The following is a 71420-nucleotide window of genomic DNA, read 5'->3' on the forward strand; positions in this document are numbered from 1 at the left end:
AATGACTGGAGAACCAGCAAGTGGCATAAGTGTGTGAAGTCAGCTGGGGCGAGACTGTGATGTGCTGGAGAGTGTGCATGTACTGACGAAAGGCCATCAAATACAATTTAAAATAATTATCCCACTCCAAAGAGTCTTCTGCAGCACACACTTCTAAGGGCTGCAGTGAGTGGGCTCTCACCTCAACCTGAACCAGACGGAGGCTGAGGCTGGGCCCCACTGAGGGACTGTGACTTGCCCAAGGTCATCCAGGGCCAGGCCTGTGCCCACGTTGGGACTCCTTTTCTCCCTCAGACAGAGGGCACTTCAGTCTCTGCAGAGCAGGTGGCAGCAGTCCTTCAGTGGATGAGTTTCTCCTCCTTTCCCAGGGTGACTGGGTGGGTGAAGGGATTGAGCAACAGGTGGCCAGGCTGCCACCTCTCACCCTGACACACTGGTCCCCATCCCCTCATCCTACAGCCATCTCAGGGACAGATGGAGACATTCCAATGCCCTCTGGGTCCTCCACCAACCCAGACAGAGCCTGGAGTCAAAATGCCCACCTAGCCAGAGGGATCAGCCAGCTAGCCAAGTGCCCCCTGTGTCTTTCATCTGTTCTTCACAAGACCCACAAGTGAAAAATGAGGACAAACCGCACATTCTACACATGATAACAACATAGCAAGTCCTTATACTGCTCTTTCTGTGTGCCCCGCCCCCTTAGCAGTAGGTACTATTATTATTCCATTTTACAAAGAAAGTAACTGAGGGACAGAGAGGCAAAGAAATTCCCTGCAGGTACTCTAATGAGTACGTGGCAGAGCTGGGAGCCATCCTGGTTGTCTGCCTCGAAAGCCCACACTCTTTGCACTGCATCGCTGCACTTCCTGCGGGGTAGGGGGCACGATGGGAGAAGCATCTGCGTCTAATGCTGCTTTACTTTTGAGGCCAGAAAAATGGGAAAGCTCCCCTCTGACTCTGGAAGAGAGAAGCAAACCGTAATCTCAACAACACAATCCCCACCTCCAACCTCAGCCGCCCTGGAGCCTCTCTCCCGCCAGTCTGCCCACTGGAACACGGGCTCCATGTGCCATCCAGGGTCAACGCCGCTCTGGGGACGCGTCAGGCCCAGCGCACAGCCTGGGCAGCTCAGCCTGTCAGCTGAGCACCGGCGCCTCAAGGGGTGCGGCCCTCTCAGAAGGAAGGTGAGTCTTCCTGGAGCCCCTGACGACAGCGAAGCGGCTGGGCGCTCTCCGGGGAGTGGGCGCGGCACCCAAGAAAGGTTTCTTACAGTTCCAAGAGAGGACCCCAGCCACAGTCACTCCAGAGCCTACCCGGGGCTTGGAGGAGGCTCTGGAAAATGAGGGATGGGGGAGTGTGCAGAACAGGGGGCGGAGGCTGGCAGGAGCTGAGCGAGGGCTCGGTCGGGTGCGAAGAGTGCCTGGGAGGAGTTAGAGTGGGGAGAGGGTGCGGCGGCGGGAAGAGAAGAGGCGGAGCTGGGGGACCCGACCGCTAAAGGAGAAAGGGGGGTTCCAGGCAAGGGGAATGTGGCCAGGCAGTGCGAGAGGGCGGCAGCGGCCAGGCTAATATTCGCGATCCCGAGTGGGGACGCGGCAACTTCTGCCCTCAGTCCCCACAAGCTCCAGGCCGGGATTCGCTGCCGAGAAATTCTGCGGAGGGGCCGGTGCGGAAGGCCAGGCAGTTGCTGAGCCTTCCCCTCGCCTCCTGGCGGGGGTGTGTGTGCAAGGGCCCAGGGGGCGGAGTCGGAGAAAGGGCTGGGGGTGTCCGTGTCCAGCGCTCCTCCGGACGCGGCTCCACAATCCAGCTGCGAGAACAGATGGACGCAGCGGCAGCTCACCTCGGGGGCTTCCTGCTCGCTGTGCGCCGAGGTCCAGGCTGAAGCGGAGATCGCAAGCCTCCGGCTCCCGCCTCTCCCGAGGGGCCGCGAGGAACCGGCTGCCGCGCCCCCCTCCCCAGCAGGAGAAGAGCGGGCGCTGACCCCGCGTCCTAGAACCGCGGGCGGGGGGCGGGAGGCGGGCAGGGGGCGGGCAGAGGGCCAGCTACCAGCGCGGAACACCCATCCCAGGGGCTGGTTCAAGACTTCCGCACCGAGACCCCTTCCTGGGCCTCCAGCCCTGGAGCATCTGGGGAGCGGACCCCTGCCCGGCCCCGCCCCGCCCCCGGCCCCCGCCCCGCCGACGTCGCATTAGCATGAGCGACGCAAGTGGCCCGGGCACCACTCGGGGGCTGGGACTCGCCGCGTCACAGCCCCGGGTGGAAGGGAAAAAAAAAAGAGGAGGCGGCGGAGGAGGCAAGAGCCAACGCGAGGGGAGGGGAGTGCAGCGGCGGGGCTAACGGGCGGGCAAGCGGGCGGGCGGCAACAGCATGCCCCTTGGCCAGCGCGGGCGGCCTCTCAGCGCGGCGGGGGCTGCTCTGGGCGCGCCCCGGGCGAAGTGCGCCCAGTCTCCGGCCCCGGCCCCTCTGCGCGCCCGCCTTCCTGGCCGCCCCTGAGCCCAGCAGCCGCGGGTCCCGGGATCGGCTAAGAGTAGCGGCAACGCCTCGCCGGACGGAGTCCTTTCCTTTCCCGGGACGCTGGGCCATGAGCCCCGCGGCTACCTGAGGCACAGGGGGGTCTGCTCGGCCAGGACCGCCTCCCCGAAGTCCCGTGCCCTCGCCTCTGCACTGCGGGACGCCAGCGCTCGACCCTGGAGGAGGCGTCCTCGGAAGAGCATCGGGGTGGGGGCATGGAACCCGCGGAACCTGCGGGCCAGGCCCGGGCGGCGGCCACCAAGCTGTCGGAGACGGTGGGCGCGGCGCTGCAGGAGCCCCGGCGGCAGAGGCGCCTGGTGCTCGTTATCGTGTGCGTGGCACTGTTACTGGACAACATGCTGTACATGGTCATCGTGCCCATCGTGCCCGACTACATCGCCCACATGCGCGGGGGCGGCGAGGGCCCCACCCGGACTCCCGAGGTGTGGGAGCCCACCCTGCCGCTGCCCACTGCGGCCAATGCCAGCGCCTACGCGGCCAACACCTCCGCGTCCCCGACGGCTCCGTGGCCAGCGGGCTCAGCCCTTCGGCCCCGCTACCCTACGGAGAGCGAAGACGTGAAGATCGGGGTGCTGTTTGCTTCCAAGGCCATCCTGCAGCTGCTAGTGAACCCCTTGAGCGGGCCCTTCATCGACCGCATGAGCTACGATGTGCCGCTGCTGATCGGCCTGGGCGTCATGTTCGCCTCTACAGTCATGTTCGCCTTCGCCGAGGACTACGCCACGCTGTTCGCCGCGCGCAGCCTGCAGGGCCTGGGCTCAGCCTTCGCCGACACGTCTGGCATAGCCATGATCGCCGACAAGTACCCCGAGGAGCCGGAGCGCAGTCGTGCACTGGGCGTGGCGCTGGCCTTCATTAGCTTCGGAAGCCTAGTGGCCCCGCCCTTCGGGGGCATCCTCTATGAGTTCGCCGGCAAGCGCGTGCCCTTCTTGGTTCTAGCTGCCGTGTCGCTCTTTGACGCACTGTTGCTGCTGGCAGTGGCCAAACCCTTCTCGGCGGCTGCACGGGCTCGGGCCAACCTGCCAGTGGGCACTCCCATCCACCGCCTCATGCTGGACCCCTACATTGCCGTGGTGGCCGGCGCGCTCACCACCTGTAACATTCCCCTCGCCTTCCTCGAGCCCACCATTGCCACGTGGATGAAGCATACGATGGCGGCTTCCGAGTGGGAGATGGGCATGGCCTGGCTGCCGGCCTTCGTGCCTCATGTGCTGGGCGTCTACCTCACCGTGCGCCTGGCTGCGCGCTACCCACACCTGCAGTGGCTGTACGGCGCGCTCGGGCTGGCTGTGATCGGCGCCAGCTCGTGCATCGTGCCCGCCTGCCGCTCCTTCGCGCCGCTAGTGGTCTCGCTCTGCGGCCTCTGTTTTGGCATAGCCCTAGTCGACACAGCACTTCTGCCCACGCTCGCCTTCCTGGTGGACGTGCGCCACGTCTCAGTCTATGGCAGCGTCTATGCCATCGCCGACATCTCCTATTCGGTGGCCTACGCGCTCGGGCCCATAGTGGCAGGCCACATTGTGCACTCGCTGGGCTTTGAGCAGCTCAGCCTTGGCATGGGACTGGCCAACCTGCTCTATGCTCCCGTCTTGCTGCTGCTCCGCAACGTGGGCCTCCTGACGCGTTCCCGTTCCGAGCGCGATGTGCTGCTTGATGAGCCACCGCAAGGTCTGTACGATGCGGTGCGCCTGCGTGAGCGTCCTGTGTCTGGCCAGGACGGCGAGCCTCGCAGCCCCCCTGGCCCTTTTGACGAATGCGAGGACGACTACAACTACTACTACACCCGCAGCTAGCATCCCCACTCCTCCTCCAGCCCACCCACCAGCCCTGGGTCAAGGGGGCTGCTCTGCAAGCCCACTGGCCAGCTCTGGCTCAGGGCCCGCCTCCTCCAGCGACTATCCCAGCCCCTCCTCAACCTTGACTTCTGCCCAAATTCCCTCCCTGTGACCCATTCCATATCCCTCTCTCTCTTGTTCAATGGGGCTTGGAGCACCGAGGCAACGAAGCCATCGCGCTCCCTGCGGAGGTGAAGAGGACTCCGAGTCCCCACCTGCGGCTCCCCTGTGTAGAGCCTGCATCTGTCTGTCCTTCCTTCCATTGCTCCCAGTGCCAAACTTGGGCCACTGCACCGCGGCGCCTCCGTCCAAATCAATAAACCGTGTCTGTCACAGGAGGCCGAGTCTCTTTACTGGTGGGGGGGGGGGGTGCGTGGAGGCGCGCAGGGCCAGAGCAGAGGGGAGGGTGAACTGGGTCTTCAAGTCCGAATCCAGGCCTGAGCCAAACTAACACGTAAGCGCCTGTAGCTGTTTTTCTACCTGGAAAAGGGGATAGGAGGAAAGCAAACCCAACAAAGGCTGTCACCCATGGTCACAAAGGAGCACTATGCTTCCCTCAGCCCAGGATAGACCCTCCTTTCCAGGCCCAGCGCAGAGCCAGGGGATGCCGCCCGGGGGAGCCTGAGGACCCGCTCCAGCTGGGCACGCCAGGCCCCGCCCTTTGAGGACACGCCCCACACCATCCACAGAGCTCTGAGGTGCCTGGGTTGAGCTTCCCTTCAGACCAGAATCCCGCCCCGTTGAGGCTTTGAGAAAGGAGTAGGAGCCGAGCATTCCGGCAGAGGAAGAAAAACGGCCCATCTTTTAGAGTCCGACCTCTGGAAATGTGTGTATGATGTGATGTGTGTGTTCATTAGAGAACTAGGCTCTGTCCTAGGAGGAGTGGGGGAGCCGTGGTTGGTGTTTGCTGTGTCCCTGTCAGTCCTGAGGGTCTGAGTCTTGAAGGGAGAGATGCGAGTGTGGGATCTGGTGCCAACCCCCACTGCCACCCTGTCCTTAGTGGGAGCGGCGGCCCAGGACTGTCAGGAAAGTTTCCCATCCTTAGTCCCAGCCCTGAGATCCTCAAGCCAGCGTTTGCGCAACACTCCATGTCCCGAAGACCGTAGTCTGATGATCGAGGCAGAGTCTTCCCATCCCAGCGTGAAGAGGCGGCTGGTCAGGGTCGCCTGTGTGTTAGCTGCGCCTGTGGGGGTCTGCTCTGCTGTTGTGCGCATGTCTGTCCTCGATCTGCGAGTCGGGCTGTGTGTGCCTGGGCGGAGTCTGCCTTTGTCGGTCTGTCTGTGCTATTTGTGTGTGGGGGTCTCTATCGGGGGTGGGGGATGCTTTTGTCTGAGAGGAGAGCCTGCCTCTTGCTGCAGTCCTTAAGCATCCCCAGGTCTGCCATCAGGATTGTCCCAAGTCTGTAGCACCCCACCTCTGCTCCCCACCCCATAGTGCCAGCAGGAATGGGATGGTAACAGAAAGGGAAGTCCTGCAGTGAACATTGATCCCAGTTATTGTTTCTTATTATTATTATTTTGAAAGATGGTGTAGTAGGGTTTGAGAATGGCCTGGATGGTGGGGAGAGGAGGGCAGAGAGCAGAGACTTCCTCAGACCCAACCCCCTCCAGGCCTCTGAGCAGCAGCACCCCACGGCTGGAATAATGGGGTTGGGGAAGTGCGGTGACTGGGGAATGCTGAGCTAGAGGCAGGGGGCATGGGCGGGACAGTGTTCTGTGTCCCCTTCTAGAGCCTAAATTTGTTGCCCGAGTTCCTCCGGGAAGCCCTCCGGGTAGATTCAGGGGGCCGGGAGCTGGGATCCCTGGGCGGGGAGGGGGGGAAGGGATGGGGCTGAGGACCGCGAAGAAGGGGGGCTTGGGGGAGGGGGGAAATGGAAGCGAGAGGAGGGAGGAGGAACAAGAGGAAGGAGAGAAGTGCGGCCAGCTTGCTTTCTCCTGTCGGGTGGCCGCGGGGACCCGGGCGACGTCGGAGGCCCTGCCGGGAACCCAGGCGGCAGCCCCCACCCCCGCGCTGCGACACGCCCCCCACCACTTCCGGCTCACACCCCCGCCCACACTCCTGAGTGGTGCGGTGCAGCGGCGGCCGAGGCAGCAGAGCCGAGGAGAGCAGGTGAGAAGAAGGGCTGGGCTGGGCTGGCGGATCGCGGTGCCGGGAGCAAGGGCGGCGGTCGGGGGCTCTATCCAGGGACAGCACCGGGGCCGAGAGGCCCCAGGACTCGTGGAGTCCTCTGAGTCCCGCGCAGCAGCGGCCGTCGGGGGTCAGCTAAGAAGCTGCAGGACTGCGTTGCTTCGGTGCCTGGGCTTGGGGAGGCTTGACCATCAGGGCTTCGGGACTCCAAGCGCATGTTCTCACTTCACTTGGCCCAGCATCTGCTAAGTGACCAGGTCTGCGCTTTCTGTGTCTAGTCGGAGGGTCCGTGGGTCTGACCCGACTCGCCTGAATTGCTGGTTCGCAACTGCTTCTCCCAGGAGCAGGGGGTGGGGAAGGAGGAGCAGCGGCTGGTGGCAAGTCTGAGCCAGGACATAGCCGATGACAGCCTGTGAATGACCGGCCAGACTGGGGTTGGACCTTTGGGGCAGAGCAGCCAGCCCTTGGAAAGCCAGGCTGGCAGGAGCATGGGTGGGAGGCACAAAACACAGACATATACACATATACCCTCTAGGCATCCGCCCAGGAGTGATGGAGGAAGAAGAGTTGGCAGGTGGGACCACCAGGAAATCATCCCACCCAGCTCTGCCTTCGTCAAGCTCAGGGTCCCTGAAGCCTGACTAGTGTCTCCCGAATGGGGGGAGAGGGGGCTCCGGACCAGAGCAAAAGGAGGCATTGGCTGCATGGTCTGTAGGGCCTTTACCAACCTGACCTTGTCCTTGCTGTCCTCTCAAAAGACTGCCATGCTCCGGTGAATCCTCACCAGGATGCCACCTCTTTCACTTTGCAGTTGGGGGCAGCCCCTATGAACCCACAGCACTGGGAGGCCTGGGAACCAGCCTGTGGAGTGTCCCTGCACTGTGCCAGCAAGGGCTTTACATTCTCTGCCCAGCACTGCAAGGCAGCCCCAGGCTCCTCCATCCTTGGGCCTGGTTCATCCATCTTTCTGGACTCTCTGTTCCTGGCTACAACCCTGCCATGTGCCCATACGTGGGCCATGCTTGCCTCTGGGTAGGGGTGGTGCTGGGCGGCGAGAGGGGTGAGGAAATAAGCTAAACATCAGCTTCAGACTTGAGAGAATAGAGGGTAGGCTGGTGGAAAACATGAGTATGTGCCTGTGGAGGCTTAGGTTCAGGGGGATCTCAGAGGGTAGCAATTGTGACCCACAGCCTAATAATAACAGTCTTTGCCTTCTTGGCCTGGCTCACTTCTACTGTACCTTCAAAATTAATCTGCCTCTCCCCAGACTAAGGCAGGTGACCCCTAGGGGCCCTGGCTGCCCAGCCTCCCTGCATACCTCCCTGGGCACTCTTATGGCATCTACACTGGCAGCCTGCAGACCCGAGACTGCCTAGGTCACAACCCCTCCAGCAGGCCCAGAGTCTCCCTGCCCTGGCCACAGGCCAGGCTCCCAATTAGCCCGGATGCATCCTGGAGCACAGGGCCTTAAAGGCCTCCATTCACCCATGCATGCATTCCTTTCCCTCCGCCAACGGACTGAGAGAATTCACCCTACTCCACACCAGAGATGTGGCCAGGACCCAGAGATGAAGTACTGAGCACAGTAGGTATGGTCTTACCCTTGAGAATCTAGTGGGAAAGAGAGAGTTTGATCGGCAAAGCACTTATCTATTGGGTTCCAGGCAGGAACAAAGCCAGCACTCTGCCAGCAAACCCTGGTGGATTTGGATTGCCCCGGGGTGGTTAGCTGGCCTTGGGTGGCCATAGCCTCATGAGAGCAGACTCTCACTTTAGGAACCACTGTCTCCCATATGGGGGCCCAGAGAGAACACTGTGGTCAGCACGTACAGGTGGAAGTCGAGACTGGGGCCAGGCCTGCAATGAGACCCCTATACACAGCTGTCAGGCTCTGGCCTCCTCATGGGGCTGGGGTGGTGGTCTGTTGGTGGGAGGTGGGGGGTTTGTGACAGGCCTATGTAGCTGCTGTGTTGATGCTTCCCACTTCTTGGTCCCCAGGTCCACACCTCTGCATCCCTGCACCAGGACTCACCAAGACGCCCATCCTGGAAAAGGTCCCCCATAAGATGGCAGCAAAAACTCCCAGCAGTGAGGAGGAGTCTGTGAGTGACTGTTGGAGCCCTCTCTCAACCCTGCTTTCCCCAGCCACATGCCCTTGCTTCCAGAACAGTCCTGAGTGGGACTGGCCCCCAGCATTTGCCTGGCCCCAGCCCTGTCTTCTATTGGCACAAGGCCCAGGCTACAGCTCCACCCCCAGCTTGCTGAGGATCCCAGAAGGGCCTGGAGGGGCTGAGACGGGTCTCAGGGTGGCAAGGAAATGCTAAGAGCTAAACTTCCAAATCCCCTGGCCAGGCTAGGCACTATCTTTCCCTCCAGGGCCTCTCTTCATCCCAGCTTCCACTTGTGATAGCTTTAAGCCCAGTGATTTTGCCTTAGGGTGGGGCTGAATTCCTCCAAGCCCTGCAAGTCCCAGCTCCAGCTGCTGTCACTAGTTCAGCCTTGGAGCCTTAGGCACCATGTTCTCCACTGGCCTGAGACAATGCCATCCTCCCTGGGCAGGCATCCTCCCTCCCACCCCAGCCAGCCTTCGGGTGGCAGAGCAACACACCTGATTTCAGGTGGTTGCATGTGTTTCCCCTCTCCCACACTTGTCTTTTTGCCACTCCTCTTCCTCCTTCCTCCTTCCCCCTTCCCCCAGCCCTCATTTGAAACCCTGAGCAGAATTTTCTGGCTTCTCCCCAAGAAGCTGCTCACTCCGTTGCCCTGACCTCTGCAGCTGACAAACATCTATTGTCACCTCTGGTCCACTGGCATGCTTCTCTACCCACCCCACTGGGCTGTGGCTTCCTTAAGAGCAGGCTCTGTTTCTCCATCGTCTCTGAGTCTAGCCCAGGATCTGACTCACATGAACTGCCCAGGAAACACGGAGTTTTGGAGCATTGACCTGAGACTCCCAGGTCCAAAGACACTCCTTAGTACAGGGCCAGAAGTCCAGGAGACTCTGGGGAGGATCCCTGGGGGGTTGAGATGTCTGAGCTGCGATTTCCTCCTTTATTCCTTTTTACCCACTGCTGATTCCCTGTTAGCCAGGCCAAGTCACAGCGCACTGTCAGAGCCTGGAAGAAGGGGAGCAGTGTCTGGCGGAGGCTCTAGCCAGACTTGTGGGCCCTTTTGGGCAGGCCACTAACTGGGCTGGGCTTTCTGTAGGTGCTCACCCACCCACCGTCACACAGACCACACCCCACCGCAAGAGATGGAAGAACCAGAACAGCTGGGTTGGGGGCCCAGACCTGGCTCACTGAGATTGGGCAGGGCAGCCTGGGATGCTGCCCAGATCTGTCCTCGCATCATTCCCCAGGGCAGGAGCAGCCCGTAGTTGGCACTGACATCCCACCCCTGCCAGAGAAGTGAACCCTGGAGGCAGGATCAGACAGGCAGAGGGCCGTCATTCATCCATCAGCAGCAGGGGCAGAGAAGGAGGTGCCTTTAAGGGGCCCCTTCACTCTGCAGCCTATGGGGAGGAACCCTTTACTGTCTCATGGAAACTCATCACTGCACAGAGGAGAAGCCCCTGACGGAAGGTGCCTCACTGTCTACCAGGGTGTCCCAGGAATCATGTTGCAGAATTCTGGTCATTAGGGCAGCACGGAATTATGTCTCTTATCCAAAGCCGTCTTTTATCCTTCCAAATCTCTCCACAAGAGTACACCCTTCAGGTCCGGAGATCAGTTAGATTCTGGAGCCCCAGCTGAGAACAGTTTATAAATTAAGACTGACCAGCAGACAACAATATCAATAACAGGACTATTTCATCTTAGATCTATCCTTTATGACTTAAAAGCACTTCCACATACATTAGATCTTTAATCCTATGAGAGGCAGGGTTTACTACCCCCATTTTACAGGAGAAGAAACTGTACAATTTAAGCAATATTATTATAAGTTCTGCCTTCCTATTGTCACTGGCCAAGTGAGGGACAAGAAGAGGAAAGGAATGGAAAAGGGAGTGAAAGGGAAGGGAGAGAATGACCCAGGAGAAAGAAGCAGAGTGGACATGGAAGACTGATTTTAGCCCCTAGTAGGACATCAGATTTGTATGTGACCTTGGACCAGCTGCTCCACTCTCTGGGACTCAGTTTCCTCATTCATAAATGGGAAGTCACAAAATTGAAGCCACATAGAAGCCTTCTGTGGCGAACCTGCTGGTGAACTGAGAGGCACAGCATGCATATAGGAGGGTGGAGTGGGGGGTTCTTCCTAGACTCTAGCCACACTTTGGGGCCCCCAAAGAGTATGGGTTTCCTCTTGGGAATTCCTCTGGAAGTATAAGATATCAAGGTCAGAACATTTTAGATGTGCCTATTTGAGGCCAGTTGTTCCCTCATTTAATTCTCTCTGTGTTCCTCTCAGGTAGGAATTGTTATTTATGTCCTATGGATGAGTAGCAGAGGCTTGCAGAGATTCAGAGAGGAAGGACATCCACTGCATCCCTGCCCCTGCCCCTAACACACACATGAAACAAAATTCCCTGCCTGGGTTTTATAAGTAGGAGGGACTTATAAGAAGCTCAAGGCATGAATCATCTTCCGAGGAACCCTCTTGTAGAATTCTAGTCATTAGGGCAGCACTGAATTATGTCTCTCATCCAAAACCATCTTTTATCCTTCCAAATCTCTCCATAAGAGCGCCCCCTTCAGGTCCAGAGATCAATCAGATTCTGGAGCCCCAGCTGGGAACAATCTCTAAATTAAGAGTCACCAGCAGCCAACAATATCAATAACAGGACTATTTCATCTTAGATCCATCCTTTGTGGCTTAAAAACACTTTCATATCTTTTATCTGTTTGATCCTATGAGAGATAGGGGTTACTACTCCCATTCTACAGAGGAAGAAACTGAGGCACAGAAGGAGGGTGACTTGCCCAAGGTTGCAGAGCTGGTCAGCGGCAGGGTCAGGGTACAAACCCAGGTCAGTCTGGTGCCAATATCACCGTATTTTCCTCTGCACTTTATCCCTTTCTGGGGACAGAGCACAATGAGGTCAGGGATGCCAAACAGGAACTTCCTAAATTCATAATTTTGCTGAGCTGAGCCCTAGAAATGGAGGGGTCCCAGGGTAGAGAACAACACAGGGGCAGAATGACACAGATACTAGGGACCAACTTGGGGACAAGCATGGGGCGCACATACTAGAGACACAATGCCTACGAACCCTTTCTTCCAGGGGCTACCCAAACTGCCCGTGCCACCGCTGCAGCAGACCCTGGCCACGTACCTGCAGTGCATGCGACACCTGGTGCCTGAGGAGCAGTTCAGGAAAAGCCAGGCCATTGTGCAGAGGTTTGGGGCCCCTGGTGGCCTCGGCGAGACCCTGCAGCAGAAACTCTTGGAGCGGCAGGAGAAGACAGCCAACTGGGTAAGAGGGGCAGACAAGGAACCCATAGAAGAGGGGCGGGAGGCAGACCTGGAGACAGAGGGGTCTCAGTGAGAGGCAGGTAGGGGACAAAGACAGGGCAGAAGGAGAGATGAGGGACAGGGATGGGGGATAGGTGTGGGAACAGGCAGGTGGCATGGATTGGAGGACAGGAAGGGACAAGGATGAGAAACAAGCAAGATGAGGAATGGGAAATATGGATAGAGAAAGAGGAGGACAAATCGGGGACAGGAATAGGGGACAGATGAGGACAGAGATTGCATCAGGAAAGAAGAGAGGGTGAAGGGCAGGAAGGAGACACCTGTAAGGACAGGCAGAGGACAGCAATGTAGCACCAAGCCACCAGGATGGGGACTGGGAGAGAAGAAAGGAGATAGGAGGGCACGAAGGTGAAGGACAGGCCCGGTGGACTGGGAAGCTCCTGGCACATACCTGGGGCTTAGCATATATTTGTGGAATGAATGAATTAATGCTCTGGTGAAGCGTCCCAATTTTCTCTCGGGGCTGTCAGGCTGGGACTGTTTGGAGGGATGTGACGGCCTTCCCTGCCCTCCCTGGCAGGTGTCTGAGTACTGGCTGAATGACATGTATCTCAACAACCGCCTGGCCCTGCCTGTCAACTCCAGCCCCGCCGTGATCTTTGCTCGGCAGCACTTCCCTGGCACCGACGACCAGCTGAGGTGAGGCCTTGGTGCTCCTAGCTTATAACCTGGGGACTCACCCAAGGCAGGGGCCCTTACCCCAGTGCCAGCAAAGAAAGGCCAAAGCTGGAGCCTCGGCTGAGCTTCCTGGGGCCAAATGCCATAAGACAGTGGACGTCCAGGCCATCAGGTGGGGAGCAAGGTTAGGTGTGGCTGCACTGGAGTGGAAATCACACAATCAGCCTTAGTCTATATTTATCTTGCAGTGGAATGGGCACTCATGGAGGTCATGGGTCCAAATATCCCCACAGCCTCCGCCTGGCTGAGGCCCTGGGAGGAGGCGTGTGTCCCTGGACCACACCAGTACTTGTCCCTGGGAAACACCGCCCCAGGCTGTCTGAGAGGGTCTCTGCTTCCTTCCAGAGCCCCCAGCTCTAAGCAGAGGCCCCAGAAGGCTGGAAACAATTCCTCCCCACCAGCAGCCAGAGCCTGTGCCATCTGCTGTAATTTCAGAGCTCACTGAGCCGTTGGAAGGGCCTCTGGCCGCTGATGACAATGGAGGATGGGTGCAGGGAGAAAGGGTTTCCCTTCTGGAGTCTCTCAGAGTCTGGTCTTAAGACCTGAGTGGGGCAAGTGGTGGAAACAGTTTAGAGGGAGGGCAGAGCAAAGTGGCCCGAGGACAAGAGGCAGGGCGCACCTCACCTCTGGGCAGGGCTTAGCCATGCTAGGAAGACCTCCCCACCCCACCCTACCAGCTGGCCAGCCTTCCCTCCCACTGTAGCTGGGGTCTCCCCAGGGAAGAAGGAAGGTGTGGATGGATGAATGACTTCTGAAAACCGTTCTCACAATTGCATCTGAGGAGGTATTTTCCTCCTGGTGCAATTAAGCCAGGCCCAGCATCCTGGGATGACAGTTCCCGCTGCTCATTTCTCCAGTCCTTTCCCCAAGCACTCGATTTCCTTTTCATTAGTACTGGGGTGTGGGAGGAAAGGGACCAAATTACTAGCTTTTCCTGGGAGAAAATTTTCCACAAGGCCAGGGGCCCTGCCCTGTCCGGCCCCAGGGCTGGCCTTTCCAAGGAAGAACTCCACCCTTCACCCTCCACCCCTTCTGGCCTGCTCTGTGGCCTCTCCTGGCTTCCGTCTCCCTCTCCGCTCCCTCTCCTCTTCAAGGTGATTCCTGTTTCCTCTCCCCTCCCCAAGAGCTGCTGCACCCCCAGTTCTCACCAAAGGACCATTTAGAATCCAAGGCCTGTGGTGGGCTCGCGGCATTGGGCTGGGGGGCAAGAACCACATCTGATTAGTGCACACGGGGGCGGCATACAGTGGGGGATCATAGAGTTTGGCAGTAGGGAGGAGGGAGGGAGAAGGGAGGGAAGAGGAAGATGGAAGGAAGAGGGAAGGAGGGAGGGGAGACAGAAGGGAGGGAGGGAGGGGGGAAGCCAGGCCCTGGGAGGAAGGGCTCAGGCCTCCCTTCTCCCTGCAGGTTTGCAGCCAGCCTCATCTCTGGTGTACTCAGCTACAAGGCCCTGCTGGACAGGTAGGACTGGGAGGGTGATGCCCTGTTCCAGCACAGTCTGCCTATGCGTCCACCTCCATTCCAGGAACCTTGTCTTTTTCCAGCTCTGTATTCCCATTCCTGCCTCCTGGCACCGAGCAGATGTTCCTGCCCCTACCCACTCCCCCACCATCGGGATGACCTTTAACCCAGCTGGCCTGTCTGTTAACTGTTCCTTTTCCTGGGGCAAGCACCATCCTTCCTTGATCTTTTAAAAATGCCCCCTCCCTCCACACGTACATGCAGAGGTGGAGTAAATTCATTTGAAGCTGGAGAACACATAGGAAGGCGGGGAAGGAAGAGGTGTTAGAGTGAGGTGATGGGGAGTTCTGCTTTGCCACTTGGAGGAATGGTGTCTCCAGCTGGACCCTCTGTGTCCTCAATCCCACCGAGCTCAGTGGACATGAGGCTGTTCTGACAGATGGAGAGGGCTGCTCAAGCACCGCAGGCTCTCTTTGATTTTAGGAGGAAAGTCCCTCTCCTGGCCAAGCTTAAGAGAGCAGGAGGGTGTCTGAGAGCAGCAGGGAGAGTAAGCGGGTCTGGAGGACCCAAGTCTCTCAAGGTAGACTGTAAGGGCATTAGAAGCTGGAAGGAGAGAGAGAGGCCCAAAGAAGCATCCCTTGCACAGATGAGGAAGCTGCAGCTCAGAGAGGTTAAGTGACTCATCCATGGTCACACAGCCAGGTGGCGGCAGAGCAAGGAGGGGGCAAGGGGCAAACTTCACTCTCTGTTCAACTTGACTCAACTTTACCCAGCCTTGGGACAGAGACTTAGACCCACAGCCCCTCCAGGGTAGGGCTGTTCCCTCCGGAGAGGGGCAGGCAGGGCTCCCAGACTCTCAGGGTGGAGCAGCTCAGGCTGTCCAGGGCATTCTGCACCACACGCTCCTGGGCGCTCTGCTCACTCCTCTCTAAATGCCATGGGTCACTAGGCCCTGGGCTGTTGTCTCCTCATGGTGTGTCTTTGGTCTCTCCCTTCTTCATGGATAGCACTCTATTTCCTCCCAGAACTTGCCCCTCCAGCTCACCGTCCTGTCTGTTTTCAAACAGCCTTGTCTTGCTGGGCCTGGGGACTTGGTGCCCATTCATCACTGAGTGCCCCCATGAGACTTCACTTTCCCTTTGATCCCAGACTTTCACATGTGTGTGTACACACTCACACAGACACGAATACCCATGCATATCCACATGCAGGTTCCCATGTCCAATGATGGAAAAGGACTTAAGACTGGAACATTTTCCTGAGTGCCTATTTTGAACCTTTAATTAATTAATTAATTAATTAATTAATTAACTTACTCACTTTGCAATGTAGTTATGCTGGGAAGAGGAAGAGAAATAAGGCCTCATCCTCCCCTCAAAATGTCCTTAGACTATTGGGCAAGACAGTCATTTAAACAGACACAAAATACAGCTGTGTCCCTTCCCCTGAGTCCCACACTCGCTCATCCAAGCCTCAGCCATCCCCACTGAGGTGTCTCTCAGTCATCACAAATGAGCCAGAAGAGCTTCGCCTCTCCTTCCCCGCTCCCCAACTCTTCCCACACCTTGTGGAGCCATGTCCATACGTGCACCAGCGCATGCCCTGTTGGTGAGTCTGGGAACCTAGAAGTCACCTGTGCTTGTTCTGCTTTCTCCCTTGCACCCTCATGTAACCCATGGTGCTCAGATGTGGTCATTCTTCCTCCCCACCATGTCCTCAAGCTCCCTCCTCCCTCCCTGCTGCCCTCACGAGACATCACGTTCCTTCTCTGCCACAACCTCCTTCCTTGTTCTTCCTGTGACACCTTTCAGTCCATTCTCCCCATACAAGCAGGGTCAGTAAAACAACAAAATGGAAACCCAATCGTGCCCCTGCGTGCTAAAGCCTCCCGAGGGCTTTCACTGCACCAAGAATAAGGTGATAGCTCCTCCCCACTGCCACTGGAGCCCCACAGGACCTGGCCTGCCCACCTCTCTGGCCCTGTCTTCACTGGGCCTCAGCCCCACTGGCTTCTCTCTGCCTTTAACCAGGGCTTCTCAAGCTGCCTCTGGGGAAGAACCAATATATTTTCTTTCATTTTGTAAAATTTGTGTAAAACAACAAAAAATTGATTACTAGAAAAACGGTACGAAATATGAGACCAAATGTTTTATTACAGGATTCAACAGACATAAAACTCCCATCACATTGCTACAAACATTTCTGGGTTCAGGCATTACACCAAGTCATGGGTCAGTCACAGCAGTTTAGTGCAATACTCATACTTTGAGTTGCAGTGTTGTGGGACACTTTACCCTTAGGGGTCAGCTCAATCAACCTGCCTCAGTGAGACTGCCCCTGGTCACCACCTCCTGTCCCTGCCAACACTCTGTCTCACTACCTGAAATTCTCCTGTTCACTGGTTTGCTGCTTGTGGTCTACTCCCCACCTACACATCCTAGGACCTGCACCCCAGTAGAGCAGGAGCTACATGTCTTATTTGCTGCCATATCCCCACATCCCAGAATGGTGCCTGGCCTATACGGAGGATGTGCTTCACAAATATTTGTTGGCTGAAAGAGTGAAAGGATGGATGGATGGATGGATGGATGGATGGATGGATGGATGGATGGAAAGATGGCTGAATGGAAAGATGGATGGATGGTGGATAGATGGGTGGATGGTGGATGGATGCTTGGTGGATAGATGGGTGGGTGGAAGGATGGATGGGTGCTTGGTGGATGGATGGGTGGATGGAAGAATGGACGGATGGTGGATAGATGTGTGGATGGTGGACGGATGAGAGGGTGGTGAGTGGAAGGAGGGATGAATGTTTGGTGGTGGATGTATGGTAGATGTATGGACGTACGGATGGATGATGGATAGATGGATGGGTGTATGGATGGAAGAAAGAGAGGAAGAGAGGAAGGATAGGGACAAGGCATGCTGAGACCACAGGGAAAAATAACTTCCTGCACTGACCTCAGAAGAGGCTTCTAAAAGAGATGATAAAGGAGTAGGCTCTTGAAGGAGGGGAAGGAGTTTTCTGAATAGAACAGTTGAGTTCTGGGGTTGGGGCAAAGGCATGCTGAGAGATCAGCATAAGCAAAGATGCAGAAGGCTAACTGGCAGGGTTTGCACATGCCCTGAGGCAGAGGTTTGAGGAAACTCTGAGGGTCTCCATGTGTTGTGGAAATGGGGCCTCCACTACTTTAAAAAGTGGAGAATGAGCTCTGCATCTGCCATGATGATGCAATTCTGGGTTCTGTGCCCTGTTTTGCCTAATCAAGTTACAATAAAACCCATTCTCTGTCTCTCCTCACCCCCCACCATCCCCTCGTGGCTGCCTCCTTCCCACTCCTCTCCTTCAGCCACTCCATTCCCACTGACTGTGCCAAAGGCCAGCTGTCAGGGCAGCCCCTTTGCATGAAGCAATATTATGGGCTCTTCTCCTCCTACCGGCTCCCTGGCCATACCCAGGACACGCTGGTGGCCCAGAACAGCAGCATCATGCCAGAGCCTGAGCACGTCATCGTAGCCTGCTGCAATCAGGTAAGCAACCCCTTGTCTTGGTGAGGGAGGGCACAGAGCATGCAGTGGCCATGCGTTCACATCCATTACCTTCTCCGAGGGGGCTCAGCCTTCTTCCCTGAGTCACACAGGGAGCTAGGGCACCGTGTCTCCAAAGTGGGGTGCCTACTTCCAGTCAGTCCCATGTCTCTCCACCAGTTGGTTTCTAAGACTGAGAGCCATCAGTTTGAGAATATCCTCACTGGACTCTCACTTCAGCCCTGATGCACCGAGGGTCATGATTGAGACCCTCTACCTGTACATCTGTTCTTTTCCATGCAGTCACCCAGGCTCTGGCCTTTCTGGAGACCACACACAGACAGTGTTACAGACTGACAAATAGGACCTTTTCATGTGCCAGCCTGTGGGCTCAGCACTTAACATGCATTCATCCCACTTAATCCTCACAGTGACCCTGCAGAGGGGGCCTTAGGATCTCCATGTGACAGTTGAGGACATGAGACTCAGACAAGTTAAGTGGTCTGTCCAAGAGTGGGAAGGACTCCTAGGTCTGGCCAGTGCCCCAAGGTCACGGTCTACCCCCTGCAGCTCAGGTCCTCAGACTGGGTTCCACAGAGCCAACAAGGACCCATGGGTCCTGGGGGACAGGCTAAGGATGAGGGCTCCTGACCTCTTCCTTGTGCCCACTGCACTATGTATTCCATATATTGAGCTTCACATAAATATTTCCTCTGACAAACAGTTTTGTTTTTGTTTTTGCTTTGCTAAAACGCAAGTTTGGCAACAATCCCAGGGACTCCCCTGGTACTTGCTCTACAATGTGATCTTGGGCTCACCTCACATTTTTAGTAAGTTGGGAGCACTGTGGAGCCCTGACATCTGAGGGAAGCTGTGACCTCTGTTCCTAGATTTGAAGGCCATCTAGGAGCTCTCACAGCCCACCTGACACCTTGGCCATAGACCAAGGATGTTTCCCCATCTTCATTCAAAAGTCAAGCCAAGTATTTCCAGCTCCCACAGGCCACCGTAACCACCTCTTCCAGACATGCTCTGGGCCCCTGCACTAGACCAGGCCATGCAGACACTGCTAGGGTGTTGGAGGGGAAGGGAAAACAAGGTACTCATATCAATCAGCTGAAAAGGGTATCTTGACCTGGGTCTAGGAATAGACCCTTCACAAAGCCCAAGGCTCTAGCCTTCAAAGCTACAAAATGACAGAACCACAGGGCTGACATACAAAGCACACGTAGGTACACATGTAAAGGGTGCACACGCACGCACACGTGTAGGTGCACATGCACGCATGGTGTGTGTTGGTTTTCCATTTTAATCTTCCTTTGCATATGATTGCCAGCTTGCTTTTTTCCTCCACTCACCAGTGTGTTTAAGACCCATTACTGTGGCTCTATCTATTGCTAATTCACTCTTTTCAATGGCTGGGTAGACATGCCCCAGACATATACACCACATTTCACTTAGCCATTCCCCTTCTGGAGAGCAGTGAGGCTCTTGCTACAATTTTGCTGTTGCAAACAAGGCCGAGAGGCACATTCCTCGTGTCTTCCGGTATACACGGGTATGTTTCTCTAAGCCTCAGGCTAAAATATGCATTTATAAGTGCAATTGCTTAGTCATAGGTATGCACATTTTTAGTTTTGGTAGACACTGCTCTCCAACAGTAGCTGTGCCAATTTATATTCCATTCCCCACAAACATAATGGATTCCGTGAACCATAAAAGCACATTTTCTTTTGGCTAAGTTTAATGTTGCCTTCTTTGATTGGGGGCAGCATGGAATCCAGCACAGTCCAGCCTTGGCTTCGTCCCTAAACTGAGACTAGAACCACCAAACACCTTGGGAACCTTAGGCCTGAGCATCCCTGTCCCAAGCTCACGTGTGAAGGCTGAGTGAAGGCCTGGCCACCCAACAAGTGACGTGTTTGACCTGTTTACCCCACAGTTCTTTGTCTTGGATGTTGTCATTAATTTCCGCCGTCTCAGTGAGGGGGATCTGTTCACTCAGTTGAGAAAGATAGTCAAAATGGCTTCCAACGAGGACGAGCGTTTGCCTCCAATTGGCCTGCTGACGTCTGACGGGAGGAGCGAGTGGGCCGAGGCCAGGACGGTCCTCGTGAAAGGTCAGCCGCAGTGCCCAGCACATCTCCATGCCCATCTCATGCTCGTGCCCATCAGCTTTCCCTCCTCCAGGGTTGGGCCAGGGCCTCATCCCCATCAGCCATAGTGCGGGAGCTTAGGGCCCAGAGCATGCCCTGCGGCCAGCCATGGTGCCTTGCCACCGAAGCCACCTTTTGTGCCCTCGTGTTCCATCTGACAGTATCTGGCTTTCTTGGTGGGACTAACTAGTGCTGGAATTGGGGATGTCTGGGAATATTGGGCGGGGCGGGGGAGTTAGCTGGAGGAAGGCTGGCTGCAAGTGAGCAGGTGTGTTTTCCTGGTGGGCGGTGCTCACTGAGAGTGGCTGGGGGAGTCGTTGAATGGGGATGTGGGATGGAGCCTGCCTCCGGGAAAGTGGTTCACCACCTCTTTCACCTGATCTCTCCATCCTGGGACTCTTCATCTTCAAGCTGTCCCTTATCTTGTGGCACTGTTCTTATGAAAGTCTCCAAGCATTCCCATAAGAAAGCCAGGAATATTCTTGAAAATTTTTCATCACCCTCCTGGAAACTACTTTCAGATCCAAAGCTGGTCCTATTCCAGGAGATGATGGAATGCCCTCCTTCCTTGCCCATGTTTGAGATGCTAGAATGAGAAGCAAGACTTCTGTCACTCTTTATTTGCCCCCTCAGAATTTTACTGGGCCAGGCAATCTATTCAGACTCTCCACATCTGTTACTGAGGACCCTGGGCTCGGCCCGGGGAGTATGGGAGACAAAGGAGTTGAGGCCTCTACCCAAGAGCAGCCCCGTGATGGGAACGGGAAGAGAGGGCATGGGGAGGAGACTCACATCCAGGTGCATGCAGTGCTGACCCACTTCAGACAGGCGTCAAAAACGTGCTCCAGGACTTCAGAGAGGGGAGGGAGCCCTTCCGAGTGGGATTGTGAAAGGCTCTGTTAGAAGAGGTGGGAATGGAACAAAGCCCCATGCCATGAGTGAGAAAGGCTGGAGGGAAGGATGGTACCCAGGCAGGCAGACCAATCCTGGGCAAAGCCCTCGGCCCAGCAGGGACACACCCACCTTACCCCCAGGGTGAGGAGGAGAGCAGCCGCCCGGCGAAGGTGGCCTGAGCCAGATGTACTGGGACTATTTTTTCTGACAACAGCCACTTGCATTTTCTGGTCTCTCTCGAGAAGGGTCTTCCCCCAGATCCAGCTGGCTCCTTGCTCCATGCAGAGCTCAGCCCACGTGTCCGGCCTCAGGCCCGCCTTGGGCATCCTTCCTGCACACCGTGTCACTGTGGCCCATTCTCTTACCTTGACTCTGTTGCTCAATCTCTGAGGACACCTTTGCATTTGTTTGATAAATGCTGATTATCTGCCTTTCCCCCCACCTCCCACCCACTGCCTATAAGGTCAGAAGGACAGGGGCCTTGTCTGTTTGGTTTAATTTCTGAGAAACACAGTCTGGGCCCAGTTACATTTATTAAATAAAAGAGTGAAGGGTGATTAAAAAGGCCAGGCCCCAGACTTATTCCCCGACTTACCAATTAATTATTCTTTCATCCAATTATTGGGCACCTCCTGAATGCTGTCCTAAATAGGGGGCTGCAGGAGCCAAAGAGGGGTGTGAAAGCTGACTGCCCTCCTGGACCTAACCTCCTGCTGGAGAATTAATAACTTAGCATTCTGCAGTGAGTTAATTCCCTCAGGAGACGATGGTGTAATCAAATCCCACTCTTCTCCCCTTCAGGGACAGAGACAGGCATCAAAATAATCGCCTCTGCCTCCAGCATAGTTTCTACTTTATTAGCAGGCCAGGCCCAAGACACGCCCTTCAGGGCTGGCTGGATTGCCCCGAGGTCTGAGCGCTTGGGCTGCGGATCAGAATTGATTTGTTAATGGCACTTGATCTGGCTTTCTGAATGGAAGTGCTGTTTCTGAGGGAAATGCGACAGAAAGGAGGGGATGCACGCGCCTCCCCTTGGGTAATCCGATTAATCCAGTTAGTGCCAACTGTGTCATCTACACAACAAGAAACTGATCCTTCACAGATCCCCCCCTCCCCAGAGCAGCCCTGCCTATGGAACAGAAACAGAGAGACCATTTACAAAATGATTTCAGTTTCCCAGTGAAAGAGTATGGCAGCTTGGGCCAGCGTTGAGAATGAAGATGGAGAGACCAGTGGGGTCAAGGCCATTGGAAGCGAGAACAATTCCTGGGCTTTTTATCCGAGCCGTGAGTGGATGTTGGTGCCATTTAGTAAGATGGGAAACAGGGTCAGGGAGTGGGTACGGGATGGAGAAATCATTGCCACACATGTTGGGTTCGAGGTCGTCTGGGTGGAGACGTCAAGCTTGATATATGTGTTTGGAGCCCAAGGGAGAAGTCAGTACAGAGCTATAAATTTGAGGGCCATCAGCACATAAATGATCCTTAAAGTCATGGACCTGGGTGAGATAATCTAGAAACAGAAGAACAGGGGGCCTGGAGGTCAGGTGGAGAAAGATGCAAAGGGGATTGAGAAAGAGCAGCCCATGAAGTAAAGGAAAGCCAGAAGAGTCACAAAGATTCAAGACAGAGGGAGCGGCCAGCCACATGGAATGCTGTGGAGAGCTCGAGGAGGAACAGGACACAGGAGACCCAGCTTGGCAACCCTGAAGTTGTCACTGGGCTTACTGAGAGTCAGACTGGAGTAGCAGGAGAACAAATGCTTGCACACTGACAGAAGTGATCCAACAGCAGAAAGAAATTGTCAATGAGGCAGTCAGTGATTTGAACCAGTGAGTATGGTTGACTTTTTTCAGACATTTTGATACTAAAAGGAGCAGAAAAATGAGGGAGTTGCTGAAAGAGGATGAGGATCAAGGGAGGTGTTTTTAGGAGGAGAGACAAACGTATGGAAAGAATTTAGTAAAAGAAATTGATGAAGAGACAGGAGATAAATGGAGGGGTGGAATTCTTGCAAAGGCAAAAGGAGATAGAACTCAGAAAATAAGAGGCCTTTGGTTGGTACAAGGTGAAGTGGAAAGCTTGGGCCTGAGGCTGCAGAGGTAGGAGCATGCAGAGGCTCCAAGCTGGTACCTCCTGGTCTCAGGTCACAACCTTGAGATAAGAGGCGGGGAGGTGGATGTTGAAGATGAAATCAACTGTGTGAAATAGCCTCCTGGAAAGTGGGAAAGAAGACTTGAAAAACTTGATAAGATTTATGGACTGTGTTGAGCTCATATATGAAGGTTCAAAGTGATATATTTTAGGAGAGGCTAATTAACATTGTTATGTGATCTTCCCCACCAATGCTCAGCTCCTCAGGTTCAGCCAGAGTTGGTGAGTGTAACTGGTAGGGACGGTGAAGGTGTGGCAGAGAATGGTCATGCTGGAATCTGAGCTGAGTAAGGAAGTGTGTTCAAGTCTGCTTAGGCAGGTTCAAGTCTGCTCAGGCAGCCATAACAAAGTACGACAGACTGGGAGGCTTCAACAACAGACACTTGCTATCTTACAGTTTAGCAGGTGGGTTTCTCCTGACACCTCTCTCCTTGGCTTGTGGATGCCACCTTCTCCCTGTGTCTTCATGTGGTCTTGCCTCTGTGCGTATCTGCATCCTAATCTCTTCTTATAAGGTGACCAGTTATATGGGATTAGGCGTCACCCAAATGGCCTTAACTTAATTGTCTCTTTCAAGGTCCCATCTCCAAATACAGTTACAGTCTGAGCTTCTGGGAGTTAGGACTTCAACACAGGAATTTTGGAATGACACAATTTGGCCCATAAGAGGAATGAAGTGACAGACAGGGTAAATGACAGATGGTGAGAGCATAGCAGGGCCGAGGGGTTTGGCCATCTCAGTGACATGAGATGTGTTCAGTGGGTATCAGAGGATGTGAATTAGAAAGCCAGGAATGTGGTCAGAGTGTGGGATGCTTGAAACCGAGACTTTAGAGGTGGTGGGCTCCTGGTACAGAGAAGTTCCCAGATGTGATATTGGCCATGGGTGCAGGGGTGAGACTGTCAAAGGTGTGGAGATGGAGAAGTTGGGAGAGGAGGATGGAGGCTGGGCATCCACATGGATGCTCATATTACCATAACGATGATTCCAGTAGCATGGGGGAAGCAGGTGAACTGAGAGCCCAGATATTCATGATGGGGACCTTGGAAGATATTGGCGCAGCACAGAAACAAGGCGGATGATGGTGATGGGGGGTGTAAAACCTAACAGCTCCAGCTCCAAAGCAAAGTGGGATGAGGGAGGGGGAGTTGTTTAGAAGCAGGAACAGGGAGAAGGAAGCTGTCCACCCCACCTGGCCCTGGGGTGCATGAGTGTGAAGGAAAACAGCATGCTTGAGAGGGTGGAAGGGGAGCGGGCACCTCAGGGAGGCAGCCCCTCGGGAAGTGCCACACTGCAGTTGAGGCAAAGCTGGGCGGGACACCTACAGAAGAGTTTAGCCATACAGGAGAATGGCCCATCTGAGACAGGCACGAAGGGCTCCAGAAGGAGGAAAGGAGAAGTGTGAAGACTGCATGCACGTAGGGGACACGTGGCCTGGGGAGTGGGGTGATGGGGGAGCCAGGGAGCCCCCAGGGTGGTTGCCTAGTGTGGCTGTTGGGGCTGAGGTGCTTTCTGACCCACAGCAGTATCCTGATTAACTCCACGGAATGGGTTGAGCTATTTTAGGGGAGCATAGCTCCCAACTCTCTCAGCTGAAGCCCTAAGATCCTGCCCCCACTTCCTGGAGCCTGGGTACAGGGACAGTGCTCACGGGCACAGAGTCCAGACAAGCGCTTGCTGGCAGGGGGCCTTGGCCAAGCTGAGCTCCTCTCAGCCTGGTGGAGGTCTAGACCAAGGAGCCTGAGCTCAGACGAAACACTTCCCCAGATTCTCATGTGCTCAGCTGAGGCCTGGGGTAGGGGCTTGTCCACCCCGACCCTCCATTCTATCAACCTCTGTCCTTGAAGACACTGCCCTTGAGCCTCCGCCCTGCCCCCAACCAGGATGACTCCCTCCTGTGAGCCCCAGGCTGCTTAGCCTGACCCTCTGCCACGACACTGAGGGCATGAGGCCCACAGGGTTCCAGGGACTGCCAGGATGGCACAGCCCAGGCGCAGGGGAGCAGGGCTGGCTGCCGCACCCCTCAGCTCCGGCACAGACATGGGCTCAGACACGGTGCAGGAGTGTGTGCACTGACATCAACGAAGGCGGCCTGATCATCTGCAGGCCACTGCCAGTGTCCTCTGGGGGCCCAAAGCACCAGGATACACAGGCTAAACCAAAGCAGCAATTCAGACAGAGTCCTGAGGGGCTGGGAGGCCACGTCCACAGAGGAACTTGAGGCTAAGGCCAGGTGTGCTGAGGCCAGTGTGACTCAGCCCTGATTGCAGACTGGTGTTGGATGATGACATCAGGATTGTCTAGAGCATTCCTTAATAAAACAAAATAAAACAGATTCCTGGGCCCCAGTGATTTTCCAGAGGGGGGCCAAGGAATCTATTTTTATAGCACTCTGGTGTTTTCATGTGCAGCCCAGGCTGGGACCTGCTTACTCGGATATTAGCAGAGCATCCAGGTCCCCCTCTGGCTTGCTCTTTCCTGGGCACCTTCTGTCTTTCGTTACACCTGTGAGGTGGGATTTCATTCCCACTGAATCGAGGAAGAGGCTGTGTCTGTCTCCTTTAGGGGTGGCCAGTGGCGAAGCAGGGTCTGACACTGGAAGGAAGCATCTGCCTAGCCAGCCTGAGATCTGCAGTGCCAGGGAGGCCGGGTGGGATTCTGAAGACAGGCTTCGGGCCTCAGAGGGAGCCTGCGCACCCTATTAGGACCTCCCTCCCCACCACCTCGAAGCTGTGGCCTTCCTGAACCCAGGAGGAGCCAACCCGTTATCCTGGTCTGGAAATTTAATTAGACATTCAGCCCCGAGTCTGGGAGACTACAGCACTTGTCAATTTGTAGGAAAAGGATGGCCAGCTTGGAGAGCCCCCAGCCCTCTGGCTTTCCTGGGTGCTGCTGTGAAGAGCCTGTGACCAGACCTCAGAGGCAGATGCTTTTCGTTTACACAGTCCCGTAAATATTTATCCCCGACAGTCAATTAGAGCTGAGCCACTGCTTGCAAGGAGGGAACTGACAGAAGGCGGCTACAGCTGCAGAAGGCCATGGTCATGGTTTACAAGAACCACTCAGGATGGGGGCATTTTGCTATTTACGTATTGTCATCCAGAGCTAGGCATGTCTGCTGATTTTAAAACCAATTACGCATTAGCACTAACAGCCTCTCTGATTTAATTGGCCCAGAAATACCTCCCGAGCTCTCAAGACTGAATGTGATTCTCTTGCTCTGGGAAGGGGCTGGGCCAATGCCTCCCTCCTTCAATAGAAGAATGAAGGCCATTAGGGACAAGCGCATCCAGGCAGGAAAGGCAAGTGGTCCAGGGCAAGAGGCCTGCACTTGACCTACCATGGCTGCTGTCTCCTGGGGCCTGGGCTTCCTAGTCTATATGAAGATAGCAGTCTGCCCTGTGGGCAGGACCAAGGGGATGGGCGGTAAAGCAGATGGCCTGGCGCCTGGCACACAGAGGGTGTTGGCTAAATGGTAGCTCTTATTAGATTTGGGGATCACCCTGGGGATGCTTTGCCCAATGCCCACAAACCCTCTGGAAAAATCTGGTGAACTTGAACATGAGTACTGTCCTTGTGGTCAGAGGCAGGGGCCCGTGGGCCCTCAGGCTGCTTTGCTCTTTGCATGGAATCCTAATCCCTATGAACTCTGCGGGGCATATTGCTTTCCCTGGGCCCTCCACGTACCACTCTCTCTGTGTGCACACACACTGGACTCCTCTCTTTACCTTCTCCCTGATCACCATCTCTCTGGCCCTCGTTTTCCATTTTATGTGCAGCACAGTAGTGTTTGGGGTACAAGATAGCTGGGAGGTGTTTTTTTTGTTTTGTTTTGTTTTGTTTTTGTTTTTGTATCTCCTGCCTTTCTCTCCCACCATCCTTTCCCCCAGTTCTGGAAGCCTGACAGCTCTTTATATCCTCTGCCTTTGTGGGAAGAGTGGTTAGAACCCAGAAGAAAGAGCACTTCTTGGTTCTTAAGTTCTTTTTTTAAATTAAATTGTACTTATTTTGGGATAACTGTAGATTAACATCCAGTTGTAAGAAGTAATACAGAGATCTCATGTGTACCCACCTTCCCCCAATGGTATCATTTTCCAAAACTATAGTACAATATCACAACCAGGATACTGACATTGATACAGACAAGATACGGAACATTCCATCACCACCAGGATCCCTCATGCTGCCCTTTTATAACCACAACCACCTCACCCCCTTCTTAACTCCTGGGCAACCACAAATCTGTTCTCTATTTCAATAATTTTATTGCTTCAGGAATATTATATACATAAAATCATATAGCATGTATGATGCAGGGACTGGCTTTTTTCAAACAGCATAATTCTCTGGATGGAGATTTATCCAAATTGTTGCATGTATCAACAGTTCTTTCCTTTTTATTGCTGAGTGATATTCCATGGTGCTAGGTATCAGTTTCTTTCATCATTTACCTATCAAAGGACATCCGGGTTGTTTCCAGTTTTGAGCTATTAAAAATAAAGCTACTATGAACGTTTGTGTACAGTTTTTTGTGTGAACCTATGTTTTCACTTACTGGAAGAAAATGCCCGGGAACGAAATTTCTAGGTCACACCATAGTTGTATGTTTAGTTTTTTTAAGAAACTGCTAAAATTTTTTCCAGAGTGACTGTACCATTTTACATTCCTGTCAGCAATATATGTATAATCCAGTTTCTATGCATCTTTGCCAGCATTTGGTGTTGTCACTATTTTTTATTTTAACCATTTTCATAGGTGTGAAGACAATGTAATCCGCCACAGACTAAAGAAAAAAATAACATGATTATATTAATCAATACAGTAAAAGCATTTGGCAAAATTCAACATCCATTCATGATAAAATCTCTTAGAGAACTAGGACCAGAAGGGAACTTCCTCGACCTGATATGGAACATCTACAAAAAGCTTAAAGCTAACATATTATTTAAAGGTGAAAGACTGAATGCTTTCCCCCTAAGATCAAGAATAACAGGATACCTACTCTTACCACTCTGTTTAACACAGTATTGGAGTTCTGGCCAGTGCATTAAGGCAAGAAAAGGGAATAAAAGGGATACAGATCAGAAAGAAAAAAATTAAATGATCCCTGTTTTCATGACATGATTATGTATGTAGGAAATAGTAGCAAATCTACAACTCCAAAAACTCCTAGAATAAATGAATTCAGCAAGGTTGCAATATAAAAGATTAACATACAAAACTCAATTATAGTCTTTCACCTTTAAATATGATGTTAGCTATAAGCTTTTTGTAGACGTTCTTTATCAAGTCAAGGAAGTTCCCTTCTGGTACTAGTTCAATACGAGATTTTATCATGAATGGATGTTCAATTTTGTCAAATGTTTTTACTGTATCAATTAATATAATCATGTTATTTTTTTCTTTAGTCTGTTAATGTGGTGGATTACATTGATTGATTTTCAGATACTGAGCCAGTCTTGCATCCCTGAAATGAGCCCCAGTTGGTCATGGTTTATAATTCTCTTCATATATTGCTTAATTCTACTTGCTAATATGTAGTTCAGTATTTTTTCCATCTATATTTGTGAGGGCCACTGGTATATAGTTGGTTTGGTTTTTTGTTTGTTGTACTGTATTTATCTTCTTTTGGTATCAGGATGCCAGATTCGTAAAATAAATTGGGAAATGTTCCCTCCTCTTATATTTTCTGAAAGAGATTGTATATATGTGGTATCAATTCTTCCTTAAATGTTTGGTAGAATTTGTCAGTGAAATTATTTGGGCCCGAAGATTTCTTTTCAGGGAGTTTTAATGTTGCTAATTCAATATCCTTAACTCATTTATGCCTAGTGTTCCATTATTAGAATGCTAAGCTTGTAGGAGTTATTTATGTTATTATGTTATTATGTTATTATGCTTAAGGTCATCACCAAAGTCTGATTTTTCACAAAAAAAAATTTTGCAACCTCCAGCATAAACGGGTTAATAATTGTAGGGCTATTCAAATAATCATAATATTCAATCCATTGTGGTAGTTTATACTTTTCAAGGGATTGGTCCATTTCATGTAAGTTGTCAGATTTATGTGTATAGAATAGTCCATAGTATCCTCTTATTATACTTTTGATGTCTGCAGGGTCTGTAGTGATATCCTGTTTCGTTCCTGATATCGGTGGTTGTGTCTTTCTCTCTTTTTTTTTGTCAGTCTCTCTATAAATTTGATTGATCTTTTAAAATAACTACTTTTCTTTTTGTTGATTTTTTTCCTGTTTTCAATTGTATTGATTTCTGCTCTTTATTATTTCCTTCATCTTGCTTGCTTTGGGTTTTTTTCTGCTCTTCTTTTTCTAGGTTCTTCAGGTAAGAAATTATTGATTTAAGACTTTTCTAATGTAAGCATTTAATGCTATAAATTTCCCTCTCATCAATACTTTAGCTGTATCTCACAAATTTTCATATGGTGTATTTTAGTTTTCATTCATTTCAGTGTATGTTTTAAATTTCCCTTAAAACTCTGATATGGTTTGTCTCTAAGTCTCCACCCAAATCTCATCTCAAATTGTAATCCCCACATGTCAAGGGAGGGACCCGGTGAGAGGTGATTGGATCATGGGAGCAGTTTCCCCCATGCTGTTCTCATGACAGTCAGTGAGGTCCCAGGAGATCTGATGGTTTAAAAGTGCTTGGCAGTTCCCCCCTTGTTCTCTGTCTCTCCTGCTGCCATGGGAAGAAGGTCCTTGCTTCCCCTTCTCATTCCGCCATGATTGTAAATTTCCTGATGCCTCCCTAGCCACGTGAAACTGTAAATCAAACCTTTTTATTCATAAATTACCCAGTCTCAGGCAGTTCTTTATAGCAGTGTGAAAACAGACTAATACAGACTCCCTCTTTGACCCCTTAATTGTTTAGAAGTATGTTGCTTAGTTTCCAAATGTTTGGAACTTTTGATGTTATTTTTCTGTTACTGATTTCTACTTTAATTCTACTGTGGTCAGATAACACATTTTGAATGACTTTAATTCTTTTCAATTTGTTGAGTGTTGTTTTATTGTCCTGGGTATAGTCTATCTTGGCATATTTCCTATGGGTATTTGAAGAGAATGATTGATGATATTGTTGATTTCTTCTATATCCTTGCTGAATTTCTGTCTAGTTGTTTTAACAACTGTTCAGAGCGGTGTTACAGTCTCCAAGTACAATTGCGGATTTGGCTATTTCTCCTTTCAGTTCTGTCAGAGTTTAACATATTTTATAGTATGCTTGGTACAGATGCATTTAGGGTTGCCATGTCTTCTTGGAGGATTTATCCTTTACTTTTATATAATGCCCTTCTATGTCTCTGGTAAATTTTCTTTGCTCTAAACTGTACTTTACCTGACATTAAGATAGCTTTTTCTGCTTTCTTTTGATTAATGTTTGCATGCTATATATTTTTCCTTCCTTTTACTTATAACCAATCTATATCGTTATATTTGATGTGCATTTCTTGTAGACAGCATATAGCTGGGTAATGTTTTGTAATATATTCCATCAATCTCTGTCTTCTAATTGGTGTATTTAGAACATTTACACTTTACATAATTATCGATGCGTTAGGGCTTAACTCTGACATTTTAATTTTTATTTTCTGTTTTTCAATTATTGTTCTCTTTTTCTTGCCTTCATGTGGGTTACTTGAACATTTTTTAGAATTCAATTTTGATTTACCTGTAACTTTTTTAGTATTATCTGTTTGTATAGCTTTTTCTAACAGTTTCTGTAGGTATTACCTTGTATATACATAACTTATCACAGTTTATTAGTGTTGAAATGTTACCAGTTCTAGTGAAGTGTACAAAGCTTGCCACCTTTTATTCTCCTTTGTTTATAATACACTTGTCTTAAATATTATCTCTATATACATTTAGAACCACATCAGGCAATTTTATGATTTTTGCTTCAACACTGAGACATAGTTTAGAAGACTTGAAAGGAGAAAGAAAATGAATTTATTTACTCAGATATTTACCCTTTCTATTGTTCTTTCTTTCTTCTTGATGTTCCAGTGTTTCTCTTTTTATCATTTCCTTTCTTTTAAAAAAACTTTCTTAGGGACAAGCTGTGGTGGCTCACGCCTGTAATCCCAGCGCTGTGGGAGGCTGAGGTGGGGGGATCATGAGGTCAGGAGTTCAAGACCAGCCTGGCCAAGTAGAGACAAACCCTGTCTCTACTAATAATACAAAAATTAGCCAAGCGTGGTGGCAGGCGCCTGTAATCCCAGCTACTCAGGAGGCTGAGGCAGAGAATTGCTTGAACCCGAGAGGCAGAGGTTGCAGTGAGCCAAGATTGGGCCACTGTATTCTCCAGCTTGGGCGACAGAGCAAGACTCCATCTCAAAAAAACAAAAACAAAAACAAACAAACAAAAAAACACTTTATTTATCCATTCTTTCAGGATATGTCTGCTTGGCATAAATTCTCTTAGTTTTCTTCATATGAAAATGTTTTTATTTCCCCTTCTTCATTTCTGAAGGATATTTTTTCTTGATACAGAATTCTGGATTGATAGTTCCTTTTTTTTCAGCACTTACAAAATATTATGGCAATTCCTTCTGGTCTTCCTGGTTTCTGATAAGAAAAAAAATCTGCTATTGTCCTGGTTGCTTTTCTCCTATAGAATATATATATATACACGCACACACACACATATGGGTGTGTGTGTGTCTATGTATAGATACGTGTATATATGTATATCATTTCTCTCTTGCTGCTTTCAAGATTTTTCCTTTGTCTTTGGTTTTCAAAAGTTTGACTATGATATGTTTTGGTGTATACTTCTTTGAATTTATCATGTTTGGGGTTAACTTATCTTCCTGAATCTTTAGATGTGTGTCCTTTGCCAAATTTGGGGATGTGTTAGCTATTATTTCTCTAAGTCCTTTCTGCTCTGCCCTCTTTCTCCTCTCCTGGGAATTTGGTGACATAAACATCACCTTTTGTCTCAAAGGTGCCTTAGACTCTGTTCATTTTCCCCCAGTCTAATCAGTGTTATTCCGTCTTCAAGTTCACTGATTCTTTTCTCTGCTCCCTAGGTTCTGCTGTTGAGTCCATCCACTGCGCTTTTTATATTGGTTATTCCACTATGCAGTCCTAACGTTTCTATTTGGTTCTTCTTATCTTTTATTTTCTTGCTGAGAATTTGTTTCTTTGTGGAGACTTCCTTTTTTTTTCATTTGTTTCAAATATGTTAAAATTGCTTGTTGAGGCTTTTTTATGATTACTGCTTTTTATTTATTTTATTTTAATTTTTATTTATTTATTTATTTATTTATTTATTTATTTATTTATTTATGTGAGATGGAGTCTCACTCTGTTGCCCAGGCTGGAGTGCAGTGGTGTGATCTCGGCTCAATGCAGCCTCTGCCTCCCGTGTTCAAACTGAGATTTTCCTAGTTCTTGGTAGAATGAGTGATTTTCTGTTGAAACTTGGATATACTGTGTTATGAGACTTGGGATCTTATTTAAGCTTGTTTTAGCTGGCTTCCTCTGACACTGGTCCAGCAAGAGAATGGGGGAGGTTATAACGAGGTGGAGGTGGAAGCACAGGCTCTTCACTGGGTCTCTGTTGACACCCTGGGGGAGGGGACTCCTTATTACTGCAGGGTTGGGGGGTGGAAGTTCAAGCTCCCTACATGATCTCTATTAATGCTGTGTGGGGAAAAGGATGGAGGGCTGGTTATTGCCCAATGGAGATGGAAGTCCCAGCTTCCATCTGAGACTGTGCCTTCTCTGATACCCCCAGAAGCTGAGATGCCTCATTACTGACTGGTGATGGTAGACGTCTGGGCTCTCCACTTGTCCTTTGCTGGTGAGGGTGCTGGGGGAGAGAGGGATGACATGGTTTTTCTCTGTGGTGTTTGGCTGAAGTAGAACGGTTATTACCTAAAAGTTTTATGTCTTGCTATTCTGATCCTTTGACTAGAGAGAGCAGGCTTTTGTTAATTGTTTTGTTTGTTTGTTTGTTTGTTTGTTTGTTTTTAACTATACCCACTTGTGTTTTTATGTTGCTGGGTTCTTCAACTGCAGGTTAGATATTTTAGGTAAAAAACAAAACAAAACAAAAAAACCCCACAGTGGATTAGTTTGTAGAGCTGGCATAACAATACCACAGAGTGGTGGCTTAAAAAACAGACATTTGTTTCTCACAGTTTTGGAGGCTGGAAGTCCAAGATGAAGGTGTCACAGGGTAGGCATCTACAAGCCACCTTCTCACTGTGTCCTCACATGGCCTTCTCTCTGTGCACACATGCTTGGTATCTCTTCCTCTTCTTATGAGGACACCAGTTCTATTGGATTAAGACCTTATTTAACTTTAATTATCTCTGTAAAGGCCCTCTCTCCAAACAGAGTCACACTGAGAGCTGAAGCTTCAACATATGACTTTTCCGGGTACACAATTCAGTCCATAATAGCCAGAGAATCTGCTGCTATGATGTTCCTTGGGTCCTGAGGTCCCTAGCTGGTCTGCCTTCCTCTCTCCATCTTTCAGAGTCTTCTTACTTTTGCTTTGAATAAAATGTCCAAGTTTTTAGCGGGAGGAATGGGGAAAAGTATATGTTCCTGGAATCGGAAGACCCTCCATCCAGAGCTCTTTAAAGGTGCCTGATGTAACTCAAGTCAAAGCAGTTCTGTTTTGCAAGAGTGAGAAATACTTTTGTTTAAATTCTCATAGTCTCTGAGGACTGACAGCATAAAGATCACCCCCTAGGCCAGAGAGTTGGGAAGAATATGAGATGTGCAATGGCAAATTTACCTCCCAAAAGAAAAAAGTTCTCCTTCATCTGGGGAGGAAAGATGCTCAGATAGGATTGGGAAAGGTTAAGAAGGTCTAAGCCCCTGAGAAAGAGCCCAGTTCATCCATCTCCTGGACGGTGAGAAGGGGGATGGGCATGGCATAGAAATCTGACTTGTGCTAACTTCTCAGGGAATAGATCAGAGCAAGCAAAGGCAAGTGTCCCAAAGAGGGTGGTATATGTCCGGGGGTACTTGTGCACAGTACTGCACATTAAAGAACATCTCCTGAGTCTTGCAGCCCTGCACAGAGAGAGGTACCAGGTGCTATTTTGTCTGTGTTCACCAGAGTCTCAGCCTGTAAGCTTCCAACCTCTACTGCCAGCCTCAGGGCTCCCCGAGGCCTCCTGGCCTCTGGAATTTCCACACTACCAAAGCTGTCAGCTCCCTCCTTGGGCGTGAGTGTCAGAGCAGGCTCCTCCTATTACTCAATCCCCACCTCTCACTATTAAGCAGGGCTCCTTGAGGAAGATTGATTCGCCACTTTAAAGGAGCCTCGATGTGCTCGATGAGGATGCCACAAGACAAACGGCTCCCGCCGTGTGCCTTCAGCCTGCTGTCCCGTGTTTCCATTATATTTGGGCCACAGTCATGGTGGATGAGCTTGGGTGTAGTGTTCATTTTCTGCCTTACACGATAAACTTGTCAGCATTTGACTGATCAGCTACTTATATGCAGGGAGTTCATTTGCAAGGCCACCTGGCTTCCCGCTCTGTTGTCCTGCTCCCATTTTACCCTGTCTAATGAGCCAAGACCTGGTTCCTGTTGGGCAGTGCTTGGCTCCTGGGCCCTGCAGAGCCTGCACGTGATGGCAAGCCCTCAGTGCCTCCTCAAAATCCGTCTCCCCTGCCTGGAGGTGATGAGGGCAGTGATGCCCAGGGAGCCATTCTTTCCTGCTGCCAGCCTTGCATTGCCCAGTTGAAAAGGAGTGTGCCAGGCCTCCACTCTCCTGCCTTGAGCCTGCATCAAGGCCTGCTCCCAGCCTCCTGACTGACCGGGCATGCTGTGGGCTGCCTCAGGAGCTGCAGTCTGCCCACTCCACACTGGCTTTGGGGCTGTTTTTAAGGAGCCGTTGGTGAAGGCAGCTACCAAGCCAGAGCTCTCAGAGTTCACCCTGAGGTATGGCCAACAGGGATGAGGTGTATAGCATTCAAGCTGCCCATGGCCCCGGCTTGGCTGGCCTCCAGGCCCGTGCCCTTCCCAAGCTGCCAGGTATCCTAGACTCTGCTCTGACCACACTGAGCTCTTCCATGATCCTTCAGTACTCCCTGTTGTTGCTGGCTGAAGTCACATGACGGAGCTGGGCATTCATAGCCCTTGTTGATGAACCTGAGCACTGGGGTTGGATGCCTGTGATCAAACCCAGCTCCCTCCACTTAGTGGATGATTATTATCATCCTTGTTTACAAGAGAAACCTTGTAAATGGCGTAAGGCCAAGATATTTGGTTTCTCTGCTCCTGACCTGTAAATGAGGCATGACAATGACACCTATCTTATATGCATCAATATGCATGTTTAGATTGATACTTGGCACATAGTAGGTGCTCAACAAAGGTTAGCTAATAGCATCAGATCATTATGTTCTTCCAGCCCCACCTAAATCCTGCATGCCCTCACCCATAAGCTGGAGGTCAAGCCGATCACTCACAAGCTCTGCTTATAAGCCTGGGGATCCGTTCTCTGGCCATCCAAACCACTGTCCCACCCCCCACCCACCACCCTGCACTATTATACACCTCCTGCCATGCCTCTCCCTTCTTCTTTGCTGATCTGAACCTGACCCAGACCTAGCCAAGGCCTCCCCAGGGCTCTGAAGGCACTGGCTAGCCTAAGAGCCTGCAGGGACCGCTAGCACAGCACATAGTGCAGGTCTGAGCAACATGGCCATCAGCAGGGATGCCTAAGGAGGGGAGAAGGGCAGAGCAGGGAGCCTTGCAGGGGGGAAGAAGCCCTACCTTGTCCCAGCCTCACCCTACCCAGACTCTCCCATCAACTCATCAAGCTCAAAGCCTCAAAAGTAGTTGGGTTTTGCCTTTCATAAGGACATGGCCTTTCCCTTTCCCATTAGCCAGCTGGGCACCTCCTGGCCCCCTGTCTGAACTGGGTCCACAGATCCCAGCCTGCCTTGCCCAGGCCAAGGGAAGCACACTAAAGTCCATTACCCAGCATGGACTATGCTTGCCTTGTTCAGGAAGCCCAGGCCCCACCCTCAGTGAGTGCTGATATGGGGGAGAGGACCAGACCAAGGGTCCAGGGGCTGCAAGTGCTAACTGTCCAAAGCACGGTGGTCTGGGAATGGCAGTGAGGTCATGTGCTGTGCAGCAGGGGATGGTAGGCAGGGGTTGGGGGGGCACCTCTGGGCTCAGGTGCTGTGCGAGGCGGCCTGACAAGAGTGCAATTCCACATCTGCACTGAGCAAGCTGTGGAGGCCACGTGCTCTGTGTGTCAGGAGTCCTCCAGGGCAGGGCTGGCACTGCCAGAGGATGAGGGAGCTCAGGGAGGGCTTTCATAGACAGAGGTGGAGAAGGGCCTTGTCCTGGGCACAGCCTGCATGATGATGAGGCAATGGGATGTCCACAGGATCAGGGAGGGGCAGGAGGTTGTCTGTGAGGTCCATGCAGGGATCTAGGGTGGGAAGGAGGTGGCCTTGAAGGGCAGCAAAAGTGAGCCATGGAGCCCGCGGTGCCATGTTTAGAAACTTGGATTCTCCCTTATGGGCGGCAGAAGCTGAAACAGCTTAGAACCTGAAACTGGTTCTAAGAGGGTGATGTGGTGACTGCACCCGCTTAAGGAGCTTACAGGAAGAGGAGTTTCCCCAGGGCCTGGGCTGGCTCTCATTTGTGCTTAGATCCTCAGGGCATGGCCCGATCCTTGATGCTGATCAGACTGAGGCAGGGAAGCCCAAGAGGCCGTGCAGAGAGTGAGGAGGCATCCTGCCCTCATAGGGACCAGGAGGGGTTCTGAAAGCACAGGGCTCCCAAAGCCTCATCCTCAACAGGAGAGAAAAGAGGATGTCCCAAGGCTAGGCTGGCTTCCCAGAGTAGAAGGTCTGCTGTGGGAAACATCTCCTTCCCCAGAATTTGCAAAAAGTGAGAGAAAGGGGATGCATGGGGTCTGGAGACTCCTTTCAGGCAAGGGCATCTGTGGACACTCCTTGTAAACTTGGAGAATTCACCTGGGCAAAGCGAAGACCAGTGCAGTTAGCATCTGTGTACACAGCAGGCATTGAGAAGACCTAGGGGATGGTCTTAAAGATTTACTGACCACCCTGGGAAGGGGAGCTGTCCACATGCCCAAGGAAGGCAAAACACAGGCGAGAGCTCCCACCATCATATCTGTGATCCAGGCAGCAGGATGGAGGAAGGTGGGAAGCAGGACAAAGAGCACATGCTAGTTATCTTTGAGGAGGTTCCCCAGAAGCTGTGGTGTAGTTTTTTTGAGATCTTGCTCATAGAATTTAGACACCTGGTTACCCCTAGCTGTAAGGGAGGCTGGGAAGTGTAGCTCTAGTTGGTTATCCATGTACCAAGCTAAAAACCAGGGGTTCTACGAGCAAGGAAAGAAAGGACATGTGGTGTGCAACTAGGAGTCTCTGCCATGTAATGCACCTTTGCGTGCAAATGCCACACACCCATGTTCCCACACACAGAGCACTCTCACCCCTGCCCTGGGTGCCTCATCTTGTCCCAGCATCCAGCCCCAAGGTCAGGCTCTCCTAGTGATATGCAGCCCTCACCATTGGGTCTTGAAGTGACTCCTTGGAATTTTAAACCAAAATGTTAAACTTTGGGTGGACTTTTTAACTTTCGGTGAACTTTAAACCAAGAGGCAGGCTGTGTACTCCCACACCCAGTACCGAGCAGTGGAGAGAGCATCGTCAGCACAATAGACTCCTGTTTGGAAGAAATGGGAACATGCAGCGGGAGCAGGCCTGGCCCCCAACAGGTTCTGCCAGGTGGGCTTGGTGAACCTCCCTGTGCCCTGTGGAGGAGGCTGCCAGGAGTGGGAGCAGGCTTGGCCCCCAACAGGTTCTGCCGGGTGGGCTTGGTGAACCTCCCTGTGCCCCGTGGAGGAGACTGCCAGGGAAGGCAGCTTCTGGTCCTCTCTGGGAGGAACGCATGTGTCTTTGGTGAAGTCATGTCCTCTGTGCCTGACTCCCGCTCCTGAAGAGCCATCCTTGTCTGTACTCTTCCAGTGCCACCAGGGAGGGGGATTCCCTTTTGAGACCTGCTTACTGTAGGAGAATGTCTAGAGGAGCCTGGGAATTGGTAGAGGCTAACACAAAAGCCAGCTGTGGGCCAGGCTTGGAGCTCCTTTGGATCCATGGGTCCAAAACTGCCCCTACGAGCTAGATGTGGGTTCAGGGCAGCCTGGCCCTTCCACCTGCAGCTCTGCCTCTGAACCAACAGCTTGGGGGCAGGGAGGTGAGCAATACACTTCCTTCAGATTTTAATGTGAAATTGCCTAATTTTGAAATTGCAACAATTTTGAAATTGCAGTTTAGATGTCTGAAAGTCATAGTTCAGCACAAACAAGCATGCCTACACACAGATGTGGCTCACAGGAGCCCAAGTGGAGGGTGCTGTTGGGTGGGGGATTAAGGGCCCCTCCACGGATGTGGGCTGACCTGAGGCTCTAAGCATCCCACTTCATCTTGGCATGCATGACCAATAGCCCACACATCTGGAGGAAAGCTGGTAGCAGCTGGAGAGCAGGGCTCCTGCAGGGACCGTGCGAATGAGCTGGGATCCTGGGGTAGGACAGAGGCTCAGGACACTCTGGCTGACTTCACTGCCCACCCACAGTGGGGCAAGGTCGGGGGGTCAGGGCTGGCTCAAGACCTGGGTCTTGGTGTGATCCCAGAAGACAGGGCTGCCCTGCCCTGTGTGGGGCTCTGAGGAGGGAAGAACCTGGCCTGGAACTGGACAGGTGCTAGGACTGTGCCTGCATCCCCTGCAGACTCCACCAACCGGGACTCGCTGGACATGATTGAGCGCTGCATCTGCCTTGTGTGCCTGGACGCGCCAGGAGGCGTGGAGCTCAGCGACACCCACAGGGCACTCCAGCTCCTTCATGGAGGAGGCTACAGCAAGAACGGGGCCAATCGCTGGTATGACAAGTCCCTGCAGGTAAGCCATCCAGGTGGCCCTGCAAGAGCACAGCCATGCCCCCAGTGAGAGAGTGAGCAGGCAAGCGGGCACAGCCCGGTGCCCAGGCCCTCACGTGCTTGCGTCTGGCAGGCACACTCACTGGCTTCTGCTGCCTAAGAGGCTGGGTCTCAGGGGTCAGGAGAGCTGGAGGGGTCTGAGATGTGCTGTTGATGTCAATCTCTGGACCAGCCAGAACTCTTCTGAGGAGCCAGTGGCCAAACCTAACTCAAACTCCCTAACCTTCCTGCAGCCTGTGCCAGGAAGGTCTGGGCCAGACCTGGGGCCCATTTCCCATCACCCGTCACACCTGTGAGGTGGGGGGTGTGCCAGGAGTAGCAGAGTACAACAGCCCCACTGAACAAATCCTTAATGCATTCTGAAATAATAATGTCTGATGCCCAGAGCTGTCAGCTTTTTGGATGTCCACCCCTGTGGCCTGGCGATTTCAACATACCTCCCTCAATCCCTGAGAAGTAGAACAGCCCAGCATCTCCATGGAAGAAAGACTGTAAGATGAGATAAAATAATTCATATACGTTCATTTACATGACATCAGCCTAGAAGCAAGAAATTTACTTTGGCCTACAGAAAAATACCCATGCAGATGGGATGAAGTCAAGGTCAAACCATTCATTCCCATTCTGCCATCCTCCTTTTATTCCCCCAACATGCCAATCCTGAACCTAGTCTTGTTTATTTTAAAGTCACTACACTTTTATATTATATGCCATATAGTATAAAACAGCAGGCAAAAACAAAACATCTCTCTACTTTGGGTTAGCAAAGCTCACATTGAGAAGCATATCTAGACAACACCTCATTTTCCTTTCTCTCTGTCCCTACATTCTGCAGGTTTTCCTTTTTATTGGTTTGCATATTGATTCTGTTATTTCTGATGCGCTCTTCGGCTGCTGGGCCAGCTGTTTTAACCTCCACAGTGGTGCTAATGGCTTATCATCTTTCATGGAGCAGCTGTGGGGGTGAACCGATATAATACATGCACAGAATCTGGAACTCAGCCTTGGTAGCAGTTTTTAAAAGACACCGCTTTCCTTTCTTCCTTCCTTCCTTCCTTCCTTCCTTCCTTCCTTCCTTCCCTCCCTCCCTCCCTCCTTCCTTCCTTCCTTCCTTCCTTCCTTCCTTCCTTCCTTCCTTCCTTTTAGTGACAGGCACAGATAAGTACTAATGTTGGGGTGGGTTCAGCCCTCTCTACCACCTCTCATGGGTTAGTCTATGCTGACCTCCAGGTTCTTTTCATCAGCAGGGTAGATTATCAGGTGAACCGGAGAAGCCATCAGGGCTTCATGGACCTGAATTCAAGATGATGGAGAACTGGTCTCAGGACAGCAAGGCAGGGGACACTGGGGGTGGGAGGGGAGGGCCTGCAAAGGGTGAGTTTGGGGAGAAGCTCTGTGGGAAGTGAGTTTCTTTGTAGAATGGGAGTAAAGATCCAGCCTCTGGCACACAAGGCAAGAGATTGGGAGGAGACCCAGGAAAGAGGCATCTCGAGACATGTGGAATGGTATGGTGCCCTGGAAGAGACTTCAGTAAAACTCCAAAGGTTTGCTTGTTTTGTTTGTTTAGGGATGAAGAATGAGTATCTCTTGGGTGTGGTGGGCTACCAGGCAGCCTGCTTTATTTGCATTACACTTTAAATAAAATGAAAAAAAAAAAGAAAGAAAGTAACGTGATAGAACATAAAACTTGAAACTAAATTTCTAAAACTTAAAAATCCTAAATTTTCTGCTAGATGTTTAAAATATTTCCTGATATAAGTTTTCTATTGTAAAATTTAATTATAAATTATGAAAATAAATTCATTTACATAGGTAAACAAGTCATAATGAGTGTGTGCTGTTGGAAGAGACAATTAACTTCCTCATTTAAAATAATAATAATAATGACAAGAAGTCATTATTATTATTCTCTGCATTTAATCCTTCATCTTTCTGCTTCTCCCTATGGAAAGGAAGCCACAGGACTTCTAGAGGAAAGAATATTTTGATAAAGACAGCAAAAGCTCTGGATATTTTAACTTTTATCGTGGACATTTTCAAGCATATTCAAAAGTAGCATGTACATATTGCCAACCTTGATTCATTTATTCCCTCCAGATTATTTATTATTTCTTTACTGCTGAATCATGTTAAAGTAAATCATTTCACCTACCAATACTTCAAAATAAAGCTCTCACAGATAAGGATGCTTAAAAAAACAAAAAAGAACCAAATTTGGTCCTTCTCATTATTTTCTCCCAGTATTTTTGTACACTAGGTATGTTCCTTTCTCAAGTCAGCTAAATAGAGTCTTTGTAAAGTCACAAAAAAAGTCATAAGTAATCTCTACAGCTCCTATGAATCCTTCATACACCTCCTCTCCAATCTGCTTCTCAATCCATGAGCTGGGCCTTACCAGGTCTGTGTTCAAGGACAGTAAACTGAAGTCCAAAGAGTTGACATGTCTCGTTAAAGCTCTCATGGCTGCAAAACTTCATGTGGGTCTCTGACTCAAAGCCCAGGTGGCAACTAGTGGAGCATCTTCTGTATATCCTTCCTTCACTTCATCTTTCCTCCACTTCATCCTTCCTTCACTCCTGTCAAGGGATATTTTATTTCTCCCTAGGAATCTGCTTACCACCCAAAACAGACAGTTATTTTTCACTGTCGCTCATTCCACACAATTATTGAGCACATACGATGGGGTGGACACTGGTGTATATCCTGGGAATAAAATCAGTGGTGGTCAAAACAAACAGGGCCCATCAGACGAATAGTCACATAAAGCACTACAGGATGGTGCCTGTGATGTGAGCTATGATGGGAAACAGGGCTGAAGGGCCTCGCCCATGCCCCAAGGGCAGCTGAGCAGACTCGGGATGAGCTCCTCAGGAATCCCTGGACTGCTCAGGGAACTTGGGGCTCCACCTTCACTGCCCACAGCTTTTATGGGAAAGAGGTTGCGAGTGCAGAGCAGTCTTGGATTCTCATATTCTCAGGCCACTGCAATCATGTGCAGTGTTCTCTTCAGGAAATAATGTGCTCTGGTGTCCCTGGAGAAGAGGTGCCCTGAGAAGCCAGGGGCCTAACCTGGGGCCAAGGGGCTGCCTTGCGATGCTGACTCTCCCATGATCGCCCACTCCTTCTTTCCTGTTGCAGTTTGTGGTGGGTCGAGACGGCACCTGCGGCGTGGTGTGCGAACACTCCCCATTCGATGGCATCGTCCTGGTGCAGTGCACTGAGCATCTGCTCAAGCACATGTGAGTCTGGAGCCCAGGGCTGCCATGCTGGGTCGAAAAAAATGTGGGTGGCCGCTGGGGGCTGTGTCAATCTGGAAAGTGTCTTAGCAAGAAATGAATTTGAAAAAAATGTGCACACACACACACACACACACACACACGATGAATTTGAAACCCAGCTTTGTATGAGACATCATGTGCTTCACGGGCCATGGATAGGAGGCAGCAGATTTACGGCAGTCAGGGAGAAGCGTGGCAAGGAATTCTCAGGAACCTCTGCCTTGAGAGAGGGGAAGCCTACATCAATACCTATCGCTTATCCTGAGTCAGGGCCAGGGCCAGGCCCACGGCCGCCCCAGCACAGGGGGAGTTCTCTGAGTCTCACTGCTTCCAAATCCCAAGGTTGCTTCCTTAGCTTCCCAGCAGGGCTCCTCTGTGCCTTAAACACACGGTGTTCCTTCCTCCATTCCCAATTTTACCCATTCTCTCCTAGAATCTTCTCCCTGCATCCAAGTCTTCAATTTCTTCCACGAAACTCAGGGTCACTGAAACCTAAACCAAGCCTAGTAGGCACAAACCTTGCAGAAGAGAACAACACAGCTTGCTCTTAAATTTCTCTCCAAGTCTTCTGTAAGGGTGTAACATGGTCTAATAGGAAAACAATGAAAAGAAATAATGGGTTTTGGAGTCAGGCGGAACTGGATGGAACCCCAGCCCTGCCACTTAATGATTTTGGTGGCCTCTCTGAGCTTCAGTTTATTCATCTGCACAGTGGTTCAGGGGCAGCTCGTACCCCTTGAAACTCCGTGGCCGCAAACACTGACAGCTAAGATGATTGCAGAGAGCAAAGAAGAGATGCCTCCCACAGCTCTCTGGCCGCAGAGCCTCAGGAAGTTGCCTCTGTGCCCACAGGACACAGAGCAGGAGGAAGCTGATCCGAGCAGACTCCGTCAGTGAGCTCCCCGCCCCCCGGAGGCTGCGGTGGAAATGCTCCCCGGAAATTCAAGGCCACTTAGCCTCCTCGGCAGAAAAACTTCAACGGTAAGGACAACCTAAGTCTCCTTTCAGGGTTCCCCTAGGGACCACCCTGCCCCTGCCTACTAGCTCCCAAGGCTCCCTGGAAGTTTCCGAAGACCCCAGCTCCTCTGCCTCCCCTTGGGCTCCACCTCCTCCCCATCCCTCATGGAAATATAGTCAAACTAAAGGAGAGATATAACTCTGGGGAAATAACCTTGCTGAAGTATCCATCATTTCCATAAAATGCAAACGCAGGGCTATTTTTTTTTTTTTCTTCAGTTTCACCTGACTGAGCAGAGTCAAGGCCAGGAAATCATCCCCTGCTTTGAGGGGGAGTAATAAACAACTGGTTTGAATAGGTCATTTGAATTCAAGCTATTTCAATTTGCTTGAATTTACACTGCAACTTGACAAGGGGGCCTTTTTCCCCAAGGGGAGGGGGCCGTTCAGGCCCTAACGGGACCCAGGCAGGAGGGCCTGGGGCAGCAGTGAGCAGTGGTGGCAGCCGCATCCTGGCAACCATGTCTGCACTGTAGCTGTTGATTCTCCCATTCAGTAAGCAAGCACGAATGCATTCATTCACTGGTTTGCTCATTCATTCATCACACATGTACAGAGCTCTAGTGTGCACCAGGCCTCTAGTAAGGCTCTGAGAACACAGAAAGTTAAATACCATGGGACCTGCACTCCATATTTGAGTGGAATAAGTAGACTCCCAGGCCAAAACGTGTGACACAGTAAGATTAATGCCAAAAGCAAAAACAGCCATGCTGACCTGAACCCACAAAGATATAGAAGCTGAACTCTGTCAGGACTATGAGGGAGGGCCTTGCAGAGATGGGCCTTGAAGGATGGCTAGGAGTTCATGGTGCAAGCAGATGGGGAAGAGGCAGAAAGGTAGCTTCTTCAAGCTTGTACAAGTTCATAATGATGGGCCGGGCACGGTGGCTCAAGCCTGTAATCCCAGCACTTTGGGAGGCTGATGCGGGCGGATCACGAGGTCAGGAGATCGAGACCATCCTGGCTAACACGGTGAAACCCCGTCTCTACTAAAAATACAAAAAATTAGCCGGACATGTTGGCAGGCACCTGTAGTCCCAGCTAATTGGGAGGCTGAGGCAGGAGAATGGCGTGAACCCGGGAGGCGGAGCTTGCAGTGAGTCGAGATCCCGCCACTGCACTCCAGCCTGGGGGACAGAGAAAGACTCCGTCTCAAAAAAAAAAAAAAAAAACAAGTTCATAACGATGAAGGCTGGTTTGGAGACCAGCAAGTGAGAGAATGGCCAGAGCTGGGCCACAAAAAGGAAGTTGGGCCACACTGTGACCAGTGTCACTGTCCCTCTGTTATGGGCCTAGAGCCTGCCCTGCCAATGGTAAGGAGCCACTGGAGGGTTCTGTGCAGGGCGTATGGGGACGCCCCCGAGGAGGCTGTGGGAAGGGCACATGTGAGCAGGACAGAGTGTGGCCAGGCTGGGAAGCTGAAGAGCGGGAAGGACCCCTCCACTGGTAGCTGCCGGAGAGGGTGCCTGGCTTCAGTGGGCATGGAGGGGCCTCAGGTGTTCTATAAAGTGGTGATCCCATCTCAGCTTTGCAGCGTTGTTCAGGAGCTAAGTCAGGGGCCAGGGCAGTGAGCTGGTGGGCTGCTGAGCCCTCAGTGGGTGAAGAAGTCCACTCACTTCCAGGGACCTAAGCAGATCCCACGTTCCCCAAGGCCCCCAGCTCCACCCTCTGGAGGCTGAGGAGAGCCAGGAGAGTCCCATGGATGGGGAAGCAGGAAGCTCCTCCCTGGGGGTCCTGAGGGGCCCATACAAAGGGGTGAGGCCCGAGTGGGCACAGCTTTGGGGAGAGGTTTCCAGGTGGCTGTGGTGATAGTGAGCTCAGTCTGTCCCAGGAGTCTGTCAACAGGTAGGTCTGAGGGGCAAGTACTCATGGGAACTGGGTTTCCTCCAAGTCCCCCTGTGTTCCCAGCACCTGGCCCCACCGAGAGCTGAGCTGCTGTGAGCAGGAGGAATACTTTAAGGAGAGGCAGGCAGGGAGCATGGAGTCCCGACGGAAGGTGTGTGTGTGGGCTCGGGGTGCACACTCAAGCTATGCGCTCTCTGGTGGGGAGGCGCATAGACCTTGCCAGACACTGCTCCAGTGGGCAGTCAGTCCGGACCCCAGACTCCTGATGGAGGAGAAGATTGTTCAATATGGGGGCCAGCCAGTGCTCCAGAGTCTCAGTGCAGACTCGGAAAATGTTTCTGTTACTCTGACAGTGAATTACAAAATCCCGGGCATGTCACCTGTGTCACGGTGAGTCCCTGCCTCACTAACACAGCCAGGCCCACCTCCCCACCCACTCTCCAGAGCAGGGCCAACACCCCACTCAGCTGAGCTCACCTTGGGTCATAGTAGTCCTGGCCTGGTTTGTCTTCTGACACTTTCATAGGTCAAGGCATGTCTATGACACCTCAGTGCACTCCTGGAGGGCAGGGACTACGTCCTCACCTTCCAGAACGCTAGGACACAGACCAGGCTCAAGAAGCCCGGGGAAACCCCATGGTGCATGCATACTGTTTTGCATGCAATAAAAACATCTTTTCTTTTTCTTCCTTAGAATAGTAAAGAACCTTGACTTCATTGTCTATAAGTTTGACAACTATGGGAAAACATTCATTAAGAAGCAGAAATGCAGCCCGGATGCCTTCATCCAGGTGGCCCTCCAGCTGGCCTTCTACAGGTGAGTGAAGGTGGAGTGAGTCTGTACCCTGGAGGGCTGACGGACACAGTGCTGTAGGATCTAGGATCTAGAAGCATTTTGGAGGGAGGGTCAGCCTTCTGTGGGCCTGGAAGACTGGAGAGGGACCGAGGCTGCATGAAGGAGGAGCAGACCCAACTGGGTTACAAATCCAACCTCAGAACAAGAAGGATGTACCATCAGGGAACTGCCTGGGTGATGGCACAGGGGCACGGAGCTCCAGAGGGCTGGAGTGTAGAGCTGAGAAAAGCCAGGAGGGGATGAGGACCATGGTTGGGGTTGGGGGGCTGCTCTCCATCCCAACTTCCCCCACCTCACCCAAGCCCTATTGCTGCAACCTGTTCTTCCCCAGTCTTCCCAATCTTGCTAAGGAAATGGAACCAGCAGCCCCCGCAGCTGATCAAGACAAAGATTTTGGACTCATCCTTGATTCCGCCCTTTCTCATATCCCTGCACACTGCCATATCCGTTCTCCTCCAAGTGTTTCTCACCTGTCCTCCACTTCCACTGCCATTGGCCCCTCCCAGGCCACCATCAGCTCATGCTTAGCCAACGGCAGCACTTCCCCAGGGTCACTGCTTCCACTGTTGCCCCTGGTAATCCTGTCTTCATGAAGAGTGAACTTTGAAATATGCAAATCAGACTAGATTACTTTCCACATGAAACTTCCCAGTGCCTTCACACCAGGCTTAGAACAAAAGCCAGGCTTAGAAGTGCCCCCTGTGGACTGGCCTCACCTGAGGCCCTCCCACACCCCCAGCTCTCTCCTGCCTCCTGATCTTTGCCCTGGCTATGCCTCTGCCACCCACAGAAGGTGTGCGTGTGGGCTCGGGGTCACCACCCTCCACACGCACCAGCCCTTTCCAGCCCAGGTTCCATCCCTCAAAGCCTTTCCCCACCCCCTTATCTAACACAGCCCCTCTGGGCCCCTTGCCACCCATTCTCTGTCATACCACATTGAATTTTCTTTTTCTTTCAGGCAATTGTTACTCATGTGATTTATCTTGTTCGCAGGTTTGCTGGCTTTGTTTTCTAGACTGTCCCCACAACCCTGACATTCTGGGCATCTTGCATGCCTCTGAGTTCCTAGGACCCACACCATACCTGGCACAGAGTAGGTGCCAGAGACTGAACCACAGACGGGAGGTTTAGCCAGGAGTGGTCCGGCCAGGTCTGGGATTTAGACCTGGTGGCCCAGGTAGCTGTGTGTCGGGGAAGGTGTGAAGAGTAGGGAAATCAGGAGTGAAGGCAGGGGGAGAGGTCAATTAGCCTTACAGGAGGCGAAGAAACCAAATTGTGAAATAGATCTTCCTGGAGATGGGGCCAGCTCCTGACAGTTCCAGGGCTCCAGAAGCAGCGGCTCATCAACTGTCTGCTATGAATGGTAAAGTTCTGCCCTCAAACCTGCTTTCAGTTTGCAACTTCCGTGAAGGGCATAACGTGACCCTGCAGTAAAGCTAGGGCAAGGCATTCTCACTAATGAGCAGGCAGCAGCCGTGCGGACACAGCAGCCCAGTGTCCCCTGCAGGGCTGTAATTCTCAAGGAAGTGAGTGCAGCCACTTTGAGTGTCTGTCCTGTCAGGACACCTTGGGGAAGGCCGATGTCATCCCACATGAGGACTGGGCTTGCCGCTGAGACTTGAAGAGGCAGAAACCTCACCAGTACTGAGATGCTGCAGGACCTACCTGGCATTTGGAATGGTGGTCAGTGCCTTCTGATACTCAGAGGGCATGGGGCCGAGATAGACCGTGAGGTCAGCATCCTGCCGGAGCCTGGCCTGGGGATGCCACCGAGACCAGCTGCTCGGGACCTCTCTACTATGAGCACTTCCAAGTTTCGGATCCAGAGCTGAGGGCGACAGTGCAGCCTGCACAATGCACCCCTCCTCCACCTGCCTGTGGGCTGTGCTGTCACAGGATGAGGCCAGGAACAGACATAGCCAGAGGCTCCTGGGTTCATCGAATGGCCAAAGAGGATCTGCTTCCCATGAGCAGCATTCTTCAGGCTCTAAGCTGTAATAATCACAATTGTTTTTATCTGCCCCTAGATTCAGCAGAAACCTAGAGGCTGCCTGAATTGGGGTTGGTCAATGACTGGCCAGTGATGGCGTTTGCCTCCAGGGACCATAGAGACAGGGCAGGAGCTCCTTGCCAGAGTCTTGGGGAAATATGTCAGAGTGTACAGGAAGGTCATTCCCTTGCTCATCAAGCAAGACAGTGTCACACACCCTGCAGAACTAGACACGGCCCTCCCAAACCTCCAGGAGCCCAGCCAGTGAGGGAGAGACATGTCCTGAGAGGGCTGAGATGTGGGGCCACGACTTGCTGGGTGACACTGGGCTGTCACTGCTTCTCTCCAAGCTCTGTGTCTTTTTTCCTCCCCCACTCCCAACACCAAGGACTTTACTGAGTGGTGAGAAAGGGAGCGTGCCCCCCAGGGGTGCAAGCCCAGGGACGCTGGCCCCGTTCCCATGCATAAGGAAAAAGGAGTCCCCTGGCTGGTGGAGAAGCGGCCACTGCTGCTCCGGTAACAGTCATCAGGGAGGAGAGGCACAGCCACGGTGCCCATGGGTCTGTCAGAAGCCCAGCTGCCCCTGGAAGGGAGGGCCTGGACAGTTGTTTACGCTCACCACCACTAAGGCCCCTCCCTGCCTCCCTCTGGAGGTCATGCTTGAATCAGTTTAAATAAAACAGGATTCCCTCATGGGTGGGAATGATTAATTACACAATTATTCCATTCTGTGCTATTCATCAAACACTTAGGTCTCACAGAAAACTCTAGGTTTCCCACCAGGTTGGGAATTTTTTTTGAAGCGCTACCCGTCATTTCTTTATTTTATGTCAGTGCAGCATCCCCGGGTGTATACAAGCAAACGTGGCTCTCCGTGTGGGAGACTCCCCAGCGTCGTCTTTGGGAATTCCCTCTAGAATTCTATTAATATTAAAATGAAATATTCTGCCAAGTCAAGTCAAGGCGTGAAAATAAAGCTTGCTGAGACGATTTTTCTTTCTGAGTTTATGATTTCCCAAGAATAAATTACCACGTACCATTCTTCCTTCATCCCACGCAGGCTCCACCAAAGACTGGTACCCACCTACGAGAGCGCGTCCATCCGCCGATTCCAGGAGGGACGCGTGGACAACATCAGATCGGCCACTCCAGAGGCACAGGCTTTTGTGAGAGCCATGACTGACCACAAGGCTGCTGTGCCAGTAAGTCCCGCCCCATCCCACAACCCCAGGAGGCCAGTGAGGCTGCTGTGGGTTGCCCTGGGTTGCCGTGAGCTCGGCCCTCTGACCACCAGATGCTTTGGCTCCAAGCAGCCTTTTAAACCCCGCGCTGCCTCTGTGTTCTGTTGACAGGCTTCTGAGAAGCTTCTGCTCCTGAAGGACGCCATCTGTGCCCAGACTGCATACACAGTCATGGTGAGTGACGTCACACCACCTCACAACACTGTACTTGAGCTGTGCCTGGGGCCTGCCAGAATGGGCACCATGGCATGAGACCCTGTGTAAGGGCCCAGCCACCTGTTACTTAGGGACTTGGCAAGGCCACTTCACCACTCAGTCTCTTGTTTCTTCGTTTTAGAACCTAAGTAACATAGCATTCCTGCTTTTGACATGGATTTTATAAGAATACAAAAGTTACCACTTTTCAAACCCTTTGAAACAACCATAATGATAATAATAGCACCTAATATGTATAGCATCTTGCAGTTTATACAAGAGGAGTCAACTGTGAAGGGAAGGGGCTCAAGCCTGGCAAGCGGTGGGGGTCACACACCTTCCCCAATCTCAGGCAACGCAGTATCTGTTCCCACCTAGGGCTGCTTTTGCCTCTTATTCTCTGTATATTCATTTATACTACCTGTGAATGAAAAGTCTTTGCTGAAAATTAATAGGGAAATCAAACTTGCAAGGGAAATGTTTCTCTAGCTTAGAGAAATAATTTATTTTCTGGCCCTGCAAAGCTATTGTTTACAATAGCAAAATAGAGAATAAGCAGCAACTTGGGCTGCTCATCAACACCTTCATTGCAAGTCATTCTAATACAGTCTTTGAAGGATCATATAATCTATGAGAAGAAGCTGAAGAAATTTCACTATAGATACTTGAAAACAGAAACAATGCATTTCTGGATTTTAGAACTAGCCAACATAGACTTCTCTCTAATTCAGTTGCTAGGTCCCTAATTCATCTAAATACTTAAGTGTTTGTTCTATTTGGGGAAAATGTAGCACCCACTCATGTATTCAGTGGGTTTTTTGTGGTTTTTTTTGTCTTCATACTTTATACCAGGCAAGGTGCTGGGTGCTAGGAAACAAAATATGAAGTCCATAAGCCCTGTCCTTAGGGAGGTTACCATGTAGTTGGGAGAAGAGGCCCTTCAACGTGAACACCAATCCCATGTGAAAAGAGCCCTCAGAAAGTAGCAGGGGACATGGAGGAGCCAGCTGTTTCCTCTGCTTGGGAAAGCCAGGAAGAATTCCCAGGGGAAGTGGTGCTTCCTGTGAGCCACAAAGGATGAAGAGAGGCTTGTCAGGCAGACACAGAAGGGAAAGATGGCTCAAGAAGGGCACCACATGCAAAGGCTGAGAGCCTTAAGAGAATAAAACCCATTCGAGGAAAAGCAGAGCACAGCTTGCAAAGGACAGTGGAGCAGGGGAGATGTTGGATTTCCCTGCTACAAAGTGGGTGGAAGAAGGACTGGTTGGAATTGGGGGTGGGAATCTTTGCTGAGAGGCAGAGTTGCTGGTTAAGAACCTTTTCAATGTGGAGGAAGAGCTGGTGTTTGGACTGGAGTAGGACAGGGGCAGGGTGAAGGGGAAGATGTAAACTCCTCCTCTTGGTGGAAGAAACTCTTTGCACATGGTGGACTGCACACGGGGTTACTATCACTCTCTCTGAAACCCTCCAAAAACAACAGCAAGGGATTTTTGAAAGCCATAAATACACCAGGGCAAAGAGAACGGGAAAGGAGTGGCAGCAACGTTTTAGAGCTGGAAAGTAGAACACATGGCGACTGACTCAGCAAACAGTGAGAGAAGCTTGGGATACTGGGTAATTTATGAAGAACAGATAATTATTTTTTATTGTTGTGGAGGTTGGACGTCCAAGATCAAGGTGCCAGAAGGTTCAGTGTCTGCCAAAGCCTGCCCTGTGCTTCCAAGATGGCGCCATGTTGCTGCATTCTCCTGAGGGGACAAGCGCTGTGTCCTCACATAGTGGAAGGTGGAAAGGCCGAGGGCTGAACACTGTGTGCAGCCTCTTGTTTAACGGCCTTAAACCCATTCATGACCTAATCGCCTCCTGAAGGTCCCACCTTCTAATACTATCATACCATTAAGTTTCAACACATGAAGTTTGGACAGGACCCAAACATCCAAACCATAGCAGTTGATAATCTGTATAAAAAGTAGTTAGACCCTCAGTTCCTCTCTACCACCCCAGGCAGCCAGGCTACTAGCCCCCCTCCCCAGCGGTGGGCTAGAAGTTCATTCTCTGGAGAGGCTGAAGCAGAAGGACTCTAGACTTAAGGACACTAGGCACAGCTGAGGGAGGGAATACTGTATGGAAATTAGTTGGTTAATTAAAGTCTTATTACTTTCTTCTTACTTACTACTAAGCCCTCCAGCCACTCAGCTCCATACACACTGGGAACTAGCTCTGTAACCACCCCTCACCAAGCAGGAGATTATAAGATTTCTCTGTGGTAAAACTGAGCAGGCCAAGAGAGAACACTCACAGAAACTGATGGTTGGGGCCCACAGTGAAAGAGCCTAGTCAGCAGGTGAGGTAGTGGTTTGCCAAGAGGCAGAGCTGCTAGTTAAGAACCATTTTAATATTGAAGAAGAGCTACTGTAAGGACAGTGAAGCCCCCAGGTTAACAAATACATCATCACACATAAATCTTCTAATCATATTGTCAGTGCTTTATTCTTAAATACAAATAGCCATAGATCCTCCGACATTGAGGAGACATAAAAGAGTAAAACCAACACCAACAAACATTTTTGCTAGTTAAAAAAATTTTTTAATTAAAAAAATCTTTTTTAAAAAAACTTGAAATGGACCAGGCACAGTGGCTCATGCCTGTAATCCCAGCAATTTGGGAGGCCAAGGCAGGCAGATCACCTGAGGTCAGGAGATCAAGACCAGCCTGGCCAACATGGTGAAACCCCGTCTTTACTAAAAATACAAAAAAGGCTAGGTGCGGTGGCTCACACCTTTAATCCCAGCACTTTGGGAGGCTGAGGCGGGCGGATCACCTGAGGTCAGGAGTTCAAGTCCAGCCTGACCAACATGGAGAAACCCCTTCTCTACTAAAAATACAAAAAATTAGCCAGGCGTGGTTGCGCATGCCTGCAATCCCAGCTACTCAGGAAGGCTGAAGCAGGAGAATAGCTTGAACCCGGCAGGTGGAGGTTGCAGTGAGCCAAGATCGTGCCATTGTACTTCAGCCTGGGCAACAAGAGTGAAACTCCATCTCAAAAAACAAAACAAAACAAAAACACCAGCACCACCACCAACAAAATTATCCAGGTGTGGTGGCACATGCCTCTAATCCCAGCTACTAGGGAGGCTGAGGCAGGAGAATCACTTGAACCTGGGAGTCAGAGGTTGCAGTGAGCTGAGATTGCACCACTGCACTCCAGCCTGGGCAACACAGCAAGACTCCTTCTCAAAAAACAAACAAACAAACAAACAAAAACTTGAAATGAAAAAAGTACAAGAAACAATTGAACAGTTTAAAAGTGATCATTGAGATTCTTTGAAAAATAAAAGGAGTTATTACATCTATATATGATAGGAAACTAAAAACATTTTTCAGGAAATAAAAATAACTCTGGGGGAAAATATGGTAGAAAAAAATTCAGTGGAAGAATTAGAAGATAATCTGAGACAATATCCCCAAAATATCAACACAACAAAGAGATGAAATATAAGAGAGAAAAGAGGCTTAGTCCAGGAGAATAATATTCCAAATAACTTGCTTAATAGATGGAAAATACTCACAGCAAAGGAAATTTCACAACACTAAAGATGAAGAGAAGATTCTAAAATCTATCAGAGGATAAAAAAATCAAATACAAAGATCAATAAAAAAGATGTAATTAATTTCTGAACAGCATCATTGGAAGGTGGAAGATAAAAAGAGCAGTGTCTTCAAATTCTGAGAGAACGTGACCTTCAACACACATTTCATACCCAGCTAAACTGTCATCAAGTTTGAAGATACATCAAAGATATTTTTAGACAGAGAAAGTCTCAAACATTTTACTTATTAAGCACCATTTCTCATAAAGCTACTGGAGAATGTAGACTTCTAAAGTGAGAAAATAAAACATAAAAGAGGAAATCATAGGCTCAAAAATATCAGAAGATTTAACACAAGAAAAAGATAGAGGGATGCCCCCAGGACGATAGTAAAAGGAGATCACAAATCAACAGTTGTTAAGTACACCTAGAGAGCAATCAGTCCATAAAGAAGCAAGCAGTGAGAGGATGAATGAAATTCTTGCTGCATGTTTAGGAATCAATTAGAAACAGATACATGGGGCCTGGCACAGTGGCTCATGCCTGTAATCCTAGCACCTTGGGAGGCCGAGGCAGGTGGATCACCTGAGGTCAGGAATTCAAGACCAGCCTGGCCAACATGGCAAAACCCCATCTCTACTAAAAATACGAAAAAGAGCTGGGTGTGGTGGCACATACCTGTAATCCTAGCTACTCAGGAGGCTGAGGCAGGAGAATCACTTGAACCCAGGGGGTGGAAGTTGCAGTGAGCCGAGATCACGCCACTTCACTCCAGCCTGGGTGAAAGAGCAAAACTCTGTCTCAAAAGTAAATAAATAAATAAATAAATAAAAGAAATAGATACATGGAAAGCTAAGGATGTAAAAAAATAATTTATACATTGTCAATTCTAGGGAAAACAAAAAATTCAATAAGAAAGGAAATCTAATCATAGTACACTACATGACCCAGCTGTGAATACTTGCTTAATTATACTTATGTATATCATTCTGTATACATGAGTATACTGTATCTTGATCAAACTACAAAGAGTTAAAACATAATCTTATTGGGAAGATGGGAGAGTAGAAGTGTGCTGGGGGAGCAGGGTCATAAAAGAGCTGAAATTGGCCAGGCACAGTGGCTCATGCCTGTAATCCCAGCACTTTGGGAGGCTGAGGCAGGTGGATCACGAGGACAGGAGATCGAGATCATCCTGGCTAACACGGTGAAACCCCACCTCTACTAAAAATACAAAAAAATTAGCCAGGCGTGGTGGCGGGTGCCTGTAGTCCCAGCTACTCAGGAGGCTGAGGCAGGAGAATGGCGTGAACCCAGGAGGTGGAGGTTGCAGTGAGCCGAGATCATGCCACTGCACTCCAGCCTAGGTGACAGAGCGAGACTCTATCTCAAAAAAAAAAAAAAAAGCTGAAATTTCACTGTCTATAACAAGAAGATTATAGGTAAAACTGAGAAATTCAGTAGTGGTAACCTAAGCATATGTTTAGAGGAAAGAAAGTATATACCCAAAAGAAATAGCTAAAAGACTGTAAGGAATTGCCTCTATGGGGTAGGAATCCGTGCTGGCAAAACGACGTAGGCTTTTGGTTTATTTGGATTTCTAAATGATATAAATATATGACAATAACAACTTTAAATTTATTATAATGTCTAGGAAAACACCCTCCAAAGCATTGCCATAGGGTTGTGTTAACAATTTTAAGTTGATGAGAACAACCAAATCAAAGAGATGGGTTTGGGGAAAGGAGAGATACAAAGATGCTTAGGATGTGAATCTGATGTGTGGTTGGACATGGAGGGTAAGGAAAGGGGGAAAGAAGCAAGGAAACCTAATAACTGGTAAGCATATTTGCCAGTGGTCATGGAGAAATAAAGTTCCAATGGCAAGGTGGTCCAGAGCCCCCATCACTTACTCTCTCACTGTTCTATGTTTTTCCTTCCTCACACTTGGTTTACGATCATGTTTTTTTGCATGGTTGATGAAATCTGCCCCCCACTACACCATAAGCTCCACAAGGACTGAGTCTACAACTGTCTTGTTCTCTGTGTGGCTACAGGACCTGCAGCACCAGGCATATAGTAGGCACTCAATGAAGATTCCCTAAATGAATGAATGAAAGACTGAATTATAAGTCATTTTACTCGTTATTACTCATGGCTCTGAGCCAAACAACCTGTGAACTCAGTCTCTCTTGCTACAGTTATTCCAAGGTGGTGAAAAGAGGGGTGAGTTGATTGTTCACAAGGAAGCTGCTTCTATGGACCAACACAAATCAGGAATTAAATAGAGGAAACCAGAGAAATTAAAAGAGTGGTCTCCTTCATAGATGGGCTCACCGTTCTTTCCTTCTGTCCTAACAGGCAGGGCACGTCTAAAGTGAGCTGTGGTTGTGTAATGTTTGTCTTTTCACCCTCTAATTAGGTGGGTTCAGAGAGACCAGAGCCTGAGTCATCTTTATGCATTCATTCGCAACTGAAAGAGAACAGCTGTCAAATCCCTAAACGTGCCTTGTAAACCTATACCAAGTTCATTGTGAATGGGAAGTTTCCTCCTGTGCAGGGCTTTGACAGCTAAGTGGCCATCCTACAGAACTGTGAAACCCCAAGAGTTACTCACAGTTACCCTGATGTTGACCCAAAAGTGATTGCTATGGGTCAGGGTGGCCCCGAGTCTCCATCAGCCCCTAGAATTGCTCCAAAGAAACATGTAGTCCAAAAAACCAGTGTGCATACTAAATACCCAGCCTCAAGTGGGGGAGCTGTAGAATGAGTACCCAGCCCCAACTTCCAGACACCTCACCCTCCGTGAACCCCTCCTACATTGACATCCTGGAGCTTTCTCTATATTTCTATCCTTTGATAAAAGTTTAAATATCTTGTGATTAAAAGAAAAAGAACTTTTATCATTCAACTGGCTCTTTCCCCTTGAAAATGTCAGCTGAGCCTGCTAAGGGGTCTAGTTCCTGTCTCAAAACGATTTCTTAGATTATGGATCCAGTTTAAATGAATTGATCCTGAGCCATGAAATAGCAGCCAAGATTCAGGAACAGATCTCACACACTCTATCCTCTATCTCTTGTTCCCTGGGCTCCTGCTGGAGGAGACAGCGCTGGTTGTGGTGAGAGTCTGTTCAGGACAGCCTGGAACACCCTTCACAATGCTTGCACAGGATCCAGCAGTCCCCAAGCCCTGCACACAGCCTTCTTCCCAAACTCTCTCCCTGCCCAAGCAGTTGGTAGTTGAGATGGCCAGGCCAGCCCCATTCTTTCCACTTAAGAGAACCAGGCGGATATAGATGTGGAGGGAATGCTCAGACTCACTAACCTTTAGCTCAGACATCTCAAGCTAGAACCCAACCTGCTCTGGACTCATTCAGTGCATGTAGAAATGCTCAAGGGCCCGGGAGCAGAGGTCGCATGGTACAGCGGTCAGTCCTGAGCAGCCACTCATACACATTGTTGGCAGCAGGCACTGGGTAAGCAAGAGCCATGGCTGCTAGAGTCACCAGTAGTCCTGTAGACTAGAGAGGAGGGAACAAGGAGGTGCAGGGGGCCCACTTCTCATCTCCTGTTCTTTGTCCCCAACTACACAGGCCATAACAGGGATGGCCATTGACAACCACCTGCTGGCGCTGCGGGAGCTGGCCCGGGCCGTGTGCAAGGAGCTGCCTGAGATGTTCACGGATGAAACCTACCTGATGAGCAACCAGTTTGTCCTCTCCACTAGCCAGGTACAGCCCCGTGCAGCTATCGCCCAAGAGTAGTGTAGTCAGTAAGCTTTCTAAAGAGCAGTGACAACAAGCCCACTAGCTGGAGTCAGGCAAATCCTGCCTCTGCTTTTTCTGAACGATGTGACCTTCAGCAAAATGATCTGAATGTTCATTAGAAGATGGTTTACTGACCAGGCTTGGTGGCTTACAACTATAATCCCAACACCTTGGGAGGTTGAGGCAGGAGGATTGCTTGAGCCCAGGAGTTTGAGACCAGCCTGGGCAACATGGGGAGACCTCATCTCCCTATTTTTAAAAATTAGATAGGCATGGTGGTGTGTGCCTGAAGTCCCAGCTACTAAAGAGGCTGAAATAAGAGGATTGCTTGAGCTGGGGAGGTGGAAATTGCAGTGAACCCTGGATTGCACCACTGCATTCCAGCACAGGTGACAGAGCGAGACCTTGTCTCAAAAAAAGAAAAAAAGAAGAAGGTTTCCCATCTCCTGAGTGGGAGTAATCAGCAGACCCTACTTAGCCGAGGTGGAGACAGTACAGGAACACACCCATTCTGGTGCCCTAACCATTACACCTTACTACCTTTCAATCTATTACTGCGGTTTCCACGGGCTCTGACGCCCAGCAGGTCTGCAGTGAAGTCTTGGCTTGGCCAGATACAACGATGTAGGGAGAAAGCCTAGCCCAGGGCCTGGCATGGACAGGGCCCTCTAAATAGGTCACAGATATTATTATAAAGGGCCACACGACCAACAGCAGAACATTCATGGCCAGCCCAACATCTAACCAATGCGTCAGGGTGTCCTGTATGAGAGCCACTGCCACAAAGATAGAATGCAATCCATTAGAGAGAGGTCGTGGTTTAGGAGGGGAAATGCCCCACAGCCATCAATTTACTAAAATGCCACCTCATCTGCGAAAGGCTGGATGTGGGCAGTACTGGGGTTGATAAGCTGTGTTTGAGGACAGAAGCCCACTCAGTAATTGGATGTTGTCATTATGGCAGTGAGCATGCAGACGTGAATAAACGAGGACAGAACACAGCACCATAAATTTCTCAGGAAATCATCCATGGGCAAAAAGTGCTTTGGAATGGCTTTATGGCCTTCGGCTATTGCACGGCAAATTTATCTGACAATGCGGTGACTCTATTAGCAAGACTAATGGTTTGTTCTGCCCCATTAAAACAGCCAGTGTCGCTTCCGAAGGCCTCAGCACACAGCACTAGAAACCTGTAGGTTTAAAACAAACCAGGCCCTGCACCTGCCCAAGAATCCTTTCTATTTTTTTCCCTAGGACCAGCTAATAAAATTAATCTGGGGTGTGGGAGTTTTGTTGTTTTCCAACTGGAAAGCAGCATTTATGGCTTGAATGCTTTCAGAAACATACTTTCTTGGTTTGTGATCTGGATTACAAAATCTCGGCACTCTGATTCAAAACATACTAGGTGCATAAGTAAAACTCCAGTTGATGGCAATCTTTGAAACACCCAACGCTGGGTAATTGTGCATGGCCAGGCTGCAGGGAGAAATCAGAGCAGCCAGGCAATACTGACAGTAATTAAGGATCTGGGGGAAATCGACAGAGAGGATGGGCCAGATTTCCTCCAGTTCATAAATTCCTCCCTCCAGAAAGCATCTAACTGTGGGGTGCCACCAGGGGACTATTTAGTAAATTACCTGATTGCCTCCGTGCCTCAAATGGCCCCCAGGTGAAGTGGAGACTCAGCCCAAGACCTAGCACCAGGTCACTCTGGGAGCTTCCAACTCCACAAGTAGAGCCTATTGCACACCAGGGAGTGGGCTTGGGGCCCCTCATCCTCTGATATCATGCAGTTAGATGGGTCTGTTTTTATGACTCTGGCTGTGTCCATCCATGCTGAAGCAATCACTTGATTTGGTTAATTCAGTCAAACCCCCAGGTGGAAAATAGAGAAGCCAAGCCCAGTCGAGGCTGGCAGGCTGCATTCCAGAACAAGCAGCTCCTGACCTGTCCTCTTCTCCAGGTGCCCACAACCATGGAGATGTTCTGCTGCTATGGTCCTGTGGTCCCAAATGGGTATGGTGCCTGCTACAACCCCCAGCCAGAGACCATCCTTTTCTGCATCTCCAGCTTTCACAGCTGCAAAGAGACGACTTCTAGCAAGTTTGCAAAAGCTGTGGAAGAAAGCCTCATTGACATGAGAGACCTCTGCAGTCTGCCGCCGCCTGCTGAGAGCAAGCCATTGGCAACACAGGAAAAAGCCACAAGGCCCAGCCAGGGACACCAGCCTTGACTCCTACCACTAGGTTTCACCTCCCAAACTCAGCCTCTAGAGCAGCCAGACTCTGCCGATCCCCGCTCCCATCCCTTACCCCAGCTTTCCACAGCTCCCTGTCCTCAGGGTCCAACCCACAGACCACGCAGAGACATCTCACACAGCCAGAGTGTTAGGAGGAAAGGGTCCCCTCTTCATGCATAGGAATCATCATTTTCAAGGTGCCTTTGGGCCTGCACACTGGGAAATGGAACCGGCCTGGCTCAGAGGCAGCTTGGATGCACTGGGGAACCACACTAAGGACTCCTTCTGTGGTCCTTGGAAGCTTAGTGTTCATGTCTCCTTCCCCAGCAGGACCTAGTGTGTTCAGGTGATGCTTCTGCCCAATGAAAGGATGAGTCACTCTATTACATACAATGTACCTAAATGAGTTAGGAAGGAAGAGGCTAACTCCAGGTCATTACCTCTTTTCTTTTTTTGGGGAGGGAAGGCTGTGTTTTGAGATTCAGAGCATTCCTATCGTGGCATTCCCAGTGTCTCCACTGAGCCGTACGGTCCTGCAAGCACCCACTCTTCCTACACACACCACAGAGCCCAAGTCCATTTAAAATATAGTGACTTGGGCCCACAAACACATTTCTGCTTTCGTGCCCAGGGGCAGCCTTCTGTTGAGCTCAGAAAATTGTGTCCAGGTATTCTGAAAGGAAAAAAAATTTATCTGTGACTGCCCTGGAGTTGCTGCCACTCTCTGCTTAGCAGGCGGCATCAGGGCCAGTCCAAGATGAGTAAACTGCACAGCCCCAAGCAGATGGTACCTGGTGCCGGTGGGTTTGCAGAGGACCTGGTCCCTTCCCAGGGTCCTGCCATTTGCATTTTTTCTGCATCTTTTCCCCTCTCCTCCCCTCCTACATGCTCCAGTAGGTGAAGAGAGATGGTTACTTTGGGTTTTTCTGTTATCTGTTTTAAGACAGAGATTTTTAAGAAAACCACCCTGACATTAATTTCAGAAAATCTTAGTGATTCAAGCAGGACCCTTAGGCAGCTGGGCTCCCTTATTTGGAGCAGGCTATCCAGGGACTCTGACAAAAACCCATGTGGTAGAGCCTAGAGCAGGGCTCTCTTCTGGCCTCAGGGACTGAGGGGACAGCTGGCAAGGAGCAGGGTTGGGAGGAGGGCACAGCCTTGTCCAGAGTCAACCCCAGCCCCAGCCCTAGCTCCAACTCCAGCCCCAGCTCCAGCTCCAGCATGGGCAAGACAGGCAGGTCAGCAGAGGCAGAGTTGAGATGTCTTGAGAGACTGTGATGATAGAAGAAACGCAAGAGGCACTTCCCATTAGAGCACATTTTTATGGGAAGTCTAAAGGGTAGGGGGAGGGAGTAAGAAAGCAACTAGAGAAATCTACAGCATAGAGCCCGTGTGTTTTGCTCCACATCCCTCCAATCCTGCTGCTTCCTGCTGAGCACTCTGCTCTAGCCTAGCAATCCTGTAGGTCTCCCTTCTTTGTGCCACTGTGAAGGCTCTCCACACTTCGACCTGGACTGTCACAGGCTGGCAGAGGTGGGATGGGCATTTGACCTTTGCTCAGCTCTTTGAAAACACAAGCAGCCTCAAGAAGTGGGTTCCTTGAACCCCTGGTTTTAGATTGAGGATTTCTATTAGATGTTGTGGGAGATTTGGGCACTACCCTTTGAACATACAAACTTAAGTCATTGGCCTGTAGATTTATGCTCCTTCCCTCCCATGGCCACCTTCCTGCTCTGCTTAGGAAGTTGCAGCACAAGGGTCCTGGGTTTTCTGGGGAAAGGCAGCCCACCTGCTGTAAGGTGGCCCAAAGCTACTTGTCTGTTCTCTCCAAGTGACCACAGTGCAGATCCGAGTTCTCCTCCAGTTCCTTTCCCTCCATGGATTTCTGGGAAGACATAGAGCTCCAGCTATGGGGCCAGGCAGCCCCACCAACCTCGGCCAAATGACATGCATGCCCAGAGACGCAATTCCCTCCACTGTCAAATGAGAACAAGAATGTCCCCACTTGCAAGACTATGAGGACTGGAGAGCATGTGTGTCAAGGACCTTGCTGGGTCAACAATTCATTTGCCTTTGTCTGGAGTCTGCCAGCAGCAGTAGCCAATGTCTAAAAGACACAGGGGCCAGGAGAGAAAAGGGAGGAAAGAACTAAGTCTCTCCTAGTCTATGGCATGCTATCATGGGGTCAAGTAGGAGCAGGGAGGCTTCATGGGGCCTAACCTTTGGGATGACATTACCCCAGTGGGCATTGTTTGGGTGGTTTTCTTTTAAACTATTTACACTGATATGACAGACCCAAACTCATATCTGCTATTCTCCGAGCACATGGAAAGGTAACTCACTCTGTACATTCAGATATCAAACTATGCACTGTGAGGGCTATGAGAAGCGCAAACAGTAAATGCTTGGCAGGAGGGAACACTTCCTCTCTCTGAGGAAGAGGCTGGAAGCTGGTCTTCCCCCTCCAAGAATACACGGGTGCACTGAGTCTTTATGCAAAGGCAACACTGAGCCATGGCCAAGGGCATCTCTGCGGGGATCCTGGGAAAGGAGCCTGCTCCAGGTGTCCCCAAAGAGATGGAAAACGAGACAGTCATTTGGAACAGTGATGCATAATAAAATGTATGTGGCCACCTTACAATACTGCTAAGTTGCTAAAATATATAAAGTTAATATTTGAGTTCTATTTTTATAAAATAGTTCTAGATTTATGGCAATATATACGTGTATAGCCTTTCAATTTTAATTTCTAGTTTTGTGCTTTGAAGAAATATATGTAAGATTAAAGAACTGTATATTGTAAGCATTATATTCAAATTATTTAAAAATTGTAAGTCTATATTCAATAAAAAGTAACGCCAAGAAAGATGATGTTGGCCATTGTTTCTACCCAGACTCACTTTAAAATATAATGTCATAAATTCTCTGAGCTGGGTCAAAATTCATTTGCCTTTGTCTGGGGTCTGCCACCAGCAGTAGCCAATATCTAAAAGACACAGGGGCCAGGAGAGAAAAGGGAGGAGAGAACTAAGTCTCTCCTAGTCTATGGCATGCCATCATGGGGTGGGGTAAGGGGCAGGGAGGCTTCATGGGATGCTTGTGATCAGGTTGACAGAAACCTGGGTGTAGACAGAAAGTGGGTGTCTCCACTTAAGCCTGCACAAACATGTGTGGACAGCGTGGGGCAGAGAAAAGAGCACAAGGCTCAGAGGCCGGATGCCTGGACAATAAACACAGCTCTGTTTCTAACTTACTGTGGACTTTGGGGAAGTCACTTCGCCTCTCTAGGCTTAGTTTCCTCATCTGTACAATGGCAATATTGATATCAGCATTACTCACTTCCAGGGTTGTAGAGAGATGATATGAGATGGTGACTGAAAACTTAGGAAGTGGTGTAAAAGCCAAGCCTTGCTGCAGGCTCACACAGACATACGCACACAGCTTCTTTTGCCCTGCACAGCTGAAATACATTCCAAGCTGCAAGATATCCTCATAGCCATGAAAATCCACAAAATCAGAACTGAGATTCCTCCAAATGGAAGCCCAAATGCCTTCCAATTGGACCCTATAAAAGAACCTTGAAGTATGTGGGTTTGTGGGATTTGGGATGCTGGAAAGGCACTATTCAAAGAGATAATGGCTAAGAGTAGTCCAGTAGGAGTGGAGGGGAAAGGGAAGAACAGGATCTGAGCAATATGAGTTTTGCTCTTATTACAGATGTCACAGCCATCCCCGAAGTAACCAGATGCAGAGACAGACACTGAGAGAAGGGCAAGAGCAGGCAAGCCGACACGCAACATGCAAAACCACGCCACCCTCCTGCAGCCTCTGAAGCTCCCTGTGGGGTGGGTGTTGGTACAGAAGCAGGGAAGAGTCCCTCCCAGGTTCACAAGAGCAGCTAGAAGTTTCCAAATTACTCCTAAGCAGTTCTCCTTGGAGAGTAATGAGAGAGAGAGAGAGAGAGAGCGTGAGAGAGAGAGCTAGGTGGAGGGAGGGAGATTGAGAGAGACAGTGTGCTGTGCCTTGGGTTCCCTTTATAAATTCAGCCTATCTCCCTGCTTTTGTGCTTCTAAGTTTTCATTTCAATGAAGCCTCTTGAGTCTGCAAGGTGAACACTATGCCACATCTGGGAAAAGCTGGCCACACATCTCACGAAAGGACCTTTCTAAAAGCTGTTCTCCATGGCTCCCAGGGACCAGCTCTGTCCTTGTTCTTCTGCTGTGTGCTCCTCCCAGCTTCTTCTGGGATTTCTCTTCCTATTTCTGCTGTGTATATGCCAATGGATCCCTTAGTCTCTGTTTCTTATATTAAGGTGCAGCAATATGGGCTGAGGTGATGCAGAAGCGCCCCTCCACCTGCAAAACCATATACAAAAAAAGGAAAAGTTTTAAATATATAATCAAATTCAAGAGAAAGAAAGCAAGTCCTCACATTCCAGAAAAAAAGAAAGATGTCCAGAGCACAGCACTAAGCAGGAGCCCAAGGTGAAGCAGAACAGAGCCTCAGTGGCTCCAGCTGGGTTCACTGTCCCTGCAAGCAGAGAAGACATAACAGCTCATGCAAGGCAGGAGAAGCAACTAAACTCCCTGCACAAACTAGGACCTCCCAGAGGCATGCCGACCATGTGACAAGAACTAGAAAAACCTTTCTCATCATCTCATCAGTGCAGGAGAGGAGAAAAAAAGCCTGCCATCCACAGGGCTGTAGAGGGGGTAAAAGACATCCATGAGAAAGTAAAACCATAAACTCATGCCATATGTGGATGAGGAGCTTGAATTCATACCGCTTATATGTAAAGCAGGCACTCCAAGTTGCTAATTTTTTTTATTCTTGCCAAACTTATTTATTTATTTTTATTTCAATAGCCTTTGGGGTACATGTGGTTTCAGGTTATATGGATAAACTGTATAGTGGTGCAGTCTGAGATTTTAGTGCACCTGTCACCTGAGTAGTGTACATTGCACCCAATACATAATTTTTTTAATCCCTCACTACCACCCCCACACTGCCCCTTCTGAGTCTCCATAGTCCATATCACTCTGTGTGCCTTTAAATACCCATAGCTTAGCTTCCACTTATAAGTGAGAACATACATTATTTTTTTTTTGTTCCTGAGTTACTTCATTAATAACGGCCTCCAGCTCTGTCCAAGTTGCTGCAAAAGACATTTCCTTCTTTTTTTTTTGGCTGAGTATTATTCTATGGTATACATATTACATTTTCTTCACTCATTGGTTGATGGCCACTTAGATTGGTTCCATATCTTTGCAATTGTGAATTGTGCTGTAATAAATAAACTTATGCAGGTGTCTTTTTGATATAATGACTTTTTACCTTTTGACAGATGCCCAGTAGTGGGATTGCTGGATCAAACGGTAGATCTACTTTTAGTTCTTTAAGAAATCTCTGGCTGGGCGTGGTGGCTCACGCTTGTAATCCCAGCACTTTGGGAGGCCGAGGCGGGCGGATCACGAGGTTAGGAGATCGGGACCACGGTGAAACCCCGTCTCTACTAAAACTACAAAAAATTAGCCGGGCGTGGTGGCGGGCGCCTGTAGTCCCAGCTACTCGGAGAGGCTGAGGCAGGAGAATGGCGTGAACCCGCGAGGCGGAGCTTGCAGTGAGCCGAGATCGTGCCACTGCACTCCAGCCTGGGTGACAGAGCGAGACTCCGTCTCAAAAAAAAAAAAAAAAAAGAAATCTCCATGTTGTTGTCCACAAAGTTTGCACTAATTTACATTCCCACTAACAGTGTAGAATTGTTCCCTTTTCACCACATCCATGCCAACATCTATTGTTTTCTGAACTTTTAGTAATGGCCATTCTTGCAGGAATAAGGTGGTATCTCATTGTGGTTTTAATTTGCATTTCCCTGATGATTAGTTATGTTGAGGATTTTTTCATGTTTGTTGGCCATTTGCGTATCTTCTATTGATAAATGTCTATTCGTATCATTTCTCACTTTTCGATGGAATTATTTGTTTTTTTTTCTTGGTAATTTGTTTGAGTTCCTTGTATAATAGATTCTGGATATTAGTCCTTTGCTGAATGCATAGTTTGCAAATATTTTCTCCCATTTTGTGGGTTGTCTGTTTACTCTGTTTACTTTCTTTTGCTGCACAGAAGCTTTTTAGTTGAATTAGGTCTCATTTATTTATTTTTGTTTTAGTTGCATTTGCTTTTGGAGTCTTAGTGATGAATTTTTTGCCTAGGCCAATGTCCACAAGAGTTTTTCCTAGGTTATGTTCTAAAATTTTTATGGTTTCAGGTCTTAAGATTTAAGTCTTTGATCCATATTGAGTTGATTTTTGTATAAGGTGAGAGATAGAGATCCAGTTTCATTCTTCTACATGTGGCTAGCCAGTTTTTCCAGCACCATTTGTTGAATAGGGTGTCCCTTCCCCAATTTATGTTTTTGTATACTTTGTCAAAGATCAAATGGTTTTAAGTAATTGCCTTTATTCCTGGGTTTGCTATTCTGTTCTATTGGTCTGTGTGTATACTTCTATGCTGATATCATGCTGTTTTGATAACTATCGCCTTGTAGTATAATTTGAAGTTCAGTAATATGATGCTTCCAGATTTGTTCTTTTTGCTTAGGATTGCTTTGGCTACTTGGGCTCTTTTTTGGTTCCATATGAATTTTAGGATCCTTTTTTCTAATTCTGGGAAAAATGATGTTGATATTGTGATAGGAATAGCATTGAATCTGTAGATCGCTTTGGCCAGTATGGTCATGTTCACAATATTGATTCTATGAACCCAGGAGCATAGGATGTGTTTCCATTTGTTTTGTCATTTATGATTTCTTTCAGTAGTGTTTTGTATTGTAGTTCTTCTTGTAGAGATCTTCCACCTCCTTGGTTAGGTATATTCCTAGGTATTTTATATTTTCTCCCACTGTTATTAAAGGGATTGAGTTATTAACTTGATTCTCAGCTTGGTCATTGTGGGTGTATAGCAGTGCTACTGATTTGTATATATTGTCTTTTTAACCTGAGGCTTTCCTGAAATTGTTTATCAAATCTAGGAGTCTTTTGGAGGAGTCCTTAGGGTTTTTCTAGGTATAAAATAATATCATCAGTGAACAGTGATAGTTTGACTTCCTTGTTTCTAATTCGGATGCCCTTTCTTTCTTTCTCTTGCCTGATTGCTCTGACTAGGACTTCTAGTATTATGTTGAATAGAATTGGTGAAAATGGGCATCCTTGCCTTGTTCCATTCCTCAGGGAGAATGCTTTCAAATCTTCGCCATTCAGTATGATGTTGGCTGTGGGTTTGTCATATATGGCTTTTATTATTTTGAGGTAAGTCCCTTTTATGCCTAGTTTGTTGAAAGTTCTTATCATAAAGGGAAGCTGAATTTTATTGAATGCTTTTTCCGCATCTATTGAAATGATCATATGGTTTTTGTTTTTAATTCTGTTTATGTGATGTATCATATTTCTTAACTTGCATATGTTAAACTATCCCTGCATCCTTGGGATGAAACCCACTTGATCGTGGTGAATTATCTCTTTGATGTGCTCTTGGATTCAGTTAGCTAGTATTTTGTTGAGGATTTTTGCATCTATGTTCACCAGGAATATTGGTCTGTAGTTTCCTTTTTTGTTATATCCTTTCCTGGTTTTGGCTTTAGGGTGACTTCATAGAATGAGTTAGGGAGAATTCCCTTTTTCTCAATATTTTGGAATAGTTTCAGTAGGATTCCAACCCAATAATTTTTAAAAGCCAAGTTGGCCTGGATCAGTAAGACCCAAAGGACCTCAGCAGACTCAAATACAAAACCACTTTCCACTCTGCACACACCAAACACCCACAGAGGAAAACATTCCATTAAAAATGACCTTGCAGAGCTAGATATATAAAGCAAATATTATCAGATCTAAAGGGAGAGAAGACTCCAATACAATAATAGTGGGTTGCTAAAGTCCCCCACTCTCAGTATACTCAGTATACAAAAAAATATTGGATTTAAACTGCACTTTAGACCAAATGGAACTAACAGACATTTACAGAACATTTCACTCAACAGCTACAGAATATATACATTATTCTCATTAGCACATGAAACATTCTCCAAGACAGACTATAAGTTAAAACACAAAACAAATCTCAAAAAAAACTTAAAAATTGAAATCACATCAAGTATCTTCTCGTACCACAGTAGCATAAAACTAGACATCAGCAAGAAGAGAAACTTTGAAAACCATATAAATACATAGAAATTAAACAACCCGCTCCTGAATAACCATTAGGTCTATGAAGAAATTAAGGAGGAAATCAAAAAATTCTTGAAACAAGTGAAAATCAAGACAAAACATACCAAAATATAGAATACAGCAAAAGTAGTACCAAGAGGTAAGTTTATAGTATTATAGTAACAAATGTCTACATTTTTTAAAAAGTAGAAAGATTTCAAATAAACAATCTAATAGTACACCTCAAGGAACTGGAAAAGCAAGAACAAACCAAACCCAAAATTAATAAAAGGAAAGAACTAATAAAGAACAAGGCAGAAATAAATGAAATAGAGACTTAAAAACAATACGAATGGTCAACAACATGAAAAGTTGGTTTTTCAAAAAGATAAACAAAATTGATAAACTGCTAGCTATACTAACCAAGAAAAGAAGACAGAAGGCCCAAATAAAATCAGAAACAAAAAAGGAGACATTACAACTGATACCATAGAAATACAAAAGTTCATCAGAGACTATTATGAACAACTATATGCCAACAAGCTGGAAAACCTAGAGAAAATGAATAAATTCATGGACACACACAACCAAGGTTGAATCAGGAAGCAACAGAAAACTTGAACAAACCAATAACTTGTAATGAGATTGAATTTGTAATCAAGTCTCCCAACAAAGAAAAGCCCGGGACTGGAAGGCTTCACTGCCAAATTCTACCAAAATTACAAAGAAGAACCAACACCAATTATTCCAACTATTCCAAAAAACTGAAGAGGCAGAAATTCCTCCTAACTCATGCTACGAGGCCAGCATTACCCTGACACGAAAACCAGACAAGGACACACACACAAAAGAGAAAACTACTGCCCAATATCCCTGATAAAAACAAATGCAAAAATCCTCAACAAAATACTAGCAAATCAAATCCAATGACACATTAAAGTGATAGTACACCATAATCAAGTGGGATTTATCCCAGGGTTGCAAGGATGGTTCAAACATGCAAATCAATAAACATGATACATCACAGCAACTGAATAAAGGACAAAAACCACATGATCATCTCTATAGATGCAAATAAAGCATTTGACAAAATTCAACATCCCTCAACAAACTAGGTGTAGAAGGAACATACCTCAAAATAATAAAGCCCATATATGACAAATCCACAGCTAACATCATACTGAATGGGGAAAAGTTGAAAGCCTTTCCTCTTAGAACTGGAACAAGACAAGGATGTCCACTTTCACCTTTCACTATAATACTGGAAGTTGTAGCCAGAACAATCAGATAAGAGAAAAATAAAAGGCTTCCAACTTGGAAAAGAAGAAGTCAAATTGTTACTCTTTGCAGATGACATGATTTTACACCTGGAAAAACCTAAAGACTCTACCAAAAAAATCTCTCAGATCTGATAAATGAATTCGGTAAAGTTGCAGGACACAATCTTCAATGCTACAGAAGTCAATAGCATTTCTATATAACATTAATGAACTATCTGAGAAAGAAATGGAAAAGGCAATCCCACTTAAAATAGCTACGAAAAACCAAACTACCTAGGAATAAATTTAATCAAGCAAGTGAAAGAACTGTATAAGGAAAACTACAAAATATGTATGAAAGAAATTGAAGATGACACAAACAAATGGAAAAACATCTTATGCTCACAGATCAGAATAATTAACATTGTTAAAATTGTCATAATACCCAAAGAAATCTGCAGATTCAATGCTATTCCTATCAAAATATCAACAGCATCTTTCCCAGAATTAGGAAAAATAATACTAAAATTCCTGTGGAACCAAAAAGGAGCCCAAATAGCCAAAGCAATTTGAGCAAAAAGAACAAAACAAGAGGCATTACTTTACCTAATTTCAAAATATATTACAGATTCTATAGTAACAAAAACAGCTTGGTATTGATATAAAAACAGACACATTACCCAATGGAACAGAATAGATAACCCAGAAATAAATCCATATATTTATAGCCAAACTGATTTTCAACAAAGGCATGAAGAACATACATTAGGGAAAAGAGACCCTCTTCAATAAACGGTGTTAGGAAAACTGGATATCCTTATCCAGAAGAATGAAACTGAACTCCTATCTCTCACTATATACAAAAGCCAACTCAAGATGAGATTAAAGGCTTAAATGTAAGACTCAAAACTATAAATCTACTAGAAGAAAACAGAGGAAACACCTTAGGACATTGGTGTGGGCAAAGATATGGCTAAGACCTCAAAAGCACAGGGAACAAAAACAAAAATATATGAATGAGACTATATTAAACTAAAAACCTTCTGCACTACAAGGAAAGCAATCATCAGAGCGAAGACAGAACCTGTTGTATGGAAGAAAATGTTTGCAAACTATTCATCTGATAAGGGATTTTTATCCATAATATATAAGAAACTCAAACAACTCAACAGTTAAAAAATAATAATAATGAGCCCATTAAAAAGTAGTCAAAGGACATGAATAGACTTTTCTCAAAAGAAGACACACAAGTGGCCAACCGGTATACAAAAAAATGCTCAACATCACTAATCATCATCACTAATCATCAGGGAAATGCAAATCAAAACCACAAAGAAATATCATCTTACCCTAATTAGAACGGCTATTATTAAAAAGACAAAAAATAACAGATGCTGGTGAGGATGCAGAGAAAAGGGAACTCATACACTGTTAGTGGGAATGTAAATTGTACAGCCATTATACAAGATAGTACAGAGATTTCTCAAAAAACAAAAAATAGAGCTACCATATGATTCAGTATCCCACTACTGAGTGTCTGTCCAAAGGAAAAAAATCAGTATATCAAAAGGATACCTGCACACTCATGTTTATTGCAGAGCTATTAGCAATAGCAAAGATATGAAATCAACCTAAGTTTCCATCGATGGATGAATGGATAAATAAAATGTGGCATGTATACACAATGGAATACTATCTGACTATAAAAAAATAAAATCATGTCATTTGCAGCAACATGGATGGAACTGGAAGTTCTTATGTTAAGTGAAATAAGCCAGGCATAAAAAGACAAATATCACGTTTTCACTCATATGTAAAAGTTTAAAAGTCCATGTCATGGAGGTAGAGAGCAGAATGATAGTTAACAGAGGCTGGGAAGGGTGTGGAGGTGGGAGATGAAGTGAGGGTGGTTAACGGGTACAAACATATAGTTAGATACAAGGAATATGTTCTAACGTTCAATAGCAGAATAGGGTGACTATAGTTAACAACAATATATTGTATATTTCAAAATAACTGGAAGAGAGAACTTGAAATGTTCTTAACACATAGAAATTATAAATGCTTGAGGTGATGAGTATCCTAAATACCCTGACTTGATCATTATATGTTCTGTGCATGTTACAAAATACCACATGTACCCCACAAACAGATATATTATTTATCAACTAAAAACCTCATAGTAAAATGGAATTAGAAAAGAACTAACTTGGCCTGACAAAGAGCATCTACAAAAAACCCATACAACATATATCATACTAAAAGGGGAATGTTGGAAATGATTGGTTCCTGTAAGAATCAGGATAAAGAGAGAATATGTACTGTCATCACTTTTATTCATTGTTGCACTAGAGATTCTAATTGGTACAATAAAAAAAATAAAATAAAACTGGTCATTATCTGCAGCCACTAAGATTATTTACATAGAAAACCCCAAAGAATCTACAAATAAATTAATAGAAAGCATTAAAAAGGTCAAGGTAGCTTTTATAAAATCAACACATAAAAGTCCATTTCATTTTACATACCAGCAACAAATAATAAAATCACAATTAAAAAGATGTTTACAATAGTGACCATGGATAAATCTAACAAAAGACATGAAGGATATGCAGATCATTACAAACATATTGAAAGACATTGGAGAAGATCAAAATAAACGAGAGGTATTCCAAGTTCACAAATAGGAGGGCCTCAGAAAGAAGTCGGTTCACTCGAATTGATCTATAGATTCAAGGCAACTTAAGTCAAACTCTCAATAAGGAAACTTCTGCTTCCATATGGCAGGCTAGTTAATTTGAACTAGGCTTCATGAAGATGAGATCTTTTAAAATCTGGCATACATCTTTTAAAAAAGCATAAAAGAGCTTACTGAATGAAAATTAGAGAGAGAGCAAGAGTAAGTAAGCATAGCATTGGGGCTTCTCTTAGCCCAGGGCTATCTAGTGCTCTTGAATAGGCAGTTCAGAGAATGAGCTGCATTTTTTCAGTCCTTGCAGAAGTAGAGGGTACAAGAACTGGAGTCTAGCACCACCAAGGATGGGGAAACCCTGATAAATCACCACCCTCCTTAAGCTAGGATCCCAAAGGACTGCACCACAGGAATTAGGATTAAATATAAATCAA

The 71420-nt window shown here is 48.8% G+C and overlaps 2 protein-coding genes across 2 annotated transcripts; both read left to right on the top strand.

The window, feature by feature from the left end:
* The first annotated feature begins 2292 nt into the window (after positions 1-2292).
* On the top strand, positions 2293-4702 carry SLC18A3 (solute carrier family 18 member A3). The gene has a single exon (XM_032171459.2). It carries the CDS (start codon positions 2724-2726, stop codon positions 4320-4322), a length of 1599 nt encoding a protein of 532 aa, XP_032027350.1. The 5' UTR covers positions 2293-2723; the 3' UTR covers positions 4323-4702.
* Positions 4703-6188: 1486 nt separating this feature from the next.
* CHAT (choline O-acetyltransferase) lies at positions 6189-58887 on the top strand. Its single transcript, XM_032171447.2, is given in 16 exon segments — positions 6189-6210; positions 6213-6473; positions 8490-8593; positions 11716-11907; positions 12487-12605; positions 14052-14105; positions 17456-17636; positions 19576-19753; positions 38609-38778; positions 41955-42055; positions 42947-43075; positions 45651-45773; positions 48863-49004; positions 49155-49217; positions 56422-56559; positions 58559-58887. Coding segments are annotated over 16 exon segments (2247 nt in total). The 3' UTR covers positions 58829-58887.
* Positions 58888-71420: the final 12533 nt, after the last annotated feature.

Source organism: Hylobates moloch, unplaced genomic scaffold (genome assembly GCF_009828535.3).
Source record: "Hylobates moloch isolate HMO894 unplaced genomic scaffold, HMol_V3 SCAFFOLD_3, whole genome shotgun sequence".
In the NCBI taxonomy this organism is placed as follows: Eukaryota; Metazoa; Chordata; class Mammalia; order Primates; family Hylobatidae; genus Hylobates; species Hylobates moloch.

Coding starts and splice junctions, on each gene's coding strand:
- SLC18A3 (XM_032171459.2), top strand. CDS start 2,724: ATGGAACCCGCGGAACCTGCGGGCCAGGCCCGGGCGGCGGCCACCAAG.